Genomic DNA, 68,274 nt, shown 5'->3' with positions numbered 1-68,274 from the left:
GCACTATAATAAAGAAAGACTGGCCTGCAGGGAGTTGGACTTAACTATTAGTAAAACTGAGGGAAAGATAGCATCTACTAAATTGTTTTCTTGAGTCAGAGTCCATGAGTTAAGGGTTTTTGAAACTTTCCTTCAAATGGCAGAAGTCTACTATCCTAAAAACAAAACAAAACAAAACAAAACAAAATACAGCTGAGGGTACAAAGAGGAGGATGTTAGGAACCACGCCGACAACAGACAACAGTTCATTAGACCCAAGGAAGTTTCCATTGAGAAACTTCCATGCAGGGGTGCTCTGTGGGCAGACACTCAAATCCTGCCAGCCCGGGGGTGTTTTCAGAGATGGTGCCAGTGAGGAAGTGTCAGGACATGGTGTGTCACTGGAAAAGGGCCTGGAGCTGAGGCTGCAGGGTCATCATCAGGAGCCGTGATCTGCTGATTTAATCCAGGGTTGAAACGGCCACCAGGTGGTCTTGCTTGTTTTCATGGGATCTCTTTCACAATACATGGTTTTATCTATAGCATGAATCATCAGAGTGACCAACTCCATCTTAGCTCTATATTCGCTCCAGGTGGTGGACCTAGTGGGTGAGGGCAGCCTCCCCATTGTTCTCTTAGGTGATGGGTGATGGTTGACTGGTGACCTGCTTGATAGAGCTTCTCTGTATTTCCCATATACCCTGGACCACTTCTGCAGATGTTTTTCCTCCAGTAAGATAGCCCCAGAACACAGATTCGTGAGTATGTGGATGGGAAGGGAAGCTTAACTTTTCATATTTCTGTTTCTAGAAAGTAGTATGTGGACAGTCAGCCTGATCTCTTGGAGGACCCTAGGGAACAGTCTGGACCTTGCAGAGGATACTTTGGCTTTCAAGAATATGCTCTTGGGACTGGTGCTCATTGTCTTTAATTTTGCTTCCAAACCTATCCCCACTCTTCTCCGTATGCTTTAGACCTGGGAAGATGACTTTTAGGATAGCATGAAGGGTTCTCTTTGTCTCAGGATGCCATTTGGGTTTGTCCTTTGTACAAACCTCAGAAAAATTGGGAAGTGAGGGCTGATCACATTTTTCTGGTACCCTCAGGATTACAGGAGCTAGCCACTTCTCTCTTCCTGCTTTTCTGCTGCTGGCAATAGACCCTTTGACCTTGGCCTCTTTGTATATAGATTCTGGTGAACTTTAGGCCTAGTAGTAACAATGACATTGTGCACAGCTGTCGGTCACTGTAATATCCATCATGTCTACACCTATCTACAGCTTTGTCAAAGGTTTCTTTGTGCCATTATCCTGAAATCATTTTAAATTCTGTATGCCTGCTCTTCCCCATGCGGACTCTGGCTCATAAATTCCTGAATGTATAAAATTGAAAGATAATGGGTCACACGGGGTGTTCAGGACTTAGCTCAATTATGATGACACCAATGTGGTCAATAAGTGGTCGCTCAAGATGTGTCTTAAAGTGGCACTGGTCCAAGCTTCAGTTCAACAGAGTTCTTCTGATGTGTGCTAAGCTTTTACTGTTTACAAGCCCAGAACCAGTCATTTCCAGGTAATAAAGATGCTATCATGAGCTGAACGTAGTCCATGGCACTCACAGCCACAGCTTAATTTCTCTTACTTTCCCCCATCACACTCAAACACCACTTGATAAGTATTTATTAGGGCTTATCAAATTTAGAGTGGCATGCTACTAATACCTGGGGATGAAACAGTGAATTAAATAGAAATGCCCCTGCTTTTGGTACATAAGAAGGCTACCAGGGAGGGGAGAGGCATCAGTTATAGTCTCTCACACTCATTATAGAATATGCTCTGCACACTGATGGAGGACTTCAGATGGACACCTGTTTCTGTAGGACATAATCCTTGTCCTGGACCAGAGTCAGGAACTACCCTGCTGAGAAGGTAATGGAAGGAGGGAAGTGAGCCACACAAAGACTCCTGTACCAAATCCACATGCCAAAGACCATTGGAGGGAAAGGGCAGCGGTGGCTAGAGTAGAAAGACAGCACATGAAGTCATTCGGCAACAACACTGAGGAAGTTGGTGGAGCCAAATGGCACAGGCTCCATAACCAGGGATGGCATTTGGATCTGAATTTAAAACTGAACCTTGCCTTGATGGTGCACATTTGTAATCCCAGAATTTGGGAGGTTGAGGTATGAGGAATGGAAGTAGGGTCCAGACTGAGTGCCATGGTGAATTCTATCTCAACAAACAAACAATAACTTAAGAAACCTATCAGGTATCTAATAAGGAAGGGTGCTTCACTATGGTTTCAAGGTTTGAAGGCATCACTGGAGGGCAACAGAGAGAATGGACTGGAGGGTAGGGGTGCGTATGTAAAGATTACAGCCTTGGCCATAATCTGGGAGAAAGGTGGCAGCCTGGGCTGAACTGGTACCAGAGAACACGTGGGGACCTGGATAATATAAAGGACATTAAGAAAACAGCATGAAAAAGAAAGTTGGAGGTAGATTGGATGTGAATGATGAACGACTGAGGTGTCTGACAAAGTCCTACATAACTGGCTGTGGACGAGAGCATCAGGCTAAAGAGTAGAAGTGTTGGGTGATAATCTGGTTTGGACACAACGAGTGGAGAAGATCAAATACAGTTCTTAGTTTAATGTGCTCTTTGAGCCATCTAGACCGAGCATGTTAAGAAGCAATTGGATCCAGGGCTATGTGACTCTGAGGATAGGAGTGAGCTGAAGTTGGGAATGATTTGTGGAAATCACTGTCCTTGAAGTTCTAGGCTAGCTCTGGTGGGCTGCACACGGAGAGAGTTTGGGAAGAATTCCAGGGAGGGGTGGGCCGGGCAGACTAGAAGCGTGGGTGACAGAGACCAAGAGGATGTTGCAAATGAAGGGAGTGGTCAACAAAATCTAGAGTTCTTGAGAAGCCAAGAGGAGAACTGAAAAATAGCTGCTGGGTTTAGCAACATGGCAGTCCCCAGTGACCTTAGGAGGAGTAATTTCAGTGGTGCATGGCAACCAAAGTTGACTTGGGGTCATGCTAGGCAAGGCAATGGATTCCCCCAACAGTTTCTCAATGGATTTGATGGCAAATGACAGCTGAAGAACAGGAATGAAGACAAGGGAGGGATGCACCGAACAGCCCTCTTTTCTTGTCTGTTTTAAGATTTTTTATTATTTTAATTTTTTTTTTGTGTGTGTGTGTAGGTGTGGTATGTTCACTTGAGTACAGGTGCAGAGGAGGCCAGAAGAGTATGTTGGATCCTCTGGAGCTGGAGTTACAGCCAGTCGTGAGTCACCTGATGTGGGCACTGGGCACGAAACTCCAATCTTCTGCAAGAGCGGTATATACACTTAACTGCTGAGCACCTCTTTGCTTTATTCCTGAAGGGGGCCTCGAATAGCACAGGCTTTCCCCATTTTGTAGCTGATGACAGCCTGGTACATCTGGTCTTTCTGCCTCTGCCTCCTGTGTGCTGGAGTTCGAGGCCTCCTGGCTGTGTGCAACGCTGGAGGCTGAGCCCAGAGCTTCTCGAATGTTAGACACACCACCAACGGAGCTGCTGCCTAGCTTTTCTAAGATGGGAGGCATGAAACCTATTTGACTGTTTCTGAAACAGAACTCGCTGGCAACCCAAGGGGGAGACTGGATAGACACCAAACAGATTTCAGGGAGGAAGCAAGCAGTCTGTTCCAGCTCCTTTCTTTCTATGATGAAAACCATAATTCATTTAATGATATAAACCACATACAGAAAGAAATCATAAATAAAAATGTATTTTCAGATAAATAGTCATTAGTTAAATAGAAAGGGAAATTGTAAAAATAATATATCATGAATGAAAATGAGTCATTTCTATGCAGATACAGAAATTTTTCATGTGAAAGTATGCTTGAAATAATTTTATATCAAGGATTGGCTCAACTATCAAAGGCTAAGCTCACAACTAAAAATATAAGCGGCTTGTTTCTCAGGCTCAGAGGCAGGACTGGAGAGACTGCTGAGCAGTGAAGAGCTTGGGCTGCTCTTTCAGAGGACCTAGCACCCATTCTTAGCGTTCACGTGGTGGCTCACAACAATCTGTAACTCTCAGAGATTCCAGTGCCCTTTCCTGCTTCCCTGGGTACCACAGATGTAGGGTGTATAGGTATATAGGCAGGCAACACATAATAAATAAATAAATGTATGAATGAATGAATGAATGAATGAAAGAATGAATGAATCAATCAATCCCTGAGAGCAGAGGTTAGCAAACGAGGAAGAGAAGGGGTTGGGTAGAGACACTGGATTTAGAGAGGAGAAAGTTGTTCAAGGAGAAAAAGGAAAGTGCCCTCTGAGATCCCTTTACGTGTGTGTGTGTGTGTGTGTGTGTGTGTATGTGTGTGTGTGTGATTGAGGATGTGTGGGGATGTAGAGAGTTGACATCTGGTGTCTCCATCACTCTCCACCTTACGTTTTGAAACAGGATTTCTCATTAAATGTGGGTTTCATCAATTTGTCTGTCAGATGAGATAAACTCTCCCCTCTCCAAGTTGCTTTTGGTTAGAGTTTTATGAAACAACAGGGAAGCAAACCAGGATACTCGCCAAAGACGATAATTCACCAGAACCATATATAAGTACATAGAATAATGATAACAACAAGCTTGAGTTTCCGTAGGAAGAGGCTCCTGAGGTACTTCTGGGTCAAGAAAGCCCAAGCTTCTTCCCCTGGTTGCTGTTCTTTGCTTCTCTTTACTTTAAACAGTTAGAAAAAAAATAGTTTCGTGGTGGTTATGCTAATTAGAAACAACAGCATGAAACTTGGGTAGAACAGAGTAAGTCCTTACAAGTCTGAAACCCTGGTTTGAAAAAGTCCCATTGTCCACTGGGGAAGAGGAAGGGGTGGGGGAGACTAGGGGATTAGGGGAGACAATGGGGTGAATGTGAGCAAAGGTGTCTGCATATATGAAAATGCCACAATGAAGCCCATTATGCTGTGCAATTAATATGCACTATAAAAAGTCCCATTGTTGCTGGTCACAAGAGCCTTCAGTGAGACCCGTATGGGAGAATTGCACCCCAATCTGAGAACCAACTAAGATAAACTGCAGAAGGCCCAGCAGGCTCTTCCTTCCTTGGAACGTACACTTTGAGAAGAAGGCAGAAAGTCCTGGAAATATTCAGAGCCTGAGGCAGCAGTAGTGGAGAACTGGGCCTCTGAGACTTGCCGGGGTTTCTCCCAGGACTACAGAAGGCTAGGACAGGGGAACCTGGACTCTGAGATCCTGAAGACCAGACGGGCTAAGCATGTGCCCATGAGTCAGCATGTCTGAGTGTCAATATCCGCCCCGTTTAGCTGTGTGACCCAGAGAAAGGTACCGAATTTCTCTAAACCACAGGTTCCTCATTTGTGGAAGGGGAATAGATTCTTATTGCTCTCAGCCACAAGGCTGGGGTGGGGCAGAATGAGAGGATTCATCTGAAAGAGCCTTAGCTGGATGCGTAGCAAGCACTGGAGAAATATGAGCGATGATTACATAACTCCTCCTTGTTTCACAGATGACAAAACTTGGCCCTAAGAGTGAAGTGGTGTTTGTAAGGTGGTCTGGTTTGCCGGAGAGCCAGGCCTACGTCTTGCACACTCTTTCTCTGTCCCGCTGATAATGAAAAGCATTGCTAGTGTCAGAAAGCAAAGCCATATTCTGGGCTCAAATCCCAACTCTTCCACTGTCTGATGCTAAATACAAGAGGAAACTGTTTTTTTTTTTTTTAAATTCATTAATGTGTTTATTTAGTGTGCTAGGAATTGACTTTATGGCCACATGTATACAAGCATGCTATACAAGGACTCTACCACTGAGCCTTGTACCCTTGCTCGGGGACACCTCCACTGTGTTACAGGGTCTGAGATGAAAGGCCACTTGGCTGCACTCGCGAACCTAGCAAATGACATCTCCCTACTACCCCCTTTCTACATTTTCCTCTTGCCTTCTAAATCAGGCTCTCAGAACCCTCAAGTGGAAGAAAGCCACAGGCAAGCCTTCAGCCTTCTACTGGAGTGTCCATGGGCTAACGAGATGGCTCGGTGTACAACGTCATTTGCCATCGAGCCTGACAATTAGAGTAGATCCCCAAGTACCCCATGGTGGAAGTAGAGAACCAACTTCCAAAGTTGTCTTCTGACCACCATATGCATGTTATGGCACACATATTTGCTTACATGTCCACACAATAACTAACTTAGAAAATAGGCTGTCCTCATGATTTCTCTGTACTGGCCTTTGGTTCAGGGCCTTGGGAGAGTCGATCAAACTCAACAGGTACATGCTCATAGTCCTGGAGAGTACACGAGAGGCATGTGGATCCTTGAGTGGGGTAGCTGGAGTCTGGGAGAGGTTGGAGAAGTAGGGTTGAACCTGAAACGTGGGGAGAGTCCCAGTGGGGATCAGGGAGAAATTGAGTTGCTTAAGCAGTCTGGCAATGCCTGTGGCTGTCGTGTGACTTCTAACATGAAGAGCAGAGCATGGCCACAGATACAGACAGCCGGGCCTCTGTTGGTGATGACATCAGTGGGTACCGCAGGTCCCATCCAGCTCAAGGCGAACAAGAACTTTTTCCATAGCTGCTAGTGCTGCTGGGTTAGACAGTGCTAGAACTTTGAAGGCAGAGGCTGCCACCCCTCCTGTGTCAGGCCTCCTTCCAGAGCAGCCTACGAAGGATGAAGAGTAACCCTGGTGTGTAGCATCTTGACCCTCACTGAAGTGGGCTTAGAAGGGTCATCTCAGCCTCAGGGCTGCCTGTGGCCTTGGTTGGCTCATTATGGCTACTGTGTCATGGCTCAGTGTCCTCTGTCCCACCCTGCTGTGACCATCAGACTGTTCCATATTGTCTCCAGGGATGAGAGGGTAATTTCTTAGGAAAATGAGTCACTGGAACACAGGGTGGGGCAGGTGGAGGAAGAGAGGATGGTACTGGAGGGCTTGCCAAGAGAGAGAGGGTCCAGAAAGCATGATGCTGGGAGGAGTCCTCAGAGACAGCAGTGCAGAGAGGATGATGCTAGAAGAAATAGTGGGAAGAGAGAAAATGATGCTGCAGGAGTATCCGGAGACAGTGGGTCCAGGGCAGGGCAGGATGCTTCAAGTCCACACCATGTGAAGATTAGTGGAGATTGACAAGGGACTCAGACAAGCTGGACGGAAGGCATGCTGCTGGGTCTCCCAGCTTCAGATCATGACCTTCTACAGTCTGTTCCCACACCGTTTAGAAGAAAACACGTCTTGTTACTACCCAGCTTAAAACCCTCCAAAGGTTCCTCGGCACTGTGAATAGAACCCACACGTGTCTTGCTATGATCCATGAGATTTGTCATAATTTCTTCTTTCTCACCCTCCTTTCTTTCCCTGCATATGTGTGCCTGTTCGGGTACTCACGTGAGGTTAGAGGACAGCCTCGGGTGTTACTCCTTGGGCACTGTCTACCTCATTTTGAGAGACAGTCTCTGATAAGTTTGGTGCTAGTTGATTGCAAGAGCCTGGCAGGTTAGCCAGCCTCACAGATAGGTCCTCACTGGCTCCACCCCAACATCCTTCAGGGTTTTTTTTTTTTTTTTTTTTGTTTTTTTTTTGTTGTTGTTCAAATATTACTTTCTAGGTGAACTTTTCCCTGACCAGTCAGTTTCCTCTTCCCAGCATTCTGTGTTTGTTTTTTCTGTTTCATCTTCCCCTATGTCGATGTGGCTCCTGTAGCGAACTGATCCGTGATTTGTTTCTGTTTCTTTTTGCTTTCTGCTTGTTAAACTCTGCTGAAGGAGGCCCCTGGCCAGAAAGAGAACTGGTGTTCCGGTCCACAGTAGCTGTTCAGTAATTGTGACTTGCAACAGTTAGAATAGGAGCAGGTCAGGTTGCTGGCTGTGGAAGTGCATGATCTCAGGACAGGGTTGTCTGGAACTGTTTCCCTTGCAGAACACGCTTGTTGGAACTTAACCTTCTCAACAGTTCTCCAACTCTAGAAACCTCGAGGAGGCAACAATTAAGGATTCAGAGTGATGAAGGATGGGGGGTGGTACACTTCCCAGAAGGTGAGTCAAGAGACAGGTGACAGGGTGCAGAGAAGTGACCGAGAGAGCAGTGGGTAGGCACCGGAACTGGCCAGCGTGGACTCCACCAGCTGTGTAGGGAAAGTAATCGAACGAGTTACTCAACCTCTTTGGATTTGCTTTGTATTTTAAGGGGGAGAAAGTTCATCAGGCTTCCTCTTCGGCAGGTTATTCGGGGATTGAAGGCGATTGTCATGCAGGTAACCCAGAGGCGTGCTGCACAATGCATGCAGGGCTGTGGGGCAACAGAGGAGGAAGTGTTGATGTCAGCGTGGCATCTAGGGGAGGGTGCATGGAACGGAGGGAGGGAGAGAGAGAGGTTAGAACTGGCACTGGCAGAACGACAGTTGAGTGGAGGTTGGGAGCAAGGAGGTGTTTCCTGGGACTGGGGGCGGAGACCTGGCAGCTGTAGACTCCCCCAGGACTCAAGTTCATTGAGCTTCTGCAGGCACCGGGCAGACTTCAGTATTCCCGCTGTGACCATCACCTGTGGTCCTACCTGCCAGCACTTGCAGCGAGTACCTGCAGCCGGCACCTGCATCGGGCCCCAGCAATGGCGGACCAGGCGCCCTTCGACACGGATATCAACACCCTGACCCGCTTCGTCACGGAGGAGGGCAGGAAGGCTAGGGGCACGGGCGAAATGACCCAGCTGCTGAACTCGCTCTGCACCGCGGTCAAAGCCATCTCGTCCGCGGTGCGCAAGGCGGGCATCGCACAGCTGTGAGTTAGGCCTCTGGTGGCTGTGTCTGGTCTGTTAGAGCTCCTGACTTCTCTGCCCCCCCCCCCGCTGCTAGTCAGTGTGACTATTTGATGCCTGAGATTCCTGTCTCTTGCCCTGCTTCATTCTTCTTCCTCCGTGTGATGGAGCAATCCCCCTAGTAGGGCTGTCTTCCAAGTGCACAAGGGCTCTAGCCCTCTCTGGTCTCAACTCTTCCTTGTAGCGCCTTCCAGTCTCATGGTAAAAACGGGCCACTTACCAGCTGCCCACCTCGACCTCAGACAGAAAGTGCTAGCATGGGCACTTTCCTCTGCTTTCCTTTTAACCCGTTACTCTCTTTGAGCTCCAAGATAAGTTTCTAATCCGATATCATCCTCGACCTAGACTAGTCCCGTTAAGAGTACCCGCCACCTGGCAGTCTGGGAAGAAGCAGATGCCCACGGAGCCCTGGGTGCTCCCTCTTTCCGGGGCTAGCTGTAGAGGCTCACCTCATGGGGCAACAAAACCTATTTACATTGATGCCATGAGCAGATCTTGCCCAACTAGTGAAAAGTCCAAAGACAGGGCAGAAGCAGTAGATTGCTTTCGATGGAGCCAAGGAATCAGTCTCCTTCTTCGGAACCATTTGGGGACCTTGCTATTCAGACCCTCCTTCAGGGTCAGTTGGGGAAGGTCTGAGATTCTGCTTTTCCAAAAAGTTTCCTTGCGGTGGGTGATTTATTATTAGTATTATTTTATTGTTCTAGAACCTACTATATATAGACCAGACTGACCTTGATCCCACAGCAATCTGCCTACCTCTGCCACCAGAGAGCTGGGATTAAAGGTGTGCATCACCCCATCTGCATGGTGGGTGATTTTAATGCTTTGGTCTATATTTCATATTGTAGGCAGTAAGAACTGAAGGGACATGGAGTCTCAGAGACACCTTCCTATAAACTACACAGCTTTTTCTCTTTTCTCTCTTTTTTCTTCTTTCTCTTTTTCTTTGCTCTGGTTTGAGCACATGTTTGGTATTTAACTGGACTGGATACCACTGAACAGAACCTGACTTTTCAAATTATCTGCATACTTCCTCATGATTTCTCATGCCTATGAACAATGCAGAAACTATGTGAGGTTTGTAGCTAAGTTGAGCATATAATTCTTTGAAAAGCATTTTTAAATTCTTCAACAATGTGACATGGGTTGTTTGCTTTTTTATGTGTTTATTTCTTAGAACCTCTGTTTCTACTGTGTGGCTTGATTGACATAAATCTTAAGAAGGAAACACCTGGTCATATTTACTTTTGGGTGCTAAGCTGGGCTAGGTCTTGTTAGAGAAAGCTAGGAACAGGTATGTTAGAGGTGAGGACTCCTTCACTGTTTTGTTTCTGGCCCTAAGGAGTCTTTCAGCAAGCACTCAAATAAAGTCCCACCACAGCACACAGATTTAACTCTCTCTGAGGATCTGAGGGCTTTGTAAGAGACAGAAGTTGGCATTTTTTTACATTATTTTAAAAATAAACCAGTACTGGTCACAATCCTAGAGAGACTTAGAAACCCTGATTCTGCTATGAGATCTCCCGCTTTTGAACTAACCTCAGATAATGGGAGTGGGGTTTGGTAGAAAGTGCTAGTTTTGGCACAGAAGAGAATGTATATTCATAGTCTAGATGGTCAAGACACCAGTTTTGAAAATACTATTGCAGATTCCTTAAAGAGTTGTACCCATTGACAAAAACACCAAGCCATTCAAAATATACGAAGGACAAAGAGACCCCCCCCATGTGCTAAATCCTTGGGGTACCCATTGCTAACTGGTGTTGACTATTTTCTCAGATACTTGTTTGTGCTCAAGTAAATGTCTATATGAACATGCATTTATAAATTCCTATGTAGCTGGCCAACTAAATGGGACTGTATTTACTGTGTTTATCTCTACTTAAGTAATGAACATTTTCAACCATCAGGGTGTGACATCCTCGGCCTTCTTTAAAACTGCTGCAAGGTGTTTCACTGAGCAGACACCTCCTGAGTAATAGAGCCATTCTGCAGTTTTGTGGCATTTAACTCCACTACTCTGGCTGTTACAATGGCAGACTAGGTGTTAGTGATGGTTACACGAATAGCTGACGGGAAGAAGTTGAATTCTTGCAGGATAGGAAGCATGTGACTGTTCACATTGTGGCATGCAGTCAGACCACTAGCAGCCGGATAGGATCTCGACAGGCCTCCAAATTATGTTCACTGGGCCTTGAAGTGTTGAATGAAGAGCCAGTGTGCCTCCAAAGAGCTTATTAGTGAGGCCAATTGGACTGAGAAGAGCGTGCATCCAGAAGGAGGGGACGGTTGCAGTTCCTGCAAGAGCCTCATCAGAACCGGTCTCAAAAGCTCAGCCTGATGTCTCACAGGGAATCGGCAGAGTTATAATTATTGATCATGCTGCTACCCTGTCTCAGTCAACCTCGAGGTCGCCATTGTTGTCATCTCCCTTGCTTCTAATGATGCAATATCCTGAGGCTGCTTCTCACATAGCCCAGGTCAGGTCGTGAGCAAGGAAAGGCTAGAAGTAGGGAGTTGGAGGAGAAGGCATGGGAAATGGGTGGGGAAGATGGAGTGATCAGAGGTATAGTAGCAGAGAAGGCAGGGGAAGGACCTGGCAAAGGTGAAGAGTGGTTTGGATTTGAAAGGCATTGAGAGGTGTTCTCGAAGAACTGGTTCTAGCAAATGGGAGTAGAATCCTGTTACCAAACATGAAAGCAATACAAAACTCCCAAGGGAAATACAAGGAGGCGTTGGCTGACTTCTAGAGGCTGGGGAGCAGTGAGTGAATGTGGAATTCTGAAAGCCTTGCCTTAGGCTATTGTAGAACATACAGACAGTCTCAGGGCATCCAAGTCACTGGACTCAGCACCTTGGTCCCAAGAATGTCACGACTGGGTTTAGAAGAGTAGGGGCATGGCTGAACCGAGAAGCCCATTTCAGAGAGAAAGAGCTGGGCTTAGATTCCTGGGCTGACATTTAATTAATGTGGTGATATGGATTGGTGGTGAAGCATGTGTGAGCCTCAGTTTCCCCTCTTGTCAGACAGGGACAACCACTCTTGAACCTCTGTGTGCTGTATGAAGATGAAGGAGTTTGTTAGTTACGTATGGATTCATCCCTGCTTTCCTGAAGTAAACTATTTTCTTCTGTAAACTATTTTCTTTGTGCTTTGTCTTCCTTCTGTTTTGCAGCTGCCCACATACATACCAGCTGGAATATATTCCAGGCCACAACATAGGGAATTGTGTGTGTGTGTGTAGGTCAGAGCTAAACCTTTGCTGCTGTTCTCAAAGGGTATCTGCCTTGTTTGTTGAGATGGGGTTTCTCATTTTCCTGCAGTTCACTTGTTGGCTAGGATAGGCAGGCTGGTTGGGGAGCTTCTGGGATCTGCCTTTCTCTGCATGTGCTACCATGCTCTGTTTTTAAAACACGGGTTCCAGGGATTGAGTTCAGAAATGATGGTTGTGTGGCAAACACACTAACTGAGGTGTCTCTCCAGCTATGTTTCTTTTTTATATATGAGCTCTTCCTTATTTGATGAAGGGAACCAATACAGAGATCCAGTTTTAAGTTTGGCGTGGTGGGCTGGTCACTGCATGCTAACACCTGTTTTTACATTTGCAGAATTCATGGCACAAAACTGCTCAAAACAGTATCAGATTCGCTTTCGTTTCTTGGCTTCTCTGCACCATATGACTTGAGTGCATTGCAAATCTCATTCCAGGGCAGACTCAGAGTGGGCCTCATACCCTGACATCTGCCCATCTGCACCCTGCATGAACAAAAGCCAGGGCTGGGTTCTGTGACCCTGAAAAGAGCTGGATTGGCACCTCTTCCATGTATTTCTTAACTAACCCTTGTATTTTCCCCCCTGGGTGAATGGTTGGTCATTTACCAGAGGATCAATCAATAACAGAGTGGAGGTGGGGTTACCTGGGACTTCAATGATAAGACTTAAATCATAGACTTAAGTAATAACCTCCCTCCCCTTGCCCTTGGTTAGATGTTCTGAAAATATTATGGTCCTCCCGCATGCTGCCAAAAGGGCTGCTGCTCAGAGCTCTGGTATCGACACTGGAGGAAGGAAATAGCCTGTCAGTCAGGAAGTCAAGGATGTCATATAGGGCTTGATAATCATGTGGTGGTTCCTGGTTTCAGTCCTGCTGTTCAAGGAAGGCTAAGGCTGCGCCTCAGTGGAAAGTGCTTATCTAGCATGGAGGTGGGGGTGTGAGGGGGGGGGATGAGAGGATCAGAAATTCAAGGTCATCCTGGTATCATAGGCTACATGAAAACTCCCCTTCCCCCCAAATCCACCCAGCTTCTGGCTCTGACCGACCTGGGCTCCTCTCTGCTGTGGTGGGAGAAGCTGCTTTTTGCAGCAGTTGGTGGAGAGAATATTGCAGAGAGTAAGAGACGAGTGCTCAGGCTGGAACCTAGAAGCTGTATTTATTCTCCTACCACCAAGGCTCCGGGAAAATCTCCCTATTTTCTAGTTAGATGATGACATCATCTAGTGATGATGGCAGTGGTTGATGCTAACAAATGAGCCAACCAGGCCTTTCGCTTGGTGCCAAGACCGTGTTGAGCTCTTTGTGTGGTTTTTCTAATGGCAGTCCCTACGTGGGAGATACCATTCCTTCTGTCCACACGCAAGACGAGAGGGAGGTTGGAAATCAGGGACTCACAGAGCTGAGGTCGGTCTGCACAGGGGACTGTGCAGCCTACATGCCTGGGTCCTCACCTCTCAGTACTGCCCCCTTCTGAATCAACGGTGGCTATCATGGTGGCAACTTCAAGCGAGAGAGAGGAAAGCTGCCACCATGGTGCTAGGGAAGGAGAAGCTCCCGGAATGGTGATCCTACCAAGTATTGAGATACACTCTTCCACCAGTGTGGACTTCACAGTGGATTTCAGAGACAGTGTGCAAAGAGACCCAAAGGCAGACACAGGCTGCCAGTCTACCTGCTGCTAGGTCTCAGTGAAGAGGGAGTGGCAGGCAGAAGAGAAGAGGTGGAGGGCCGGAGGGTGGGATACTGATCTCCAGGCTAGAAGGGAGTGGCCATGACTGTGGCTGACTCGGGCAAATGAGTCAAGCAGACCTTTTGCTTTGCCGTTTCTAGACTGGGCTATGCTGTCCTCAGCTGTGCAGAAGCAAGTTAAGTTTCAAGGGAAAAATAAGTTTTCAACAGTTGAAGCAAGCAGTCGCTGAAGCGGTGACACCCAGTTCCCAGGAAATGCCAATAACATCTCAGGGTGTCATTGTGCCACTGTGCCCCTACCCCCTTCCTGCTCCCTGGCTAAACCCTCACGTCCACTCCCACTGTTCTTGGCCTCCTTCCTGTGTCTTTCATCAGCCTGCCTTCCCCTTCAAACAAAACCAGGCTGCGCTCTGGATGAGCCCCTTGGATTCTGGGAATTCTGCAGTGATTGACTTGGAGGTAGCTCACAAGGAGAGTAGGAGCTCAGGCTTCTCGGTCCCTCCCCTCTGGAGGTCCAACTCTAAACAGAAGCTGAGGATCATAAGAGCAGACCTTGCTGGGGGTTAGAGGGAACAGCTCGCTGCCATGCATTCTGCCTGCCTGTGGGTCTGAAGTCCATGGGTGTTGGCAGTCCATCTTTCTCCTCCCTAAAATGATGGAGGAATTACTTTCATTTAATAAAGAAACTGCCTTGGCCCATTTATAGGCGAGCCCTTAGGTGGGTGGAGTAAACAGACAGAATGCTGGGAGAAAGAAGCCGAGTCAGGGAGTCGCCATGATTCTCCCACTCCAGACAGACGCAGGTTAAGATCCTCCCTGTGTTTCTTTCAGCCCTGATGTTTCTTTTCAGATGTTGTAATAAGAGCAGCAGGGCTGCGTCCCCGGCACCCGGCCGCCCACATGGCTAGCTTATGCCCCGAAATAATTACACGGAAACTGTATTCTTTTAATCACTGCCTGGCCCATTAGCTCCAGCCTCTTATTGGCTAGCTCTTACATATTGATCTAACCCATTTCTAATATTCTGTGTAGTACCACGAGCTGGCTTACCAGGGAGGATCTTAACCTGCGTCTGTCTGGAGTGGGAGAATCATGGCGACTCCCTCACTCGGCTTCTTTCTCCCAGCATTCTGTCTGTTTACTCCACCCACCTAAGGGCTCGCCTATAAATGGGCCAAGGCAGTTTCTTTATTAAATGAAAGTAATTCCTCCATCACTAAAACAGTGTGAGACTCCTTGTCTTTCAGGATGATTTCTGTCACAAGCCAAAGCATCCTCTGGGTTAGCACATACACCAGGCTCACTCCAACCCAGGCTTTCTGGCTTTTTTTTTTTTTTTTAACTTCTACATGTGCATTAAACTTCTACAGGTGGGGATAAACATTGCTTCCTGCACAAAACAGACAGTAAAAAAATCACCCCTTATTATGTATAAAGCACAGACAACGTAAGAAACACACCGTGTGAAAACAGGGCAGCACTCTGTTCATGGGGGAGGGGAGGATTGTTTTAAAAGGTTTAGGAGGGTCGCGATAAAGATTGGGAAACATGAATCTGACCAGGGACACATGGGATCTCAGAACTGGAACTGGGTCTTGGGAGGAGTGTCCCTACCCCTTCTGCCAAGCCTTCCAGACAAGGAGACCCCGACATATCTGTTTTCCTTCTTCCAGATCCACTCACTTAGGCTTGCTCTCCGCGGGCGTTCTAGTGGCCTTGGCTTATTTTCTGTGGTTTTCTTCCCTCTAGCTTTGGCATCGCTGGCTCAACCAATGTGACAGGGGATCAGGTGAAGAAACTGGATGTCCTTTCCAATGACCTGGTTATCAATATGCTGAAGTCGTCCTTCTCTACCTGCGTTCTTGTGTCTGAAGAGGATAAACATGCTATCATAATAGAACCTGAGAAGAGGGTGGGTCCATGTCTGCATGCTGAAGGCTTGCATGTAGCCATTTTCCTTTCATACTGTGTGCAAGATTTTATCTGCTTCTCCAAGTTAGATTTCTAGGGATTACCCAGGCTCCCTCCGTTTGGTTTTCCTGCCCTCCCAAACCTCTGAACTCTGTTCCAAAGGCTCCATTGATCCTGTTCTTCCCACTTCTCCACATGTCTCCCCATTCCCGAGTGGTCACTACTGTGTTTAGGTGTCTTCAAAGCCTGGCTTTGGCTAACTGCCTCTTCGATGCGGCCAGTTCCCAGACCTCATGAGACACCCGCTGCCAAGCTGAATTGACGTCACATTCCATCCCTACCTCAGGCACTGGGATTCCCTGGAGGTCGGATTGCTTTGTGAGGGCAGAGAACAAGAGATAGCCCGTGTGACCCAGTGTCTAGCTCCAGTCTGGCATGCTGTAAGGCTAAGTGACAAACAGCTGGGGGAGGTTGGAGCAACCGCTGGGGAAATGTCCAACATTGCAGAGAGGCTCGGGGATTTGAACATGAGATGTTACAGGAAAGGGTTTATCCAGCTCTTATAAGACAGTGGCAGCCAACAACACAAACTCAAGACTAGAAGCAGTTACACTGACTGTCTTTCCCTGATGAAGGTGTGCTGGGGCCGTGGACGAGTAGCACTGGGAAAGACAACCAGAAGCTGATTAAATGTTCAGCTGTGTTGACCTTAGTAAGAGGCAGGAACCAGCCACAAGCTCCACAGCGATGGGCTCCACGGTGATGCTCTCCACAGCCCTTCTAACACATCGCTGCATGCCACACAAGTCCTGATCTTTTTGGCAGTCTTGGCCACTTCTCCAGCACTCCCACCCCTGCTGCGACAGACACGCCATCACAGTGACTGCAGTCTCATTTTTCTGCATCCATGGTCATAAATTGTTAAGGGCAAGCAGTCAAGGGGTCCCTGGATCTAGGGTGGAACAGTAAACACCCCCTCCACACACACACACACACACACACACACACACACACACACACACACACCTAAAGACGCTAATTGGAGATGGAAAATGAGTTGGTAAACTCGCTCCCCTGAAAATTTTCTCCAATTTGTTTTTTTTTTTTTTTTTAAAAAAAACTTAGGAGTATAAATGTTCAAAGACTGGACTGCCTGCTTGGAGTCACGGATGGAGCTTGGAAGACCCTGTTTGGGGAGCTTGAGAGCTGGGGCTGGCCAGTGTGCACTGATGCTTTGCCCACTTCTCTCCAGAGTCATATCAGGGGTGTTGTTGAGAAATCTGTGCACCACCTTTCCACATAGACCCTCCCACACTGAGTGACAAATGTCTTACAGACCTAAGTGCTAAGGAACTCGTCTCTTCCCCTGAGGCATTATTTCTGTGCCTTACTAGTAAAGAGAAACAAATGAGTATTTTTTGTCTTTCTTTCTTCCTTCTGCTGCCAGGACACTCTCAAACCAAAATCATGATTCTGCTATATCAGTGATGTAGTAAGTTATGATTTAATTATCTGCATTCTATCACTTCTATTTTAAATGTTTTCTCTGCCTGAGATTTGCCTGTCTGTCTATTCTTCCATCTTCTGACAGAATATCATAAATAAGATTATATATCTCACCTTGTCCTTGAGAGTTCATTCAATGTATACTTACCTTGTTTGCATTTTGTTTTCTTTGCCCAGGGCAAATACGTTGTCTGTTTTGATCCTCTCGATGGCTCATCCAACATTGACTGCCTCGTGTCCATTGGAACCATTTTTGGCATTTACAAAAAGGTAAAATATGGTGTACAAAGCCCCTGGTTTTGATCAGAAAATGAATGCGGAGCATGAAGCTGTGGGGCTTGAATAGATTCACAGCAAGGTCTCATTGCCCTGCCTATTCTGTAGAAAAGATCCACAAAGCTGCTAAGGACAGTCATAAAATGTGGGCGGAAAAAGAGACCATTTCACTCTTTCAGTTGCATCTCTCTCTTACGAAGAAACTGAGATTTAAAATCGACAAAGGACATGCAATGACAACCTCCCCAGACCAGCCCAACCTGCCTTCATCAGTTTCTTCTTTAAGCCAAAAGCTTTCTAAAATGATCTTTTCATAAATTAAGAAAACAAAACCAAAAAATATTCCCCATGAGACAATTCACCTCTCTCTAGTCTTCCTCTAGAAATTGGCAGCGTCCTTAAAAAAATATTTGGTCCCCATAACTAAGAATGGAATTTTAAAAGGAATGGCTATTTGCCCTTGTGAGGGAAAGACCTTGGCAATAATCACACCCATTCCTGCCTGACTTCCTCCTCCACCACTTCAAGTCTCCCAAATTGACAGTGTTCGCTGTGTGCTCCCTATGAAGGTGACATGGAATGATACAACCCAATGCCTGTCGCGTTGGTGGCCTTAGTAGGAGAAGAGAGGCAAGGCTCAGGCAGTGCTGGCTTCGCCCAGTGCCTTGCAGTTGGCAGTCCCAGGCAGCTAGATGGCATGCGCTGGACTTCCAGGGGAAAGGCATTCATTGCTCTGAGTTTTTGGGAGGAAATGCGATCAAGAAGGGTTGTTGTTGGCCAGGCTAGGAACCTCTGGTTCAGAGATTCTTCTGAGTGTGTGAACATCTCAGTGAAGTGGCCAAGCTCCTCATTTTAAGGGCACAGAAGAGAACAAGGGTGTTGGGTGACATAGTTCAGGGAAGGACAGGAAGCTTGGTGCAGGGTACGGCGAATCTATGTGGGAGCCTCCTGGGTGGAGAAGCAGTTTCTGTAAAGCCTTAGGGCAAGGAAGGAGAGGTAGTTAGAGGCCTGTGTCCCATCTTTGTGCCTCTGGCTTCTAGGAAAGAAGGCTATTATTTTAAAATGACCCAAACAAGTAATCTATATGACAATGGTCATTCATTTTCCTTTAGTGACACATTGGCCAAATTTGCGATTTAGAGAAACCAACTAAAAAAAAAACTTTTTTTTTTTTTTTTTTTGGGTTTTTCGAGACAGGGTTTCTCTGTGGTTTTGGAGCCTGTCCTGGAACTAGCTCTTGTAGACCAGGCTGGTCTCGAACTCACAGAGATCCGCCTGCCTCTGCCTCCCGAGTGCTGGGATTAAAGGCGTGCGCCACCACCGCCCGGCAAAACTTTTTTCTTTTTCTCACCAACCACTCAGCCTCTGCTGGCCTCCATTCCCTCTCAAGTTCTGTGAGGCCGGCTTTAAAACGTGCCTCTTACACTGGGCTGTGGGGGAAAAACGTCAGCAGCACCTGGCTTGTCCTCTAATGACCCCAGAGAGACGCCACAAACTCTATTTCTGAGAATGTCTTTGATGTGGGAGTAACTGACCACACTGCTCAGGGATAGTGTGTTCCAACTGACTGACGGATGCACACAGAATCAATTTTCCCCTGAGATGCTCAGCCCTACAGCCTTGTGCTAATTTGTTTAAATAAAGATGGAAAAAGCAGGTGAAGACACTGGTGCCCGTAATCAGGTTACATTAGCGGAGCTGGCGGGAAGGCACGCTGTTTTTTGGAAGCGATAATGGAGGCACGAGGGAATATTAAATTAGGAAGATGTGAAGGGGATGTTGATTGGGAAAAAGGATCCCGATGCAGGAAGTCGGGGGTCTTTCAGGAAGGCTGTGGTGGTGATAGGATCAGAACGCTGTGCAGCAGGAGGCAACCTTGGGATGCTGCGTGCTGTCCCCAGAGGTTCTCAACCTGTGGGTCAAGACCCTTCCGAGGGGCGCATATTGGATATCCTGCATAGCACATATTTGCTTTAGGATTTCCCAACAGTAGAAAAATTACAGTTATGAAGTAACAGTGAAAGTAATTCTACGGTTGGGGGTCCCCACAGCATGAGGGGCTGTATTAAAGGGTCACAGCATAGGATGGTTGAGGAGCAAGCATTGAGAGATCCCTGCCATGCATCCTGTTGGTGTTGAACTGGAAAAAAAGAACCACAAACCAAAATGAAAAGACATGTTTTCTCTTTTGCTTTAGAAAACTACTGATGAGCCTTCCGAGAAGGACGCTCTGCAGCCAGGTCGGGAACTGGTGGCTGCTGGCTATGCGCTCTATGGCAGCGCTACCATGTTGGTCCTCGCCATGGACTGTGGTGTCAACTGTTTCATGCTGGACCCGGTGAGACATCTCTTAGGTTGGGTGCTTAGATGGTAGCTTTGAGCTTGTACGCAGTTTGTGTGTGTGTGTGTGTCCCAAGTGCATGATGCCTATGGAGGTCAGAAGAGGGTGTTGGATCCCCTGGAGCTGGAGCCACCAGTGGTTGTGAGCCATCCAGCATGGGTGCTGCAAACCCATCACTGCAAGAGCAGCAGTGCCTAACCATCTTCCCAGCCGCCTCCCCCTACCTTCTACAGACAACAACAAACCACACACACAAGGCATGAAGCACAGTATGGTGCCCTCTGGAAGAGGCAGTTCACTCTTGAGAGGGCTGGGGGAGTGTGTGTGAGGTGTGGCAAACTGCCTTAAATCAGAGCCTGGGCTATCTTTGACCCTTGACACGACTGCACTTTCACCTCCCTGGGAGCACGGGCACTTAATAAATAAACTAAGGCCAGAGTGGAGGGTGACAACAGAAGTCTAAAGTCTCTGCTTGAGGCCCCAGGAAAAAATAGGGCAGGCCCAGAGCGAAGTTTAATCTGAGAGAAGGGTGCAGCTTCTGAGAGCAGTGGTGTTTGCCGGGTCAGCCATCCGGATTGCCCAGTCGACCTGCCTGGCTCTTGGTGCCCAGTCAACCTGCCCGGCTCCTGGCGCCCTCTCTGCTGCTTTGGAGTTGGCAGACCCAAAGGGAAAAATACTCTGTCTCTTGATCATGGACAGGCTAGTGGAAGGGTGGGTTTCTGGGTACCGGTGAGCCGCCCTCCCTCCTCAGATACAGACATTTGCTGAATCAGCGCGGCAGCTGGACTGTTCCCTTGCCGAATGCCAGGGCTCCTTTTCATTGAACATTTCGGCTTGCTTTCTTTGGCCTGATGGAGGCAAGGTTACTCCAGGGAGATACCAAGTGCCTCCTTCTGCCTTTCATCTCCCTTCTAGGGCACATTGATGGCCGAGGTCATTGCTAGGATAGCTACCCGTGGGTTTCCAGCAGGCTTCAGCTTTCAATGAGCTTTTACAGCTCCTGTCTCAAATGTGGGAGACTCTTCTTTACCCACTGGGGGCTGAGGCTGGGTACAAGATGGTTGCCTGGGGAGCTGGCCGCCTGAGCTCGGCAGGCAGTTCTGGCTCCTTGCTGTGAGAGTTTCTTTTCTAGATATTTTAGGCGGAGATATTTATTTTGCTTTTCTGGCTCCACAAAAATATTCCTATAAACTGATTGCCCAAATTTTTGGAAATAAGAACCGAAAAGCACAAATATAAAAAAGAAGAGACTCCCTTGCAGTGATGAAGTGTGACTGTGGCTAATCCCTCCTCCTCCCCACTCCATCCTCCCCTCAACATTTCCTCCGTGAGCTCAGGAGTGAGTCTTATTCTCATAGTTACTGTTTTCTGTCTCACATACTTCCTCCCTCCCTGTGTCTGAATGGTTTTTCCTTTTTCATTCTTTGACAATTTCATATTTTCTCTCCTCATTCCCTCCCATTGAAACCTTTCTTCCTCTCCGATTTTCTTCCCTCCTCCCCTCTCTGAGAACCACTGAGTTTAAATAGGGTGGCTTGTATGGCACGGACAAGGGCTATTTATAGGGGCATGAGCAACTTATCAATGACCACAACTGTGGGGAAAAGGCAGCCTTCTTCCTAGGAACCACCAATGACAACAGTCCTTCAGGGAGGGCGGGGCCTGATAAGCCCCTCCCCTTTCTATGATTTTGGAAGCATGGTCTCAAAAATATAGCCCAGGTTGACCTTAAACTCCCAATCCCCTTGCCTCAGCCTCTCTAGTATTGGGGTTTGAGCTGTGCCCTCCCATGTCTGACCTTGTAAACATTCTTTCTTGCTTTGTGGAAATCATTTGCACCCTTAAACGCTGGCACCCTTTTACTCCCTCTGTCCCCTCAGCACTGGAGCCTTTGGCTGCAGACACTGCTCCGGGATGGAGTATGGTCACAGTCCACACTTTGTTCATGCCCTGGGGAACTTGCTGGTCATCTGTCTACCTTTCTCCCTCATTTCAAAGGCCATTGGAGAATTTATTCTGGTGGACAAGAATGTGAAGATCAAGAAGAAAGGTAATATCTACAGCCTTAATGAGGGCTATGCCAAGGACTTTGACCCTGCCATTGCTGAGTACGTCCAAAGGAAAAAGTTCCCTCCAGTGAGTGAGTAGGCATGTGGGATTGCTGTGGCGTTGAGCTGTGGGAGGAGAGCCCTTGAGAGGGAAAGGGACACTTGGCCTTGAGAAGGGCCTGGACTTCGTCTGGGACTCTTGCCATTGTAAATCTACTGATGGGAATTATCCTGGAGATGAAAAGAGAGAGAGGTGGAAACCATTGAACCTAGGTGCTGGGGCCGGAGTGTTTGCTTGGAGACACTGAAATCTGAGTATTATTTCCTTTTTATCTCCAAGCTTGCTCTGGACAATAAAGTCCACCAGATGAGCTCCTTTACAACAATAAAACATTTGTATTCTGGTGCCCTTGGTCCCCAAGCACCTACTACATGAGGTCTGCACCTTCAGGCCTATGTCCCTGATGGATTTCGGTCTGTTGTACCAGGAAGGCCAGCATCAGGCAGAGGAGATGATTCAATGGGTAAATTTCTTGCTTCACAAGCATGGGGTCTGGAGATTGGTTTCCCAGGTCTAGCTTATAGGAGCCCTTCCTGTAACACCAGGGTAATGGGACAGAGAAGGAAGCTTCTGAGCAAGCAGTAAGCTAGGTCGGCCAAATCAGACAGCTCTGGGGTTCACGTGAAAGACCAGATCTTAATACATAAGGTGGAAAGTGATGGAGGAAGACACAGACAGCAGCCTCTAGCCTCCTCATGTATGCTCCTGTATGTGCATTCCCACAAGCCAATGCACATGAGAACACGTACACACCTTTCTGCATGCCACCACACACACACACACACACACACACACATACACACACACGGTGGACAGTGACTGCTTTGGTGCCTCACTACAGAGGTTGCTAGTTAGTGAATATGAAGAAGAGAAATGGCTGATTGTTGAGGGGCTCTCTACGGGTGTTGGATTTTGCCTTACCATTGCTGCCCTTTTCTGAGGATGAAGCCCATATGTTAGCATGACATCTGGGGGCCTCAAAGCTGGCCCAGGCTTTCTCTCTAGCATGGTTCTCTCTCCTCTCCCAGGCACACTCCCTGTTCACATGCATGCCAGCAAGCCCTGTGACAATAGCACTTTTACGCCCATGCTGTTAAACCTTTGCTTGTACCAAGTCCTGTCCCACAAAACATGCCCAGTTCTTTAGCTTGACAAGGTCTTTGTCAACCTTCAAGTTAAATTTTTTGTATTGTCTGTTCCAACCTCACAGCTGGAACCAACCACACTTCCTTGGGGCTATTCTGAACGTGAACTGTCAGGAGATATTCAGGAACTAAGTCCCCATGATTCCCTTCTTCTTCTATGGAATGGGAATTGTCTTAAGGTTTACCAATACTATAAGGAGATACCATGACCGTGGCAACTCCTATAAAGAAAATCTTTAATCGAGGCAGCTTGATTACAGTTCAGAGGTTCAGTCCATCATGCTGAAGAGCGTGCAGCCAGTGACACACTTCCAACAGAAGGTGTGGCCCAGATTAAAGATGTGCCCTCCAGGCTCAAGGTCTGGATTGAAACTGTGTGTCACCCAGCCTCCTCCAACAAGGCCACACCTCCTAATAGTGCCACTCCCTATGAGTTTATAGGGGCCAAATACATTCAAACAACCACAGAGATTTTTATCTCATGTCCTGCTCAGCTCCAAGTGGGTGTTTTGTAAGACACTTGGGAAGTGACTGTGGAATGGGATAAGCATCAGAGACATGAAGGGGGCACCCTCTATCTTCCACAGCTCTAATTCTTTGCTGCTCTTAACCTTGTAGGATAATTCAGCTCCCTATGGTGCCCGGTATGTGGGGTCCATGGTAGCTGATGTTCACCGCACTCTGGTGTATGGAGGGATCTTTTTATACCCTGCCAACAAGAAAAGCCCCAATGGAAAGGTACGTACATCCCCAAGGAAGAGAGCAAGAAGCAGCAGGTTTTGTTTCCAGCCTGGGGGATTTGACTTCATTAGGTAGAAAGGTCATGGAGCTGATGAAGTCCCCTGTGGTTGCTAAAATGTCTGTGACAGACTCTGGACTTGAGGCAAGGCCCAGATTGTATCAACTAAATGTGAAAACGTCTCACGACGGCCTTCCCAAAGCTATAGCAAAAGAGAATTAATGGAACTCCAGCAGGGGACTAAAAGCGCTCAGAGCTTCCAGGGGGTATGGGCTTGGCTTGCACAGAATGGGTTCCATTCATAGAGCGAAATGGAATAGTCTTGTCTCATTACCAAGATAGCAAATCAAATATGCTTTGCAGAGAGGGGTCTGCTTTGATGACTCTCAAGGGGCATAAAATAGAAGTCGCTAATGAGCTTGACATTTGCTACTTGGAAAGTGATGTTGTCTGATGAGGGACAAGGCTGTAGGGAAACCAGGGCCCCCAGGTGAATTCTTCCCACTGACTGTATTGGCTTTGTTATGGCCAGCTCTCTAGTAAATCACAGGGCTGGTGTGCCTTCTAATGCTGGCTAGGGGACATCCTTTGCTTCTTCATACAAGGCGACAAAATGCTTCCTTTTCAGATATTCTGTCCTCTCCCCCAGCTCTCGTTTTCTTGTAACAGTCTCACATGCGGGGAGGCTGTGTGAACTCCTGATCCTCCTCTGTTCACATTCTAAAGACTGGGTGGTGTGAACCACCGTGCAGGGTTTTACACAGTACTAAGAATCAAATTTAGGGCTTTGTGTATGCTAGACAAGTGCTCTTAGCAACTGAGCTACATCCCCGGCACCTCTTAATATACGAAAGAAGAAGCAGGAGGAACAGTGCCCTTAGGATGTCAGGAACAGAGATGGCAGATCTGGTGGGTCTGCTCATGGCTCAGAGTGTCTGCTTCACTGAAAGCAGTTTTCTGTGTTCTTAGCACACCTGCTTTGCTCTGACAGCCCGGAAGTATCCAGTCAGCTTGCTTCATCATGCTTTCCTCAAGTGATGTACTTTCTTTTACTTTGCCAGAAATGTGGAGGCGCCTCCCCGTTTTCAAGTCTGGCCCTGATTCCCATATGGAAACAGAGGCAGGAAATACTAGCACAGTCTGTCTGCTCCACAGGCCAACTGCATGAAAATGTACCCAATAAAAAATTAATATTCAAAAGCAAATACCAAGATATACGGCAGACAAAGTCCCAACCCTGGAGCATTAGGTGGCTTGAAAGAGCAATGCACAGGGCTGCAGACAATAGTACACTGTTTGAAGGAGCCAGTCTGCCTTCCAGATGTCTGCAGTCAGACACCACTGTGGATTTAAAAAAAAAAAAAAGCCTTTAGAACAGACAGCGCTCCATCCAACACACACGGAATCACTCATTAAGTCCAGTCTCTGGCTGTAAAGAGTACTGCCAAAATGTCACTCTGTCCCAGATCCAGGTGGTCTGCCTCATGTTTGCATCAAGTGGTTGGCTAGCTCTGGCTCCATGAATGGTTTTATTCAACCAAATAGTTAATGGTTCTGTCTCAGATGCATTGTGGGGCATGAGAGAACTTTTCTAACGGAGAAGGAGAGAGGGAGAGGCAGGGGAGGGACCGAGGGAAGAATGAAGGGGGGAGAGAGAGACAGAGAGAGAGAGAGAGAGAGAGAGACAGAGAGAGAGACAGAGAGAGAGACTCCGTTACCGTGGAAACTCCCACCAACTCTGCAGAGCTTTACAATAGAACAACCCCCCCCCGCCCCCGAGATGGTAACACCTAACACCTTCTGGCTGAAAACCTTGGTCTCTGGTCTTGTCTTCCAGCTGAGACTGCTGTATGAGTGTAACCCTATGGCTTACGTAATGGAGAAGGCTGGAGGAATCGCCACTACGGGGAAGGAAGCTGTACTAGACATCATTCCCACTGACATCCACCAGAGGGCACCAGTCATCATGGGGTCCCCTGAAGACGTACAGGAGTTCCTGGAGATCTACAAGAAGCATGCAGCCAAATGAAGGCTGACCTCGCCCTTGACCCAAAGCAGAGCCTTCTATCTGGACCTGCGACCTCAGGCAGCACTACCCCGTTCTGACTGTGTGTTGTACCCCGTTCTGACTGTGTGACAAAAGACCTGGCAGTGTGGGTAGTTTCGCAGCTCAGTGCTTTGCAATGCAGCTGCATACTATAATCCCATTATAGCAGGTGATATGTATTTTGGGCAGGTGAAGGAGAAATAAACACATTCTTCCTTTATAATTTTTTTGTGCGTTGTGTCAACAGAATATTAGGCAAATCATTTAATCTCCATCACAGCTGCACGAGTAAAATGGGTTCATTTTATCCATGATGGGATGGAGGACTGAGAGTTAATGAAACCAGCTGAAGGTCTCCAGCCTGTGAGTGATAGATAGGGCTGGGGGATGAACCAGGCATCCTGGTCACTAAACCGAGTTAACATAATTTCTTATATGCGCAGTCCTGTTCTGTTCTGGCTGTTTTTGCTATTCTAGAAATTAGTGATTATCCAGCTTCTCTACCTCCTGCAGGGATGCACCCACCCACTGTGACAGTGGAACTGATTTATTGGGAGCCCACCAAGGCCAGCTGGTCTGGGACTGAATAAGCATGGGTTGATTCCGGACTCTCTGAGCATGGCGGTCAATGAAGACTGATGAGAAGCCAAGGACAATGGCACTAGGTTTCGATCCTAATACATGAACTGGCTTTGTGGGAGCTTAGCCTGTTTGGACGCTCACCTTTCTGGACGTAGATAGAAGGACCTTGGTCTTCCCGCAGGGCAGGGAATTTGGACTGCTCTTCAGTATCGAGAGGGAGGGGGAATGGAGTGGGGGGAGGAGAAGAGGAGTGGGGATAGGGGGAGGGAAGTGGGGGGAGGGCAATATTTGGGAGGAGGGGAGGGAAATGGGAAATGGGGAGCAGGTGGAAATTTTAATTAAAAAAGAATAAAAATAAATAAATAAGTAAAAAAAAAATCACCCAAGACAAAATGACAGTTTATGTTACTATTCAATGGTGCTTTTTATGCAAGAGTGGCTTTTACAAGGCCGTCTAATCTCTAGGGAGGGTCTAGCTGTCTAATGGAAATGATTGACCATAAGAACTAAATTTAAGGAAACAGACTGCGTGTCAAGCAGATATTTTTGCATCAGGAGCTTTCCTGAGAGGACCTGTCATAGCTGGTCCTGTGCAAATGGAGTGCAGTGAGAAATATACCTGCTTGGCACATAGTCTATTCTGCACATGGTTCATACCTTGCTGGATCAGAAGTTCAAGATCGTGGGAAGTTTTATCAGGTGTTAGGAACCCTATACTCCATGTGAGCTGTCCGTGTGTGTGTGTGTGTAAAATGTGCTTTTTTCACTTGTGAACGCTTCCAATAGAACAGTTGTTTCAATCATAAGTCTTGGATTTGCTTTTGTTTGCTGACCAAACTGCCTGGTATCTTTTGATTGAGATGTGGGTTTATTTAATGGAATGCTTTTCAAGATGCCTATTTGTATCCTGAGTACATCCAAATTTTTCTCTGTTTGTAGCCCTGAGCCAAGAACAGATCCAGCACAACAATAGCACAAATACCAGTTCTCTTCTGATCATCTTTTGATTGAGGCCTGGAGGTTTTAGATGCTATCTTTGGATAGACGAGTTGCTGGGACTCACTCACAGTCACATGAAAATGAATGAGATTTAGTTTCTACAGCGTGGTCTTGCCCTGAAGTAAAGGGTCCTGCTACTTTCAAACACACAGCGTCTCCTCTGCAAGAACCCTTGAAACCTCCCCTTGCACAGTAGGCTGCCAGGTCTCTCTGCCTACTTCTTTAGTATTAGCAGAAGCAGGAAGTGTCATGAGATTCCATTTCCCATCCACTGGTCTTGCTTTGTTCTTAGAGTTTTCATAGCTATGCCTCTCACCTTCCATACAGAAGACCAGCAGAGGGTGCATTCACCGTGCTTGCGAGAGGGAATCCTTCAGATGTGACTGGAAGCCGTTCCTGCTTTGACTTTGTCAACAAGGGCAGGTAACACACAGGGCATAGCACTGGTCATTGGATGAAACAGGTCAGGCAGGGCAGACATGGAAGGTCCACTTCAGCACCATTCATTCCCAAAGCCCTCGGAGTAAGTGCAGCCCAGTCCTCAGCCTCAGATGTGAGAATCCATTTCAAGATGCCTGCAGTTGGTTCAACGGTTCTTTCTCAGAGGACATGCTCACATGCAAATCTCGGCGACCGGCCCATGTGACGTTATGTGAATAAAGGGGTCTCTGCAGCTGTGATAAAGCTGAAGATTTTGAGATGAGATCATCTTAGACCCCATGGGTAGGCCCTAAACACTGGTGTCTTTATAAGATCACACAGGAGACGGCCACTGTGTTAGTCAGTTCTCTAATAGAGCAAAACGGAGACTGTATGCATGTGCGGGCATGGTACACACACACACACACACACACACACACACACACACACGGATTTACTGGAGGGGCTTACAGGCTGTGGTCCGAGTAGCTCACTAATGGCTGCCTCCAACAGAAAGGCTGAAGAATGAGTTGTTCTGTCCATGAGACTGGATGTCTCTGCAGTCCCGAGCTGGTGTTGAATCCCTGGGAGGTCCTAGACACCTGCCAGTTTTCAGTGTATGTTGGAATCCCTAAGAATTTGTTCTAACTCCAGCAAAGGAATGGCTCAGCAGGATTGATGGACTTTCCAGTGAGAGCAAGGGCAGCCAAGCGAACAGCAAAAACTTTCCTCCTTACATGTCCTTTTACATGGGCTGCCAGCAGGAGTTATGGACCAGATATTGGGTGGGGGGTCTTCTGACCTCAAAGGATTCAGATTCAGGGATGGCCTTCCACCTCAAATGATCCAATGTAGAAACATCTCTCACAGGTGTGCCCATATGTTTGAAATTAGCTAATTCCTGATGTAGTCAACAACCATCTTAGCACATGATAGTGGAGGCAGAGACCAGAGTGACGTCATAAGCCATGGCAGCCGAGGAATGCATCAGAAGCCAGAGGAGGCAAGAAAAGACTCTTCACATAGCTTTCAGAGAAAACATGGCCTTGTTGCTACCTTACTTCTGGACTTTTGGCTTCCAACATAGCATAGAAAAATTCCTGGATTTTTGGGTGTGTTAAGTGTATTGACACATGTTTATGTATGTACATGTGGTATGCACACGTATGGAGGTCAGAAGTTGGTGTTGGGTATCTTCCTCAAATGCTCTCCACCTTATTTTTGAGACGTTTCCTACTGAACCTAGAGCTCACTGAGTGTTAGATTGGCCGGCCAAGGAGTCCCTGGAATACTTACTTCTGCCTTTGTCTCTTAAGTGATGGGATTTGACATATCTGGCTTTTACATGGGTGCTGTTGTTGGAACTCAGGTTCTCATGCGTGCATGCTAGCCCCTTTACAAACCCATTTAATGAAACATCTCCCCAACTGAACATTTCTGTTTTTTAAGTAATCTGGTTCTGTGACTTTTTATTGCAGGCCTAGGAAGTGTGTTCCCACCATGCAATATGTAGTCTCTGCGGGACAGCCCAGAGCACTTCTCCCTTGCGTGGCTGTCCTCTTCAAAGCCTGCCTCTTTCTTGGGATGCCTCTTGGTTTCCATGAAGTGCTGAGGTGGAGGAGGTGATCCTGTTCCCCCACAAACTGTGGTGGGGAGGGTGGAGGTGGAACAGAGGTGCAGGGAAAAGGCACACATTAATAATGTGTTTCGTCACCTGTCACCAATGTGTCAGTCGTCCTGAAATATTTGTGAGGGCAGCTGTCCTCTACCTCATCTTCCCGGACCTCCAAGAAGCCTCCTTTGTGTCTAGGTGAGCACCAGCTAGTTGACAGACCGCTCAGAGACTGAGCGGCTTCCCCAAAGGTGCTAAGTACAGGGTTGCTGGGCTTCCATGACAAAAACGTTTGGGATCCCATGATAGGATTAAGTGAAGCAGCTTTGCCAACAGGAAAGGTCCTCAGACAACATTCCAGAATCGTATTCCAGGTCTCTAGATGGACGGCCTTGCCCCACGAGCAAGACTGCCTGTTCCATGGTTCGTTTGTCCTGATCTCCTTAGACTTGTGAGCGTTTTTCAGGGAACACAACCAGGTCACCAACAACTCTGCCACTAATATGTCAGTAGTCATGAAATACCTATGAGGGGCAGCTGTCACCAAGCCTCTGGACCGTCACCACAGTTGCTTTTTAAGTTTCCCCTCTGTCATGCGCCCCAAAAAGCTTTGGCATTTGCAAAGGTCAGCAGCTGCTGTCACAGGCCATGTAGGCTGCTGGAACTTCTACCATTTAAAGGCAGCGTGTGTATAGGTTAGAAACCGACATTGAGTGTGTCTCCCTTTATTTTTTGCCATGGTTTCTCACGGAAGCCAGAGCTTCCTGATTTGGTTAGACTGGCTAGCCAACAAGGTCCCATTGCTGCTTTCTCCCCAGAGCTGGGATTACAGGTTCACGTCACTATGTCTGGTTTTTAACATAGGTACTTAGGAATTCAAACTCTGGTCCTCGCTGGTGTGGCGAGCACTTCACCAACTTACCCAGTCATTCAGCCATCCCTCCAGTCCCAGAATGGGGCTTTTAAAGGAAACTTTGTCTACTTTAATGGATGTCATAGCTACAGACTGGCAAACCCATGGTCTTTGGGAAAAGCAAAATTAAAAAAACATACATGCACAAATTACTTTGAATTTTCTATGACTTGTAGCTAAACACAGTTTAGTGAAATAATTATCGAAGGAAGATATACAATTGTGGGCAATGTATAAGTCCTCAGTGTTGCTGATTTGTGTATTTGACACAGAGTCTTGATAGGTTACCCAGACTTGGAATTCTCCTTCCTCAGCTCTCCAAGTGGGTGGAGAAAATTGACTTATTTATATACATGCTTATAGTTCTAGGTGCACTAAAACATTGTAAGGGCACAGGTTTCTAAGACACTGAGCATGATACCAGGCCTACCAACTGATTTTTAATTCTTACAAGCTGTTATCTTGATTTCTGAGGAAACCAAGGCTTCCAGAGTTTAGCAACATCCCCAAGTTACCCAGATAGATGCAGGCAGCTTGGGGCGCAGAGCCTGGTCTGTCTGCAGTCAGAGAAGATGAGGCTATCACATAAACAGAACGCCGTCAGCTTGAAGCACAGTTCTTTCTAGGGCACTTTAAAAAAGTGCTTCTTTAACATTTTTATTAGATTATTTTATGCGTATGAGTGTTCTGCTTGTATGTATGTGTGCACACCACTGACATGCTTGGTGCCCTTGAAAGTCTGAGAAGGACATTGGAACCCCTGGAACTGGAGTTAGAGATGGTTATGAACCACCAAAGTAGGCCCTAGGAATCAAACCCAGATTCTCCACAAGAGCAGCCAGTGCTGTGAAGCTGAGAACCTGTGTTTCTTTCAGCCCTGATGTTTCTTTTCAGATAAATACTTTTTAAAATAAAAATTCAGATACACTGATAAATCGACCCTGGGATTTGCTAAAAATGTCATGCTTATCTTCCAGATCTGGGTACCTTCCACGAACATCCCTCTTGTTGTCCATGCTTAGCGGAAATAAACCGGAAAGAACTCTTCCACAGACTTCCCGGGGTTGCTGTTAGTTTGTTATGTGACCTATGCCCTAGATAAAGTATTGCCAATCTGCCCTTTGGGAATCCCAATGAGGTTCTGCGGCAGCGATCTTCAGAGCACACTTTTGTGTCCACATAATAGGATTTTGTGAGTCATTTTTATTAGTTGGCTTCCTCTCCTCTCACCTGTGGCTGAGCGTGGCTTCTTGGGGTCTTCAAAGAGAGGCGCTCACGTAGAGAATGAGGCAGTCCTTCCCAGCAGGGCTGTTCTATTTACAGCCTGCATACTGCGCTCTGCCAGCTGCCACACATCGGGGAGGCCAGGGAAGTTTCTTTGAGGGCTTGTCCAGCTATCCGAGTCACGTGGGCTGGAGCCCTTTTCCCTTGGGCCCTGGCACAGTCAGTACGGGGTGTCTCTCCAGCGTGCAGGCTGCGAGGCTGCTGCCCCAGAAAGCAAAGATTCCTGTAAGGAGGTTTTGAGGTCTCACCTGCCACAATGACGGACAGAAGCCCCTTTGAGACAGACATGCTCACCCTGACCCGCTACGTTATGGAAAAAGGGCGGCAGGCCAAAGGGACTGGGGAGCTCACACAGCTGCTCAACTCCATGCTGACTGCCATCAAAGCCATCTCCTCCGCTGTGCGCAAGGCTGGCCTGGCTAACCTGTGAGTCCCGGAGAGCATGCACGCGCAGGCACAGCTGCCTGGAGCACCAGACCGGGGCCAGGGTGTGGGACCCGCAGCTGCTGGCAGTAGAAACCCGGTCCAAAGCTAATTTGCCTTTTGCACCCCAAGGATGCTGCATTTAAATCCTTTGTGTCTGCTTCGATAAGGCAGCCTTTGGCATATTTTGCCTGAAAAGGGGAAAAATGCCTAGTGGCAAGCTATGGAGAAAAGTGGGATTTTTCCTATGACCACTGATTATAATGATAACATCTGTTGCCCCCAAACCTATGTTGAATTCTCATGACTTATATTTGCATGGACAGACTCTTACTGGGACTGTAAAGTGTGTTTGGTGCCGTTTTCCTGTACAAGGATTTGGCTGTCGTGACTTCTGCCGGCAGGGTAGGAGGTAGAGCTCACCAGAACAGATTTACAGGGCCCTGGCTGTCATGGAAGGAGTCTCTTCTCCTCATCTTCATGCAGTGTGTGAGAATCTGGACATGCTGGGCTGGGGCAGGCAGAGCAGAATGTCTCCGACTGGTTCTCTTTTGCAGAATGAGGTCAAGTTCATGCGGGAGCTGCTGGGGGCCACAGCCAGGGCTCTGGTTTTAAACCATGATGAAGAGAAACCAACTTCCTTTGGGCTTCTATTTTGATTGCAGTCATTCCAGTAAAGGCTCTCTTGGAAGCTGAAGGGATGGGGTGGGGTGGGAAAACCCCCAAATGAAGAGCCAACAGATTCCACCCATTTGAATATTTATTCGTAACAGTGTGGCACCTTTAATCCCCAAACCGTGACAGCGTTAATATCATAAATGCCATCATCAAGCCATTAACGAGCTCAGGATATGAGTGTTAAGGACTGGTAGTGGGATCCACCTTAAAGACGCTCGTCTCCTTCTCCTACCCTTAACTGTATCATTACCTCACTTGGCAGAACGGCCAAACTCTGCCTTTAAGAATACGCTTCCAGAATGTGAGTTGCCTACATGCATGACGCTCACCCTGAGTGATATTAGATAGCACCTCTGCCTCTCCTGTGTCCCAACTCTGCTATAATTAGGGTGGCTGCCTGTGACCCATCAGGATTCTCACCCACACTTATACTGCTCTTCTGGGCAGGCTTCTCAACACCACAGCTGCTGCCTTGGCAGGGCTTTTATCTACCTGCTGCAACCGCTTCTCCGTGGTTTAGTGTCCGACCAAGGGGTCTTAGGGGCTAGATAGTTAAGCGCGTTATTTAACTTGGCTTCCCTTACCTTGTGGCTGTGGACAATGGTTTTTTTCTTGCTGAGACCTCCATGTTTGTGAACTGGGGAGGTACTTACCGCTCTAACTCACAGGGTTGCCATAAGGGTTAGTAACCTATTGTGATGACAGTTCTCACAGTGCCAGGCCTGGGGTAAACACTCAAGAAATGCCCCCACTTAGCTACCGTGGTTCCAAGCCCAGACTGCAAGAAATTTGAAGCCTGGCCTATGTGGTGATTGACCACTAGGTGGCAGGCACCACCCTAGAAATGGTTTTAGTCTGAGCCCTAGGCCCCTGGACGTGCACCTCACAGAGAATAGTTGCCACAGCTGAGGAGACAGGCACTGCAGGTGTCCTGTCTTTGTCCCGTGTGGGTGTGTCCAGGTGTTTGGCACGGTGACAGCACACTGTGGTTGACAGATGGCTACGTTCACAGCCATCCTGGGATGCACATGGCCTATGGGCTGCAGGCTGGACATTTGCCCAGTTCTTCATTCTCCAGCAGCAGCTGCCCCAAGGCTCCTTATTACACACGAGGCTGTGATCCTGAAGAAAATAACCCGATTTTATCGTTCCTGTTGTTATTGGCTTGCATACTTCTGTCTTAAACCAAGGGGTAACAGCCTTTGAGGTCATGCTACCAGGGTTATTTCCTAGGCTCATCATACCCTACATCAAGTTCTGGATGGGGGTGAAGTGGAAGGGGAGCTGTAAGTCAGGAAGGAGAGGGAATGCATTTGCTGTAGGTAATTACGGCCCATCAGTGGTTCTCAACCTGAGCACTTGTTTACATCACCTGAGGATTTCTTCAACAAACAAGTGAAATTCAAATATAAAGAAGAGGGTAAGAGGCTTTTTTTTACTATGCTTTCTCCATAGTGAAGTAAATGTATATTTTGCACAGACTATGGAAATGCAGACAGCAGGACATGGCTCTTGTTCTTAGCAAGTAGCTGGTACAGAAGGGCACCCTCCACCATGAGGGAAGCCCAGAGGTGTACCTGGTGCAGAGATGGGACATGGAGGGTTCTTAAGGTGCTTAGGAAGATTAGCAGCAAAAATCACGTTTTGGGGATGGCAGGAGCAGAGGTAAGGAGAGGAACTCTACCTGGGGTGGAGCGGGGCAGACGAAACAGGTGTCTATGCTGGTGGAACTGGAGCAGCCCGGGCAGGATTGACAGTCTCGCTGCTGGAGTGGGAGGTGGAGACACGGAGGCTGTTCTAACGGGCCTGACGTCCATGTAAGGACCTGGCTCTGAATGTGGGCTCGTTAGCTCCCATGTTGTGGTAAAGGCCACGATCAAAAGCAACGAGGAGGAGGAAAGAGTTTATGTCACCTTACAGCATGCAGTAAGAGAGAAGCCAGAGCAGGAACTCAAAGCAGGAAGTTTATGGCAGGAACAGAAGCAGAGACCATAGAGGAAAGCCATTTACTGGCTTTCTCTTCATGGCTTACTCAGCCGCTTTTTAAAAAAATAGAACCCAGCAGCTCCTGTTCAGGGGTGACAGCACAACACAGTTGCCTTGGCCCACACATCAGTCAGTAATAAAGAAAACGCCTGATGGACATTCCCACAGGCCGATCTCGTGAACCTCAATCGAGGTTCCCTCTTCCTAGATGAACCTGGTTTGTTTCAAATGACAACACAATTAAAGTAGCACAGAGTGAGGTGAGATTGAGGCTATTATTGGGAACACCCTGAACAGGGGAGGCGTGAGAGGGGATGGTTGTATATTACTGTTCTGAGGCACAAGACTCTGAGGATGTTTAAGGCTGAAGCTTGGTGCTCCAGCGTAGAAAAGCTATGACATTTTTAGTTATCATGATCAGTGTGATTTTTAGGGGCTCTCCCATTCTTTCTAGCTTCAATGCAGGGGCTTGCATTTTCGTGAGGCTGAATTCTGTCAATTTCCCTAGGAGACCAAGGAAATACGACAATGCCCCCAAGGTGTAAAGGAAGTCATGCTGAGTGCCAGTTCTTTGAGTCATAGCACACTCCCTATATTTTTATAATTTGGGGATGGCAGTGTCATGGAAGGAGAGTGGGCGTGCTGTTGATTTGGACCCTGGACACTCTTTACTGGAGTTACGACTCCTTCAGTGACTTAATGCACGCTGTCTTCTCAGGTACGGAATTGCAGGGAGTGTGAACGTGACTGGAGACGAAGTGAAGAAACTGGACGTGTTATCCAATTCCCTGGTCATCAACATGCTCCAGTCCTCCTACAGCACCTGCGTTCTAGTCTCTGAAGAGAATAAAGAGGCAGTCATCACAGCCAAGGAGAAGAGGGTGCGTCCCCGGTGGACTGCAGTACCCCGCGTCGTCAGTAGATGGTGGTACTGGGATGAGAAAGTGGTTATCTTTTTTTTTTTTTTTTTTTTTGGTGTTTCGAGACAGGGTTTCTCTGTGGCTTTGGAGCCTGTCCTGGAACTAGCTCTTGTAGACCAGGCTGGTCTCAAACTCACAGAGATTCACCTGCCTCTGCCTCCCAAGTGCTGGGATTAAAGGCGTGCGCCACCACCGCCCAGAAAGTGGTTATCTTGCTTAGTCTTTTCCGGGGATTTTCTTGCCTTGGCATCTTAGTCTTCTTTTGCACTCTCTGATTCAGTCCCTCACAATTTCTTAGCTATGGCCATCACTACACATGTTCTCAAGAGGACCGGGATTCGTCGGAGGAGGTAGACCAATCCAGGGAACAATTGATGATCCCATGCTCTTGGCAGAGTTATCCGGTGCAGGGAGAAGGCTTACATTCACCATATTCATAACCATTTGTTAAAAAGTGAAGTTTCTAGTGGCCAAAAATGCAGCCAACACTCAATCACAGTATCGTTCTGGTTAGTTTTTGTCAATCTGACCCCAACTAGAGTCACCTGGGAAGAGGGAGCCACAGTTGAGGAACTACCGCCATCGGATTGGCTCATGGGCAAGCCTGTGGACATTTTCTTACTTTAACGTTGATGTGTGAGGGCCAGCCTACTGGTGGGCTGTGCGCTCTCTGGAAAGGCGGTCCCGGGTTCGTAAGAAAGCAGGCTGAGCCTGCTATGAGGATTGCAATTCAGTAAGCAGCATTCCTCTGTGTTTCTGCTTCAGGTCCTGCCTTGGGCCCCTGCCTGGGCTTCCTTTGATAGTGGATTGTGACCTTGGAGGTGTGTTAAACTCTTTTTTGCCAGAGTGTTTTATGAAAGCAAAAGAGAAACAAAAAGCTCTGTGTTCTGTGCTAACCTATTGGTCCTTGCCACAGGCACTGGACCTGGGCCAGGGTGGTGATGGTGGTGGTTTCTTTGTAACTGGAAGAACTGTGAAGATAGAGTAAAGCCAAATTTATTAAGCTCTTTACCTATTTGACATAACCCACATCACATCTGCTATCTTCAACTTTAAATTTCAGCTGGTATGGTTCTCAGCCCTCTCCACCAGTATCTCTCACTCCTGCATGTGAGATTTTGATTGTATCCTAACCTGCTTTCTATGTCAGGAACAGTCGAAGATCTGCCTGCCTAGCATTCTTCTGCCTAGTTCTTCATGTGCCTGCTTTCCCAACCAGGTCTATCCTCAGATGTTAGCTTTGTCCTCCTTCTACCCTCTCACCTGCTTAACTTATCCACAGGGCACTAGCCACACGCATGTGCGTGTTTGCCTGTGTATCTTGTTTTGGAGCTTGAGCATCAGTTCCCCCACCTGAGCCCTGCAGCACGTGATCCTTAGAGCATTTTCCAGCACATCACACACACCTGTGGCCCTATGCCCATAAGCAGTGACTTTTGGGACCAGAGAAATGGTGGGTCCATGGGTCTAAGACTCTTGTTAGTGTAGATATCGGTCACATGCCGTTGTAGTGATGGGTGGGTGTGCTGACTGGGTGCTTTTCTCTGTGATTTAGGGGAAGTATGTGGTCTGCTTTGATCCCCTCGATGGGTCTTCGAACATTGACTGCCTGGCCTCCATTGGAACCATATTTGCAATCTACAGAAAGGTGAGTAGATAAGCTGGCATCTTTCCAGATAGTTCTGAGTCTGACAGCTGAGTCTGGAGGCCTGTCTTTTCCTCCACTCACTATACACAACACTACAGGCAGCTCCAGAAACATAGCAAGCCCCTGCCAGGGTTCTCCACTCTCCATCTACCTTCTCCTAGCGTCTCTGGGGAGGGCAAAACAGCAGGACTCCCATGGGACCTTGTTTTGATTGTCTGGATGGAACAGACATGCCAGGCACCACACAGACTGGACATCCTTTATCCAAAGTGCAGGGGAACCAGAAGTATTGGGGCTTCAGGTTTTAGAATATTTGTAAATACATAATGAGTTGTTTTAGGGATGAACACAAAATTCATTTTGTTTCTTACACTCCTTGTACCCATCACCTGTATAATGTGGGAGTCTTCTGTTTTGTGTTGATTTCATTGGTTAAATAAAGAAACTGCCTTGGCCCTTTAACAGGACAGAAAATTAGGTAGGCGGAGTAAACAGAACAGAATGCTGGGAGAAAGAAGCTGAGTCAGGCAGTCGCCATGATTCTCCCACCCGACACAGAAACAGGTTAAGATCTTTCCTGGTAAGTCACCACCTCGTGGTGCTACACACATTATTAGAAATGGGCCAAGCAGTGTTTAAATGAATACAGTTTGTGTGTTGTTATTTCGGGTATAATACTAGCTGTGCGGGGAGCCAGGCGGGACGAAAAGCAGGCCTGCCCACAGCTCCTTCGACAGAATGGCGCCCAGACGTGGATAACTTAGTCCACACCAGGCATCACAATCCAGACACCATTTGTCTGTACTCCTGTAATGGAATCCCCACGCGTGCCTTGCTGGTGTTCCCTCTAGACTGCAAACTCCTGAAGGAACAGTATAAGAAGAACAGTGGAAGAACAGGACAATGTTTCAAGGGTAGGGGACACTGAGGTGAAGAAGTGAAGGGACTTTGCTTCTAGGAAGAAAGAATAACCCATAGTGTGAAGAGAGACACCCAGGTGTATCTTTAGGTAGCTTTCCATATTGCTTTCTTGGATATCACTCTTCTCCGCACCTCACTTCTGGTGCTATTGCTGTGATAAAACACTGTCTAAAAGCAACTTGGGAGGGAAGGGTTCATTCCGTCTTACACTTTACAGCCTGCCACCGAGGAAAGTCAAAAAAGAAACTCAAGGTAGGAACCTATGTTATCATTCATGATGCAGGTGATGCATGGGTCCCTTGGTGTGTGAGAGACAGACAGATACACCATGCAGAGAGAGCTTGGGTATAGACTTTATTTAGTGGGTGTTGGGAATGGCATAAAAGTAAGGGGCTATGGGCTGGGCAGAAGGGGAGAGAGAGAAAGAGATGAAGGTGGGAAGGGGATACAGGGTGGGGGGAAGGAAGAGAGGCAGAAGTTGCCTCTTCAGAAGAGGGGGGGAGGATTGAAGTGGGCGGGGCTTGTCTCTTAAAGGGACAGGGTACCCAAGTGACAGGCCAGGCCAGCAGGTTACAACAACCTGGAGATAGGAAATGAAGCCCACTCCTCTGGCTTGCCTTACTATAGTCCTTATAAAACCTAGGCTCACCTGCCTGGGGATGGTGCCACTCACAGTGGGCTGGGTCCTCCTCCTTCAGTTAGCAGTCAAGAGAACATCCCATAGACATTGCCCACATGCCAATCTGATGGAGGCAGTTCTTTAACTGAGGTCCTGTCTTCCCAGATGTGTTGACTTGACAATCACCATATGTGGGCTAGCCTTTGCCTCAGTCCCAGGAAGTGGGTACAGATAATACTGTCATATTTTGACTGAGGGACAGTGGAAGGACAGGGAAAAAGAGTTAACTCGGCTTAACTCACAGAGTCAGTAATGGCGCGATGTTAATTCACATGGGTTCTCCAACTCCATCATTGCAGCTGTTAACATCTGGAGACCAACTGTGTTGGAACCAAAGGAGTATTATTATTCATTACATGTAGCCATTGTGCTCGAATTTAGATGGACTCGGACACAGAATTTTGCCTTAAATTTTAAATAAAGTACAGGCTTGATAGCCAGTCCAAATAACCATGGGTCTCCTCAAATGGATATTTCAAAAGAAAAGTACACTTTAAACACACCAGCGAAGTTGTGGTAGGGTGTCGAAGATGATATGTTTCATTATACCATTGAGTATATGGAATACTAAATCATAAAATCTGAATGACAGGGCTGGTTCTTGGTCTGGGGCCACATTCAGTAGGCAAAAGTGTATTAGTTACAAAATTCAAGACCTGAGTGTAGCCCCATGGACCCACATAGAAATATCAGGTGTGGTGGAATGCGTTTGAAATCCTAGTGCTGGGGCAGTGGAGACAGACAGATCCCTAGGGCTTATTGGCTATCAGTGTAACCTAACTGACGAGCTCCAGACCAGAGGGAGACCTTGTCTCAAAGGAGCTGGATAAGCCTGAGGTTATTCTCTGGTCTCTACGTGTCTGCACACACACACACACGTGTATGCACACACACACACACATTTTCTACCCATGCACACACATACATGTGAAAAACACGCCGAGGAGGAAAAACGCATGGCTTCTAAGTTTCTATCAATCGAAATATTTCACCACAACATGCTACATGATGTTGTGTGAGCTTTTTGATTACTGACTTCGATTATAAAACTCTTCATTTGTAGCATGGAGATAATAATGTTGTCTACCTTGTAGGGCTCCTGAGTAAAGATCATTGTAGTGGGTAAGGACATGGCTTGTGGCGGTGACAAAGGGGACAGCTTGAGCATCTTCCAGGGATCTTGACAGGATGCAACCTTCAGAGAGACCCAATAACAGCCTTTGCTTTGGCTCAATCAGAGTTGTTCATGAGCCAGCCACTCACTGCCTCTGGATGCATTTGCTAACAGCTTGCCATTGTCCCCGAGTCAGCCCCATTTTGTCCACGTGCAACCATGAAATGAAGCATGCCAACCACTGAAGTGAAGACTTTTTCAAAATATATAGTTAAACATAGGAAGGTGAAAAAGACAAGATTTCCTGAGTAAATTCGGAGTGTGGGAGTCACAGGAGAGGGTAGAAGGGGAGAGGGGAGTGGAGAAAAACATATAACTCAATGAAAATAATAAAAAAGAAAAAAACATATAGTTTAAACATGAGGTAGCTGCATTATCTTTTCATCATGGTGACCAAATCCACGATTGCTTGGTCCCATGACCTTGGACAGACATCATGGTAGTGGGAGTATGTGCTGAAGGAGATTCTTCATCTAATGGAGGTCAGGAACCAGAGAGAGAGACAGAGATGGGCAAGAGAGAACCATCAAAGACATAACTCCAGTGGCCTTCTTCCTCAGTGCATCTCTTCTGATAATGCTTCTAACAAAAATGTAAATTGCAAAAACACTAATAAAGACATGGTGGAACTTTAGGTACAACACTGTCAAGTTTCCGTGTCTCCAAATAGTTCCATTGACTGGGGACCAAGCCTTTGCTTAACATGTGAACCTTTGGGGTTAAGGATGCTCCTACCCAAACGGTAACAGCAGCCAAGTATATGAAGATGGGAGAGCAAATCTCATTTTTCCTTGCTAGCTGAGCTATGTGAAGCAACTGCATTCAGGATAGGGGTAAGAGCTAAGGGGTATTTGAAAAGTTTTACCTCTCTGAGTATGGTTTCCTTTTGTGGTTTCAGAAGCTCTGAGTTGCAGTCCCTGGTGAAGGGTTTCTTCTTATTTTCCACAGACCACAGAGGATGAGCCTTCTGAGAAGGATGCCCTGCAGCCTGGCCGCAATATTGTGGCTGCTGGTTATGCGCTCTATGGCAGTGCAACCTTGGTGGCTCTTTCTACAGGGCAAGGAGTGGATCTCTTCATGCTGGACCCGGTAGGTACTGAATGCAGTAGCATTTGTTCTTGGGGACTCCATGGGCTTCTGTGTTTGAATTCTTATTCCTCGGAATGATTTTTTTGATCATTTTGAGCACTTGATTTTGGAATTAGAGAACTATATCATGAAAAACATGTAATGTTTTGCATAAATAAATTTATTTTAACTGACACATTAAAGACACAAAATTGTTTATATCCAGTGGGTCCCATGTAAGGTTACCAGTGTTTAAATAATGTTAACATATCTCTTCAAACATTTCTTCTTTCTTTTTGGTGAGGATACTCAGTCTCCTTTTGCATAGTTTCTGTACACACAAACGCATAGACATGAATACACAGGTGTGCACACACATGAACACACCTCACACATACATGAACACACACACACAAATAAAGGAAGTGAACTAAAACATCAGACTGCCATGAAGTAAAGATAGTGGCTGAATGATGGCCAGGATCTACAGGCTTTGAACGAGGAAGACACAGTACTTAGAATAAAACGAAGTTGGGTTTCTTTGACAAGGAGGAAGATTTGCGGGAAAGGAGCTGTATGGGCTTATTAAGACACTTGTTTGGTGATTTAAGGGGGATTTGAGGAGGAAGAGGTCCGTTCTGGATGAGGTGTCATCTAGATGGTGCCCTGAAGATACTAAAATGGGGGAGAGAACCTGGGGATTAATTCAGATAGGTTGCTTAGAAATGACGCTGACAAAAAATCCACATAAAGGAAAAATTATCATGGCCTCTTTCCTTTGATTTGTTTTATTTCTTATCCCTTGTACATATAATTTTATTCTTCCTATCACTTATGAAAATGCCACATGGCAGGTTCCAGATGGCTCCAGGGAAGCCCAAGTTTCTCCCAGCAGGCTGTTATCTTCTAATATTGTCTGATTGTTGTGTGGTATGCTGCTAACTTCCTTTCCCTGGTCTGGCTCACCTTTCTGAAGTCTCTTATCGCTCCAGGCTCTTGGAGAATTTGTGCTGGTGGAAAAAGACATCAGGATTAAGAAGAAAGGGAAAATTTTTAGCCTCAATGAGGGTTATGCCAAGTATTTTGATGCTGCCACCACTGAGTACGTGCAGAAGAAGAAATTCCCGGAGGTGAGTGAAGACAGCCTGGGACAAGAGCAGGGAGCTGGTGTGGTTAAGGTGCACTTAAATGAGGTCTGTGAGCAGTGTGTTACAAATTGCTTAAGGGCAATTTATATCCTCTGCATCCCTGGAGCTGAGGCCATGAGCATGGCTTGCAGAGGTGGTGAACATGCTTCTACCATGGTGGACTGGGCAGAGCCTAGTCCTAGCTATACCCTCTTAGCATTTATAAAAAGACTCCCTGATCAGAAAATGATTACAGATATGTAATAAAGACAGATTCAGATGAAAAAGATCTCTAAATGGGTCACAGATATCTAAATGGATAAATGAACATGGGCTAAAGAGAGAGAAGAAAGGGTACAGACAGTCATAGATTAAACGAGTAAAAATAATATTAAAAAGTAATGAAGAAAAATAAGCCATGTAAAGATGGAAAATATACAGAGAGTCTTTATTATGTATATTATTGTTGTTTCTTTGAATTTTTTGACTGAAGAGAGACATTTGATTCTGGGGGATGTTCCATCAAACCACATTAACCTGGAAGGAATTCCACAGGTTCTCATCTTCTGTGGAAACAAGAGCACAACCTCTTTTCCAAAGCAACAAATCCTTAGACCCAAATTTAGAAGTCAAGATACCTTTATGTTTGTTTAACTTAGCAGCACCTTCTCCATTCTTGCTGTCTTAGCTGGGGTTATCCTTGTGGATTCCTGGGAATTTCCCTAGCACCAGGTTTCTTCCTAATTCCATAATGGCTCTCTCTATCAAGATATGTCTATCATTGCTCCCCGTTCCATCCCTTCCCTGACTCTACCTTCCCATTCCCTCATTTCCTCGTCCTTTGTCCTCTCCCCTTTTACCCGGAATTTACCAGAAAGATCTCATCTATGCTCATTTTGGGCCTTGTATTTTTTTTTGTAAATGATCCAGTCCTCTTTTCTGATTCTTCAATCCTGTCCCAAGCACTCAAAGCTGCTATATGGCAGAAAGTCAAGATATGATCATGAAATTTATAGTCTTTGCAAATAACAGAGAGGCTTAACAGAGAGCTGATCAAGGGAAATTTTTAACATCTCTAGCCCTACTTCGTTGTTTTTGAGCCTAGCTTCCTCTCTTCACTGTGTTTGCCTTTGTAACTGAGGACCAGCTTCCAATATTGCTACAGCTAAATATTTATATCACTCCTAGCTAAATTGATTATTCATTCATTTAATTTTTTCCATTTTCAAGCCATCAGTTGGGGAACCATAGAGTCCTAACTCCCTGAATCATAATATTGTTCCCCATTCTTAAGGTGGGAAAGATTTTTTTTTTTACTAAAACCTAACCCCCCTTATAAGTTCCCAGTCTTCTTACCAGACCTACTGACTTTTTAGTTTTTCCACAGCAGCAATGACAGAGCTGTGTGGGGGTAGCCAGCTACAGTGAAGATACTAGGCTGTGTGGTCAGGGAGTGCTGGTGTAGCGGGGTACACAGAGCCAGGCTAGTGTAATGCAGTGGTCTGTCATTGTGCTGCACGACTGGGCTGTGGTTAACTACAGCTGTTCTTTTGCCGTGTGGGGAGACAGAATGCGCCAGCTGCAAAGCAGATGCAGAAAGACAGGTAGGAGAATCTTGCATGGATAGGGTGTGTCATGAGAGGGCACCAGGCCACCTGAATGACAGAACCAGGGATGGGCAGTTGACTCAGGTGGCTGCAGAGCCAGCCGGTGGCTGTGACTGAGTGTCTGGGGCCAGGGTACACAGCCCCGGGTGCAGGTGTTTCAGGGAGAGTATAATGGAAAAGGCCCTGGTGGGAAAAGCCAGTGCCCTTTGGTGGTGCAGAGATATGGTGGCTTAAAAAGCTGCTATGTGATTTTACCCCATGCTGGTGCCAGATGAAGTGATTACTTACATTGTTTTATTATTAAATAAAACTCAGGAGTCAGATAAGGAGATAAAAACCTGATAAATCCAAAGAGTGATGGAGGAACAATCAGCTGACCCTGTTTCTCCCCATTTCCAGATCAAGAAGGCCCGTGAATCTTTCTAAGCCACTCCCAATTCCTTTCTGTGTCTCTATCCTTATCTGGCTCCTCCAAATATTCTCTGGTTAATTCCGCCAACTGAATGTTGACTCCACCCTCTGATTCAAGGTTTAACTTTATTGGCAGTCTCAGGAGTATCAGAGCACAATTGAAATATCCCACAACAGGAGGCCAATTCGCAGTCTGTCATATCAGGGTCTTGCATTAACAGCGGGTGATCTGTGTTTTCATTACTGTTTGTGATTCTGGGGCTCCAACTCAGGTTCTTGCTTGCAAAGGTACTGGAGCATTGAGCTACATTCACGCCTGCCTACAGTATTATGTGGAGGGGAATGACAAGAACAATGTCTACCTGCTCAACACACACACATAATCTTTCCTTTTCTCTCTCTCTCTATTTGCGTGTGTGTATGTGTTTACACCAGAAGATACCTTGGGCACTATTCACCTGTTTTTCCACTCAGCTTAATACACAGTTTCTCCCCTGTCCTGCCCTCCTGCCCTCCCCGCCATGTGTGTGTGTGTTTAGACCTAAAGATACCTTGGGTGCTATTCACCTGTTCTTCCAGACAGTTTAATACAGTCTCCTCCCATCTCTCTCTGTGTGATGTGTGTGTATGTGTGTGTGTGAGAGAGCTTAATACACAGTCTCCTTCCATCTCTCTGTGTGTGATGTGTGTGTGTGTGTGTGTGTGTGTGTGTGTGTGTATTTAGACCTAAAGATACCTTGGGTGCTCTTCACCTGTTCTTCCAGACAGCATCTCTCATTGGTCTAGAGCTTACCAAGAAGATCAGGCTAGCTGGTCAGTGAGTCCCCGGAATTCACCCATCTCTACCACCTCAGCATTGTGATTACAAGCATGTATCCCCACGTCCCACTTTTTAATGTGGATTTTGGCGGATGAACTTCTGTATGTAAGCACTTGTACAATTTAATGATCTTCCCTGACCCACATAGACTTTGGTTTTTGAGTAACTTTTTTAAAGTGCTTATTTTTATTTTATGTTTTGGGTGTTTGGCCTGCATGGACCAGGTGCACACCTTGTGCCAATGGAGGAGAGTGGATTCCCTACCTTAGGACTGGAGCTGCAGATAGTTGTGAGCTGCCATCTGGGTGCTAGCTGGGCTTCTAACCTTGGCATGGTGCAGGCTAGCTGCTAAATTGGTGGTTCTCATCTCTTCCCTCTTTTATCCTATAGGGTAGCAGTACACATTATGGGGCCAGGTATGTGGGCTGGTGGTTTTCATCTCTTCCCTTTTTTGTCCTATAGGATGGCAGTGCACCTTACGGGGCCAGGTATGTGGGCTCCATGGTGGCTGATGTGCATCGCACCCTGGTCTATGGAGGAATCTTTATGTACCCAGCCAACCAGAAAAGTCCTAAGGGCAAGGTAACTTCCTGTGTCCACTGGCTGCCATGATAGTCAGTGAGCTATTGGGATTCTTTTGCTACTGTTAGACTGAACTGCTCCTGGTCACGTGTTTACTTCAGAGCTCAGAGGAAGAGAAATAAGTTTGTTCCTCTGAGTAAGTTTTGAAGCAGCGGTAGGTTTGGGGAAGAACAGGCTAACGTGGCTAAGACGGGCAAGTCTTAAGAGCCCTCTGCTCCTCTGGCCTCAGGCCCATTGCTTGCTGTGGTCACAAGATCATTTCCCACTTCTGTAGTCATGTGCCCATCTCTCACTTTCTCTAGAGTCACAGGCTTTCATAGGTAGGCTGTGTCTGATTTTTATCAGCAGCACTAACTGACCATGGATTATTGACCCCCAGGGAATCAGTCTATTTCACAGAGAAAATGTAAGCATGGTCTTTGTGCTTGTTCTAGAAGGGTTTGCATGTACCCTGAGCACCACATGAGAATTCAGAATAAAACCTTCTATTCAGATGGAAAAACCAAGGAGGCAGCATAGGCATTGATGTTACCACACAGATAGATGTGCTGCTTCAGATTCACTGGGCCAGTGGTGCCTCCTGAGAGGTTACCAGTCCATGGTACCCAGAGGTGGATACCAGCACATACATCAGGCTTCTGTGGGGCTGATGGCCCAGAGATGGCATTTCAATTGTATTTTAATAAATAAACTCTGCCTGGAGATCAGAGAATAAAACAGCCCCACTGGTCAGCTTTACAGACCAGACAGTGGTAACACACACCTTTAATCCCAGTAGCTACATTAGTTGCTATAGAAACCAGGTGATGCATGCCTTTTATTCCAATGGTGCACACCTTTAATCCCAGTCCTAGAGAGGATTATAAAATGGGAGGAGACAGCTCTCATACACAGTCTCCTTCTGAGATTCCAGGAGGTAGGAGCCAGTGGCCGACTGCTTTGCCTCTCAGGTCTTCAGGGTGAACCCCAATTTCTGTCTCTGAGTTTTCATTAATCATGTTTCACTCATGCCCAGGAGTCACACAGACAGCTCAGCAGTTCACGCTGCTCTCAGTATTTAGGGGCACGCCTTGGACTGTCTGGCCATTTTAAAAATGTAAGCACCTGTCCTCCTTTTTCTGCAGCTCCGGCTCCTGTATGAATGCAATCCTGTGGCCTATATTATCGAGCAGGCAGGAGGCATGGCAACCACAGGCACCCAGCCTGTCCTGGATGTGAAGCCTGAGAGTATTCACCAGCGAGTCCCCCTCATTTTGGGATCCCCAGAGGATGTGCAAGAGTACCTCGCCTGTGTGCAGAGAAACCAGGCAGGCAGGTCGTGAGCCCGAACTCATGAGTCCACTTCTCTTGGCCTCGCACTTCGTTGTATGAAGGGTTAGATGAATGATCAACAGAGACAGAAGGGAAGGTGAACAAGCCAAGTTTGCCGGGTCACTTTCAGAGCAGGTTTAGAAGTCAGAGGCGAAGATACGGCCCAAGGGCTAAAATAAAAGCATGGCTGTGAAAAGAATCCCTTTCATGGTCTTCTGTCATGGGCAAGGCAGATGGGCAAAGCAGGACTGCGACTTTTAGTCTCCTATCTCACATGCAGCATCTACCCAGCCACCCAAGGGTAAAGATACATGACAGTTAAGGAGCGTAGTTACTTCCTCTGCCTATATACATAGTGCATGCATAGACTTACATATGTGGTGATTATTAGTAGAGATTTTGTGGTTTATTTTGGGCAGGTTTCGAGTTAGGAATCTCATGACTACTAAATGCTGAGTTCCTCATTGAGCACTTTTCAGTCTGTAAATTGGATAATTCATAGAAAATGTGGTTACCTTTTGGCAAATCCAGATGTAGCACACAGTTTATACTTAAATTGAATGCTTACAGTTTTTAATTTCTCTGTGTTTATTTTTTGGAGAAAATATTTTAAGAGATCCTAGAGTCTAACAAAAATGAACTAGCCAAATGGTTCCACCTTTGCCCAAATTATGTCGAGACTAAACAAGTACTTATTTCTCCACAATATCAACTTGTTTTAATGATAGCTGATCTGTATGTGCAAGATTTCACAAGATTTCTACAGAATTGACAGTGACTTATCCAAAAGACAAGTGTTTCTGCAGCTCTGCAAAATATGGGTCCTCCACAGGATCATATTCTCTTGGACTTGTCTAATAGATCTGTCTGCTGTACATTTACTGTATGATACTGTGGGCTCACCACAGGAATGGCAGATTCAAAGCAGAGATATTTGTCACAGTCTATGAGACTGAATGGAAAGTGTCATGCACAAAGGTGTGTCTAGCTGGCTTTTCTCTTTGTGAGTGTTCAGCTCACATTTACCAACCTGCTGAACTCAGAACCATGGAGAAGTCTGCATAAGAGGGCCACAGGAAAAGAAGACACAACAGAGTATTCTTACCACTCCTAGAGAACTGGAGAGAATTTTGGCTAGCATCAACAGCAATGGACTTAGCTCCCACTGTAGGTGTGGCTCTCATCAGGGCACCTTCATCTTCTGGGATTTGCAAAATGCCTGTGATATTAGCAGCAGAATTTGCGGGCAGAGACCTATAACTTTGCTCCTTTTAAGGTAAAGGGAAAAGAGAAAAGAGACTCAGTTGCTCCCACCCGTCTCTTGGAAAGCATGAGTTAAAACCACTTGCACTTTGCAGTGCACACTGAAGTCTGAGCTGAAGTGAAATGAACTGGAAAATTTGGAGCTAAAATAATTTTCCATGTCTTCAATGACAGCCCAGAGGTCTTTCAGTCTATAAGAAATATTCACATGGAGAATTAAGTGTTATATGTGGAATGGTTTGCATAATTCCCTGTGTGCGGAGAAACGGAGTTATCTGGAAACCATTGTAGCAGAAGGCTGTGCAAAGACTGGTTGTATAATGAGACCACTGATGTTCTACAGTGATTCTGTCTTCCAATGTTGGTCTGAAGACAGTGAATTATCTCTACAATTGTCCTTTCCCATAATCTGAGCTGGAATGACAACATAGGTGTTGCAGTTACTACTTCCTCTTAAGGATAGGACTCCTAAATGCCTCCACATACAGAAATGTCCTTCATATACAAGAAGATTGATCAGTCATGTCACGAGTGCAGCCCAGGCTTTCCCAAGACTGGGAGAAGTCTAGTAGGTTGTTTACTCACTGACATCAGCTTGCCGATTTTTCAGAACATCTGACCTTCTAAAAGCATCTACTGTCCAATAGGAGTGACAGCTGCCATGGAGAGAGAAAGGATTTCATCTGCAGAGTCTACAGTAGTGTCTGACATCACACAGAGCAAAGCAGCACTTTGTTGGTCAAAGCGAGGATGCCAGCTTTTTCTTGGCTTCCCAATGGGCTCTGGATGATGGGGATGTGACTTGTAATAGTTGATCCTTCACAGACGTCACATAGCCTTCCATTCTCCAGCCTACAGATCTGGGGACTTCGCCCAACAGGGGTTTGGAAAACTCTTCCTTACTTGCGTTTCCGGCTTGTTAGGCACTTATCTGCGGAGTCCACAACTGAACGCGTGCATTCAGCAGACTCAACTCAGAGGTTGACTAGGCAGAGGGACCGGTCCAGCTGCCTCTGGTTTACTCATCAAAGTCTAGAGTCTCTGGATCCACAACCCTGACTCTATCTCCTGCCCTTGCTTTGATTGGCTGGGTCAGCAGTCATGTGGGACTTCAGGTGTTGAGATGGGCTCTAAGCCCATGGGAGGCAGGTATTGAGAGTTGGAGGACGGGTGAAGAAATGGAGCCATTTATCCCCAAAGCCATGTTGGAGCTCATTTTTTTTTCAACAGTATAGGAGACTGGATAGGGGCTGAGCAGGCCAGAGGCTAAGTACCAGTCTTCACGCTCTCTGAGGTTGAGTTACTTCTCAATTGGAGATGCCATGCTTTGTCTATCTGCTCAGCCCTTGATGGGCCTGTGACAGCCTTTATAACTGCGTCTTGCTAGTGCCGCTGCTGTCTCACTAGGCCACAAATGTATTTCCAGCCTCTGCTTTTAGCTCTCTTGGGCACATATTCAGAAGGCCTGCTGATGGGTATCTTAATTTCTCCTTGCTCTCACAAAGCAGGCACCACTGTGCTTTGCCTCCAGCCGTGACCAAGCTGACCAAACTGAAGTCAAGCAGTTAGGCATATCGTTTTAACACGAGGATGACACATTTTACGCTCTGATAGTGTGTGTAGCTTTCTTCTCAGTGCTCAGCCACTGTCTCCAGATCCCCAAAGGAGTCTCTGAGCAGAATGCTCTGGAAGCCACTGACCCTGTGTGACAGACACAGCCTCATCCCTTGCTTTAGGTATCATCTGAACAGCAACCGCGTGGCTAGGTAGTCAGCACTCAAATATATGAAGAGATGAATCAGATAACAAACAGATCAACCGTATGAAGAAGGTTTAGTGCTTTAGTTATATTATTCCTGAAACAGACGCTGACCAGGTGGAAAGGAGAAGGTGAGGAGCTGAATGTAAAATGACGAACACCCAAATCTAAGCAAACGACAACAGCCACAAGAACACAACAGGAAGGGGTACAGAACAGCAGGCAGGGACCTATACCCTAAAACCCATCTATAGTTCAGATGTTGGACTGTCAAATTCAGTCTATGTTAAAGGAACAATAATTTCTGACCTAACCTCTATCCCAAAGACAAAGAAATAAAGCATCCTTGTGTTGCAGGAAATTTAATCGCACTGTGAACCTCGAGATTGCATTATTTATTGGAAAAACCTGTTTCTAGTTGTGGTGTGGCTCAGCCCTTACCCACTCCTTTAATCCAAGAGCTGCTGACTGAATAAAGTCAGCTGTCGGTCAAGAGGCAGAGCAACCAACCAGTCGACAGGAAATGAAGATAGGATTATTAAGAAAAATACCATAGAAAGTAAGAGGGAGTTAGGGGATAGATAGAGAGACACACAGGAAGTAGAAGGGAGGGACTTTGAGTTTGAGCAGTTTTGTTTGAGATGGCAGAGCAGAGGCAGAATTGAGGGTTTGCCAGCACTTTATCAGATAAAGCAGGCTTTAAATGGAGGGAGGGAGGGGCTGAGGTAAGTCAAGGTTAGCAGTTTAGCAGGCAAGGATTTACAGTTCTAAAAGTGTGCATACTCAGAACAGAGCATCTGAGTCTATGGATAGACATTCCTAGAGCTAAAAGAGATGGGCTAGAAGCAACAGTAATCGGGACTTAGCATTCCACTCTCATGGACGAACAGATCACCAGATTAAAAACAAGACAAAACCCCGAGAAATTAAATTGAATCTTAGGCCAGATGGCAGTAACAGAAGCCCACAGAACATTCTGTTCAACAGTGGCTGAAGACACATGCTTCTCATCAGCAAAGGAACATTCTTTAGGAAAGATCATGACAGGCCACAAAGAAATTGCAACAAATTTAAAAGTAATCAAAATCATATCAAGCATTTTTCTAACCACAATGCAATAAGGCTGAATATCAATATCAAGAGAGGACTCTGGAAAATATGAAAATGCGCAGAAACCAAACAATTTACTTTTCAACAACCAACGGATCAAGGAAGAAACCCTGAAGGAATATATATATATATATATATATATATATATATATATATATGAAAAAGAAAAGAAAAGAAACTAGAGACTGTGGGATATAACAGGAGCAGTCTAGGAAATTTAAAGTAATCAGCATCTTTATCCAAAAACAAGAAAAGAGGAAAGATCTCAATACATGTTCATCCTGTATTTTAAAGAATAATAATAATAAAAAAAAAACCCAAACCAAAAACAAGCTAAACCCAGACTTGGAAGAAGGAAAGAAATAATGAAATCCAGAGCAGAAATAAACCGCACAGAGGCCCAAACAGTATAAAGATCAGATAATCATTGCATCAGCTGTGCACCAAACAACACGCCCACTAATTCCCAGTGGACAGTCCTAACCTATGACCACATAGATGGTATCCATGAAAAGTCAGTGGGTCAGAGACTGGAGAGTCGGCTCAGGGATTGAAAGCATTCTCTGCTCTTTTGGAGAACTTGGGTTCAGTTCCCAGCACCCACATAGCAGCTCACATCTGTCTATAACTCCAGTTCCAGGGCTTCTGACACCCTTACACAGGCATAATATCTATGAACACAAAATAAAAATAAATTATATATTAAGTCAGTGGATCAAACCAGGCATCAAGCCTTTAAGGCCAGCAATCAGGAGGCAGAAGGAGGAGGGTTTCTGTGTGTTTGAGGTCAGCCTGATCTGCACAGTGAGTTTCAAAACAAAATAAAACCCAAACCAAACCACATAAACAGTCGCTCCTCCATACAGGGGGTCATAAAACAAAGCACAAAGGTGTGAAAATGGCAGAGAGACAGCAGGAGGGAGGGAGGGACAATGGGTGTGGGAAGGCAAACAGGAGGGTGGAAGTAAGAAAAGACAAAAATCACTGTAATATATGTATGAAACTGTTAGATATTACATTTAATAAACATCCAAAACAGCATGGGTGACATAAACTGGATCTATGTGTTTAAAAGGAGGAGTGGAGTGGGGAGAAAAGGGGGACAGTTATGTAAGGAGCTGGGGAAATGAATAAGTAACAAAAACTCTGCAGGAAATCCTTCAATAACTAAAAAGTGAAAGAAAACGCCAGCAAATGAATGATTAAATAAAGATACAAGTAAAACACACTTAGAAAAATCAGTTCTGGGTAATTTTAGCCAGAGGAAAAGACAGTTAAGGTCTTTGAACGGAGAGATCCGCATGTAAACACGTGCCATGCGGTTGAATTGAGAGATTCGGAGGCACAAGCTTCTGTCACAGGCTTGCTCCTGGGGAAATGTGTCCTCATCTGTGAGGACCTGGTAGTCCTGGATACCAAAGACTGGAATGTGGTGGCTCGGATGCCATGGCCCTCGGAAGCACCTATGTTTCAATGTTTGGTCTGCGTTGATGGAGCTGCGTGGGAACGTTTAGGAGAAGCGGCCTCATGGGAGGAGCTATGTCACTGGGGGTGGGCTTTGAGATTTCAGACGTCTTGTGCTCTTCACCCCTTGCTTGCAGTTTAAGATGTGGAGATCTGAGGTCTCAGTTTCTCCTGCCACCATCATGGACTGTAAACTTCTGGAACCATAGTTTCATTAAGTGCTTTCTTTGGTAAGTTGCTTTGACCTTGTGGTTTTATCATAGCAATGGCAAAGTAATTAATACCTGCACATAGTATTAAACCAACTTTTAATGAGTTATCAGTATACTCAGATTAGTAGATCTCTCTGCCCTCACCTGAGAAGCTTCTCTTTGCAGTAGATGCTGATTAATGTAGAGATCTACAACTGGCCAAGGTGTAGAGAACAGAAAAGTCTGGAGTGTTTAGTCATATGTGGAAAATAGATACCATATTCCTCCCTTAAACAGGCAACATTTATTATGGAAAAGTGTAGAGGAAGAGTGTAAGAGCCAGAGGTGGTTTATGACTACAGGAAACTGTTCTGTGGACACAGTAAGCAACTACAAATGTGAACTCACAGACAGTGACAGGATGCACTAGACCAGTGCAAACCAAAGCAAGACCAAATGCCAGCACAGAGAGGGTAGCTGGACACACAATCTTACCCCCAACCTTGCTGCTATTGGCAACTTTTAGCTTCTTGGTGAGGGAGATTCAGTTTTCTCTAAGACTATAGACACTGGTTAGCTGACTATACCAGCGAAAGGGCAATATCCAAGAGTATTTGGGTACCAAAAATTAGTCTTTATGGGTTTAGAAAATAAAGTCATGGATTTATGTGGGCAGGAAAGTGAGACAGACCTGGGAAGAGCGGGAGAGGACGGTGAGTGTGATCAAACCACATTGTACGGGACTCTCAAAGAGACAATTATAAAGAGAACATCCTTGTGGCTGCTGCAGGCTGTGCTGCTGTCTGTGGTCTGTGCTGCCACTTGAAACCATGCAAGAGGATTGGAAAGGACTCAGTTTTAGTTTAGAGGCTGATGAATGGCAGTCTGGCCCTGTTACAATGAGTATATGGGCAACACAAATTGACCTTGTTGTGTTTTTTTTTTTTTTTTTTTTTTTTTTTGGCAGGGGTGGTGGTGGTGCAAGGTGGGAAGGTGAACCTGGAAGAATTGGGAGGTGAGTGTGATCAGGTTGCACTGTACAAAGTTCCCAAATAATTAATAAAAGTATTATGCTGGGAAAAAAACAGAAAAAGAAGAGAACAATTTCAGGACTGATTTTATATAGTTTGCTAATGTTCTAGACATGAGGCTTCTTCCTTATTGGTGGACAGGGAAGGTCATGTAACCAATGTGTTAATAAAACATGTTATTTTCTGGGAAACCCCTATAAATTTTGCTGATGTCTGTGTTAGACCCAAGGATGCAGAGTTTCAAGAGCTTCTCCACCTCCTGTTTGCTCAGGTGTGGTGTTAACCTTTATCCTAGAGACCAACACCTGCCCACAGCGTGCAAAAATCCGTGGTTATTCAGCAGACAGATAACTTGTTGAAAATTCAGGCCAGGTTCAGATCACTATGGATTGAGCTGAGTACAAGTGAGAGAGTCTGATGGTTTAGACGCAGCTTCTGAGTTCAAGCTGCATCCACTTCTCATGCGTGATGGAGGGCACCTTTAGTCCCTGACCAGCATCCTACTGAGGTGATGAGTGGCACAGGAGACTTTATTTAATGCCATTAAACATTTTATTTTCCTGATGAAATTGGGAGAAGTGGAATTTGCCCCCATCTTAGTTTGTAGCTGAGGAAAAGGGTGGGGACCTGAAAGTGCGAAAATAGCCCAGAAATACAGAATCAGAGTTCAAGGGATGTCTGGCATGTATGACCAGACTTCAAATGGGTCACAGTGGAGGAGGAGAACCCTGATCGGATTTGAAGGGTGATCAGGTAGAAATAATGATTTGTGCTGACTTGATCTATTTCCACAGTAAGGACCAGCCTCCAGCAGCTCAGGAATTGTAAGGGAGCTACAGAGTAGGTGAACTAATCATGCAATTTGATTCAGGAATTAGTGAGAAGCTACAGAGAAGGTGAAGTAATCACTCAATTTGATTTTCCCCTCTGAAGGAGTAAAACTTTATTTTCTGGGGCCAGTGATTGGCACAAAACTTACCGAGGGCCGATGAAAAGGGGGAAAATACAATACACACCTTTAGGGTCTTTCTATCCTCTCTCTCTCTCTCTCTCTCTCTCTCTCTCTCTCTCTCTCTCTCTCTCCTCTTTCTTTCTTTACCTTTACCCAGGTATATCCTTCTGTGTATTTTTTCCTTTACAGCTTAAATACCCAAGCAAAATCTCTTAAGCACTATGAAAATTATCACATTGCTGCATTCTATTTTTAAGTGAATGATTACAATGAATGCAAATAAAAACATAATGTTTTCCATATCCCTTACGTGATTAAACATTTTACATATCACAGGTGATGGATCTTGTTAGAGGCTGTTCAATGTAAATTGAAGTAAAGAAAAGCTAGACAGTTTCTGAGGACTCTGAGCAAAGATATTCATTTTTCCTCTTAGGTTTTAGCCTTGAATATTGCTGTCTTGTGTAGGAATCACCTTCCCCTAAAGATTCCTGTGAAAGCATCTGTTACACTGTGAGAGTGAGGAAAAAGACTGCCCAAGGCCTGTGTTTCCACAGAATGTTACCTTAGATGTGGATTAAACAGGAACTGCATTACTTGTTTACCAAGAAAAACTTATTTCTTGCTCTATCCATCAAGCAAAACGTCAGGCATCAAGTGATTGAATGTGGAAAGTCTAACCATCTGCTTCTCTAACAAGGTCCATAGGTTCAGCTCCACACAGGCCACTGAGGCAGCCCACACCTGCCTCTTCATGACAGATGGGATCAGATCTCGTAAGAGCCTGGAGTCCCAGAGCTTGGAACTCTACAGTCCAGAGGCTTGGAGCCCGGAGGCCCAATCTTGTAATCAGCACACCAAATCAGAAGGGCAAGGTTGACAGGCGGGGCCAGCTAGAGAGAGACTTGGGATTTAAAGCTTGAGTGAGGTGTGGCTTGGCCAGATCCTGGGACCTCAGTGACTTTTGATAAACTGTGGGGTGCACCAAGATAGCAGTGGTCACCACAGGTGAGGCCCGATCTCTGCTAGGGTGGAATGGGGGAGACACCAAAGGAGAGCCTTGGGAGATTCCATGGAGAACCGGGCAGAGCCCCAGGAATGAGAATGTCATCTCAACCTCTGCAGTCCTGTGTGGAGGCGGATCTGGGTGAGGAAGCCAGAGAGGAAATCAGGCACTGGGTCCAGGTTTGCATAGATTCCCAGTAAGTGCAAGACTGCTCTGGTCTAGAGTGACAGCTGGTACCATGTACAGTAGGGACATGCTTATTTCATTCTGGGTTCACAGAGATCATTTTCCTGCATATTACCACGGGATAAAAACTGCTTTTCATGACTGGCATGAACAGAAGAGATAACAAGCAGCAAGAACAACAGAGGGCATGGTTTAAGAGACCAAGTGTGTCTTGTTCTGAAATCTCGGGAGTGGCTTCCTCTAACACTCCAACTACACTGGTGGCTCTGTCTTACGATCTTATGAGGATGTTTCCATGGTACCCTTTCCTCACTGAGGTGATGTGTGTGGATCCAAGATCCACGGGTGGGTCAAATGGATTTGGAGCTATAGACTTTCCCCTATATTTTAAGGAGGACTTAAGAGGTTCAGAAGCCCATCTCTTGATGTATGTTAGGCAAGGATAGAACAGTATATGGCCTCAATTCATGCAGTAACCTTGTGATTAGGATCAGATGCTTTGCAATAGAAGTTTGCTTCATTACATCCTCGGTTACCTGCGCCACAAGTTCATAGTTGTATAGGTTTTGAACTTCGGATGTATTGTTATCCTTCTGATAAATTAAGTTTCTAGTATATATGGAGTTTGTATTCAGAATTCTAGGATTCTGGTCATATGCTGTACTTATTTATCTATTTATTTTAGTCTCCTCTCATTTATTACATCCCGACTGCAGTTTCTCCTCCCACCACACTTCCTGTATTGAGGGGTGGAGCAACTCAACACCATTCAGTGAGCCTTTAGTCCACATACATATCTAGTCATTACCAAAATCTGTGCATAAATATTTGGAAGAATAGTTTTTATCTACCATGGATGTTTTCATTTCTCAGGAAGGAGGAAGAAGGCATTTTGGAAGTCTCACTTCTCCCCCCCTCTCTACATTCTTGCGACATGATTCCTGCTGTCTTTCTGGCTGTCCTGTGCTTGGGAAGGGCCTCATATGCTTCATCACCTGATCCCACTCTGGATGCTGAATGGCAGCAGTGGAAGATAAAATATGGAAAAGCTTACAGTCTGGTTGGTAACGTTGAAACCGTTCAGAGGGAACACAGAGTGCTTGCTGTGGGGGGTCTTGGGCACAGCAGAGGCCACAGAAACTGCCTTCCTCTGAAGAATTACCTAAACAGATGAGCACCAGGTGGTCAGGATCTCTGCTCCTAGAGATGTGCCAAATGGTTTGTTTCAGTATCCCGAAATCTCTCTCTCTGGGTTCTCTTTACTGTTCCAACAGGTATTTGGGCAGCTTGTGTATGGGTTAAAGATAAATCTCAACCATTATTGTTATTTCCAGGAGGAAGAAGCACAGAAGAGAACAGTATGGGAAGAAAATATGAAAATGATCAAATTGCACAATGGGGAGAATGGCCTGGGGAAGTACGGCTTCACCATGGAAATGAACGCCTTTGGTGACATGGTGAGCGTGACATTGATAGTTGCACAATGTGCTGGGTGACATGTTGGGTGTGGCATGCATCGATGCACAATGTGCTGGTTGACATGGTGGGTGTGACATGCATTGCTGCACAATGTATTGAGTGACATGGTGAGTGTGACATGCATTGCTGCACAATGTGCTGGGTGACATGGTGAGTGTGACATGCATTGCTGCACAATGTGTTGGGTGACATGGTGAGTGTGACATGCATTGCTGCACAATGTGTTGAGTGACATGGTGGGTGTGACATGCATTGCTGCACAATGTGTTGGGTGACATGGTGGGTGTGACATGCATTGCTGCACAATGTATTGAGTGACATGTTGGGTGTGACATGCATTGCTGCACAATGTATTGAGTGACATGGTGAGTGCGACATGCATTGCTGCACAATGTGTTGGGTGACATGTTGGGTGTGACATACATTGCTGCACAATGTGTTGGGTGACATGGTGGGTGTGAGATGCATAGTTGCACAATGTGTTGGGTGACATGGTGAGTGTGACATGCATTTCTGTACAATGTGTTGGGTGACATGGTGAGTGTGACATGCATTTCTGTACAATGTGTTGGGTGACATGGTGGGTGTGACATGCATTGCTGTACAATGTGTTGGGTGACATGGTGGGTGTGACATGCACTGCTGTACAATGTATTGGGTGACATGTGACATGGTGGGTGTGACATGCACTGCTGTACAATGTATTGGGTGACATGTGACATGTTGGGTGTGACATGCATAGCTGCACAATGTGTTTTCCTCTCCAAATTGTTGCCGTCTTTGTTTTTAAATGATTTATGTGTTTTTCTTTAAAGACTGGTGAAGAATTCAGAAATTTGATGATGAATATCCCAGTCCCCACTTTCAAGAAAGGGAAAAACATCCAGAAACGTCTGGCTGGTGATGTGCCCAAATTTATAAACTGGAGAAAGAAAGGCTATGTCACCTCCGTGCGGAGACAGGTATTAGCATTTCACACACTCATCAGTTAGGAGGTGACATGTCTGTATGAATCGAGTGAGTTGATTTTCTAATAATATTGTTATTCTTCTTGTGTTTTCATACAACGCATACCAAACATCTTCATCCACCACTATCTTAGCCTTACAGCTCCACCTAGTGTACCCGTCACATGTTAAGGTGTCACGTCACCTTTTCATGCTGTCTTTAACCTGCAGACATCAGTAAGTCCTACCCTTATGTGCATGTGTGTGGCCAACCACTGTGACCAGAGCAAATAGTCATCAGTCAAGTCTCCAAATAAGACTGACGTCCTGACAGGCTTCCATCAACTGCCAGTGGCTCATTTTCTTACACAGTACTCGGCTCTCTGATTTTGTTTGCTATTTGTTTGTGGATGATCGTCATTTCTTCTCCGTTTAGGGTAGATGTACTGCTTGTTGGGCTTTTTCTGTGGCTGGTGCCATAGAAGGACAGATGTTCCGGAAAACTGGCAAACTGATTCCTCTGAGTGTCCAGAACCTAGTGGACTGTTCTAGACCTCAAGGTAACAGGGGCTGTTTTAGAGGCAATACATTCCTTGCCCTGCAGTATGTGAAAGAAAACGGAGGTCTGGAGTCCGAGGCAACCTATCCGTATGAAGAAAAGGTAAGCGGCTCTGCTGTGCTATTGTTTCTTCAAGCCTGTGATCACAGTGCTATCTTAGCACGGTTACCTCTTGACATGGCTTCCATGTAGCTGATCCTACTTCTGTAAACAAGGAGAACATCCAAACTCTTTATATCGGATATAAATTTGTTCACTATGAAAGTCTCTTATGGACAGCAAGACATAATGGGGTATCACTTGCAACATGAGAGCTAATTTTCAATTTCAAATCTCCCAGTAACATTTTATTTCCTGGGGTGATTTCTAACAGCCCAGACATGGGGATGCTCAGCCGCAAGGCGAGGAATGTCATTCGGACTCTTGTTCTCCAGGGCTCAGAGGGAAGTAACCCAGTCTTTTAACTCTTTCTATTTTTAAGGAAGGGCCTTGCAGGTACAGTCTGGAAAATTCTACTGCTAGTATCACAGGCCTTGTGTTAGTACCAAAGAGTGAAAAGGCCCTAATGAATCTTGTGGCAACTATAGGACCCATTTCTGTTGCAATCGATGCAAGACATGATTCCTTCCAGTTCTATAAAGGAGGTGAGCATGTGCTCTTCTAGATATTAATTGAAAATGTCGACACATCCATGGCATTTCTGTTCAACAGATCATTTTTTTAAAAAAATATCAAACATAATTTGATTACATGTGTTTTACAGGTATTCATTCAATAATCTTGTGTGTTATTGGTACTTGGCATGTCCTCCCCCTTGCATGCAAACAATTCACAATCCATAAAATTGTTTAACTTAATTTCTCAATTTTCTATGTGTGATATGTCTTTAAGATTCTTCATGAGATGGCATTTCTAGAATAAACCTAAAATAGATTGTGAACTAAGAAATTTATGCTCAGTGGTGCTTGCTGGCAATGGATCTTATATGCATGTAGATAAGTGTTTATCAATACATTTATGATCACTTGGTTTTTTCCTGATTCTAATGGGGACCTGTGCCAGGATTCCTGTCAATGACTTATCCGGTTGTCACTGGAGTTTGTATCATTTCAGTGACATCAGAAAATGCCTCTGTTATGGCTGCTGACTATTGTCAGATTCCTGAGGCCTCTCCCTGGTCACCGATGCTATTTTCCAGGCATATATCATGAGCCAAACTGCAGTAGTTCTATTGTCACCCATGCAATGCTAGTGGTCGGCTACGGCTTTGAAGGAAGAGAGGCAGATGGCAGAAAATACTGGCTGGTCAAGAACAGGTACAAATTGCTGAGATTATTTGTATTTCAGGTTGGGAGGAGATTTTTCTGTTTCTAGAGACAGTTTTTTGGGTGGGAGTTCTTGTCTCCACGATCTTAGGCACTGAGCTATCTCCAGCCTCAATCCTGGCTTTCAGTGGATTCTGGACTTGAATTCCAGTCCTCTATGGCCAGAACTTGATCCTCTGAGCTGTCCCTATGCCCTAAGCAACCTGCTCATGCTGTGTGTTCACAGTGTTCAAATTTAGCTACTGGTTTTGTTAGGTTCTAATATTGCATCTGTGCCACTGATTTTCTAAAATCTTGCTACCTCCAGATCACCCATATGGATGTAAAGTTGTCCCATCTCTTCCTTGCTGTGGTTTACACAGTCTTGTGTGAGGTTCCCAAGACTTGGTTTCCAAGAGTCAATCCTCTGCTTCTTCTGATGCTTTCTATTAAGCTGGCCTGTGGGTCAGTGCTCAAAAGAGGAGTTATTATAATAATCCACGGTGCTGTGTTATTTTTACTAAAGGGAAAACATGTTTCCTTTCAGCATGGGTAAAAAGTGGGGCATTAGAGGCTACATGAAGATCGCCAAGGACCAGAGAAACCACTGTGGAATTGCTACATATGCCATGTACCCTACAGTGTGACTGGCTTGGTGGTGACAGGAAGAAATGGACGAAAGACAGCACGTACAGAAGAGGCACTTCCTTCTCAGAGCAAGCAGCCACTGCTCTGTGCATAAGACACTTCTGCCACTGATGAGCCAGTTGTGATGTGAATTTTGTGACATACTCTAGTAAGACATGACTACTGCCGTAATTGATGCTGTACACTGATTCGTATTTGTGTTTTCTGTAATAACTTGGTTTTTACATTTCACTATATCAAATGATGTCTTCTAAATTAAAGGTTTCTCTAAGTGTTTCTCAGTCATTAGAGATCCATCTATTGAAAAGTCTCTGTTTCGATCTATACCACATTTTAAAATTGGATCATTTGTTATTGTTGTTTTGATATTCAGTTTTTTGAGTTCTCTTTATATATTTTGGATATTAGCTGCTGCTGTAAGGACTAGCTGTCAGCAGCTCAGGAATTGAGGGGGAGCCATGAAATTGGCAGCCTATTAACCAAATTGACTTTGAGAGAGAGAAAGAGACAGAGAGAGAAAGAGAGAGAGAGAGAGAGAGAGAGAGAGAGAGAGAGAGAGAGAGAACACTCACTCATTCACTCACTCACTCATGCACATCTCCAACATGATGTCAGGATCTCATCTAGAGTGTTGATGAATGGCAAACCTCCAGCAGCTCAGAGGAACTTAAGAGGAGATGTAGAGTAGGCAGCTACTGGACAGACAGGCACACAAGGAGTTTTCTTAGGACCAAGGCTCAGTTATTCATTATTATTTTTCTTTTTCTTGTTTGTTCTACTATTCCTTTTCTGATCTGTTCTTCTATCCTGATGTGTTCCTTCCTTCGACTACTTCCTGATGCCCCCCTCCCGTCTGTTATTTTTTCCCTTACAGCTTATATACTCCAGCAAACTTTTTCAAGCAGTATAAAAGTTACAATGTAGTTACATTCTATTTTTTTAGTGAACACAAGCAAAACCACAATGTTTTCCATATCCCTCACACGATCAAATATTTTACATATTACAGGTAAAAACCAAGTTATTTCTAAGAACCCACATACATCCATTTCCAAGCAATTTGTTATAGCTTAGCAAAGTGTAAACAAGAAAGGTTATTTGTCTCAGCCAATTCATTTACTGGCAGGCTGCATTTTGCAGCTACAAAGACAGGACCAATCATTTTGTTATTTATCTCAAAAGATAATCTTATAAAAATTTTAAAAGAATCACAAATCTATGCTTTTATATACGAAAACATTCAGCCAGGTCTACTTTAAATCTTAAGGGTGTATGCCCATTCACCAACAGTTTTTTTTAATCAAGAAGCTGAGGGAAGAAATGGGTGCAAGAAAATAATCATCACCTTTGATCATGCACCCCTCTTAGCAGGAAAGGTACATCAGCTAACAATAGCCAGGCTGCCATTGTTTTTATTCCCTGACCTTAATGAGTACCTAGCTCAATTATTAAAGTTGTGCCTTCCTAAACTTTAAATTGTTCCCCAAGATTTTCTACCTCAAAGTCATTATCAAAAACACCTTTATTTGTGTTAATTTTCTCACTAAACATCTACCACAATCCTTTACTACATTTGTTAAAAACCCTTAATCATCAAAATTTTATTTAAATTAACATTATCATATAAACTCATTACATCAGTTAAACAGTACAGCTTAAGAGGAAGTAATCTTCATAATATTCCACAGGCAAAACTGCCCAGTAGAATAGGGTGTTTCCAGAGACAACCACACCACATTAAAGCAGTGTAGATCTCCGCACACCCACTCACACCATTTCAGACACCAGAGAAAAACGGCAGCAACAAAACATGTAACGGTGCAGCAGCAGCAAGAACTATTCTGGCGCTGAAGCCCTCAGGAGCTCACTTACCTGAGATCAACCCATTAGTGCTTACTCTCCAGTGAACCAATCTCTGGAAGCTCAGTTGTCACCTGCAGCTACTCTGATGTAGGCGTCTGCAAACTGGGCCTCTATTGGATGTGGAGTTTGTAAAAGTCTTATCCTATTCTGTATGCTGCTGTCTTGTCTAAAGGATTGTGTCCTTTGCCTTACAGAACTTTTCAGTTTTATAAGGTTGTATTTATCAACAGTTGAGCTTAGTGCATACGCTATCAATATTCTGTTCAGAAAGTCTTCTCCTGTGCCGACGAGTTCAAGGCTATTCTCCACTTTTGCTTCCAACAGTTTCAGTGTATCTGGTTTTATTTGGTGGATTTTTGATATGCTTGGATTTGAGTTTTCTACAGGGTGAGAGATATGGATCTATTTGCATTATCTACATGTAGATATGATGTTTGACTACACCATCTGTTGAAGATGCTGTCTTTTTTCCATTGTGTATTTCTGACTTCTTTAGAAAAAAAATCAGGTGTCCACATATGTGTGAATGTATTTATGTCTGGGTTTTCAGTTCAATCCCATGATCAACATGTCTATTTTTATGCCAATACTATTTGGTTTTTATTCCTACAGCTCAGTAGCATAACTTGAAATCTGGAACGATTAGACTTCCAGTAATTCTTTTTATTGTCTCAGGACTATTTTAGATAACCTAGTTTTTCCATATAAAATTGAGGTCTGTGGAGAATTGTGTTGGAATTTGGATGAGGATTGTGTTGAATCTGTAGATCAATTTTGGTAGGATGGCTATTTTTAGTATGTTAACTCTACCAAGCCACTAGCATGAGGGATCTTTCTATCTTATGATATCTTCTTCAGTTTCTTTCTTCAATGTCTTAAGGTTTTTTTTTTTTTTATCATACAAGTCTTTCATTTGCTTGGTTAGAGTTATCCCAAGATATTTTATATTATTTGAAGCTATCATAAAAGATATTGCTGCCCTGATTTCTCCCTCATTTCGTTTGTCATTTGTATATAGGAGGGTGTCTGACTTTTGTCAACTAATTTTGCATTTATCTACTTTGGTGAAAGTACTTACAGTATTTATCAGCTGTAAGTGTTCTCCACTAGAAATTTAAGGGTCATTATGTTTACCATCATATCATCTGTAAATAGCAATATTAATTATCAGGGAAATGCAAATCAAAACTACTTTGAGATCCCATCTTACACCTGTTAGAATGGCTAAGATCAATAACACATGAGTCAGCTCGTGCTGGTGAGGATGTGGAGCAAAGGGAACACTCTCTAACAGCTGGTAGGAGTGCAAACTTGTACAGCCACTATTGGAATGAATGTTACATTTCCTATAATGTTGGGAATTGATCTACCTCAAGATCCAACCACACTACTCTTGAGCATATATTCAAAGGATACTCCATCCTGCTACACACACTTGCTGAACCATGTTCATTGTGACTTCATTGGTTTGTTTTGTCTCATTTTGACACTATAGTTTTTATTTTATCTTATTATATTTTACTTTGGTATATTTTTTAAAAAATGAATGGATGAATCAATGAACGAAAACCTAGACAGCAAGGTACAAGTAAACAACAGAATTGTCATTTATAACTACTGGTCTAGGGAAAATCGGTTTACTCCAAAGGAGTGTCACTAGATATATTAAACAATCCATGGCAAGTCTCATGTTCAGGAGTAACTGCCTGACATATAATGGACTCCACTGTGTGTGTGTGTGTGTGTGTGTGCACACGCTTTTATTTATTTATAATTCTGTGTTTTATTCCCCTTCCTGGGATATTGTTTCACTTTTGCTATGTTTTGGGGGGTTGTGTTGTCATGTTGAGTTTTTGTTTATTTTTTGAGAAAGAAATTAAAGTTGAGTGGGTAGAGAAAGGGTGTCTGGAAGAACTTGGGGGGAGAATATAGTCAAAATACATCTAAATTTAAATAATAAAAACAAAATTAAATAAGTAGAGGAGAGAATCTGGAAGAACTTAGAGGATGGGAAGAATAAGTCAAAATAGATTTAAATTTAAATAATATAAACAAAATTAAATAAATAGCTCCTTATAATATTCTGAGTTTCTTTGCTGTCTACTGTAGTGTTTCCCTGTTCATTTCTGATTCTTATTGACTCTGTGGATTTCACACCATGCATCCTAATACTACTCATCCTCATCCCCTTACCTCTGTCTTTGTGACCCCCTCCTCAAAACAAAATAGAATTTAAAGGTATAGCCAAAACCAAAACAAAACAAACAAAAAAATCTCATCATGGAAGCTGTAGTATGGCCTAGTGAGTCACATAGTATACCCCTTAGTCCATATATCTTTACTTGTAAGTATTCTTTGAAATGAATCATTGGTTTGGCTTGAGACCTCTGGATTCTGCTTCCCTACTGACAATGGGCCCTCACTGGGACTCTGCCTGGATATCCTGTCATTGTTCTCTGTCATGGAGGTTCTATAGCTTTGGATCTACAGATCTGGCCCCTCCACATAATCCAATAGCTCATAGATGAGACGAATGTTGGACTAGACTAACTCATAGCCTAGGTTCTGGCCTTGAGTGATAGTTAGGTTGATCAGCCTGCCATCATCCCTTCTTTGTCAGGTAGTGCCTGTTTTTAAAGCTATGTTTCTTGTATACACGAGCTAGATGGATTTCACTTTTTATCTATTCAGTCTGTGTCTTTTGATTAGATAATTGAGCTATTAATGTTTAATATTATTATTGAAATGTTTGTGTTAATTGTAGTCATTATGTTGACTTTCTTTTTTTAATGTGTGCTCAGTGTATTTTGTGTTTTTAATCATGGTTTGTATTTCTGTCCACAGTCTCTTTTGGTCATACTCAGAGAAAGGAATTTCCTTCTATCTGACCAATTTATCATGAATTAACACACTTCACAATGTAGGAAATATTCCTTTCCAATCTTCAACATTCGTCCTTGATCTGCAAGGAGAGGAGGTATCCATCCTTCCAATACCCAAGTCAGTTGTCACCCTGAGTTCACACTGAAGTGCAAACCAGCCTTTAGCCACCAGGGGGTGCATAGTCTCTGTTTATCCGATTTAGGTATGGTTGCTGAGTAGTATTAATGTCACCAAATGGTTTAACCTACATAATAATTTTGCACATCTTAACAGATTTTTTAATGGTCACTTTCATTTTGATCCAGGAAGGCAAAGTGGAAATAGAATTTTAGACAGAGTGCCAGGGCTCCCCTTTTTATGACTGATTCAAAGGATAATGTATAATAGCAATCTCCCCTGGTGTAAAAATTTATGGAATCTTTCTGCAGTCAGCAGTTAGTGATGAATTCCAGAAATCCATCAATAGAAATCCACTAGTTTGACTGCCAATAGAATATTTCTGTAAGATCTTTCTGAAAAAATGTTGACTTTCCACACAGATATTAGAATTGGGGGTGATGCCTGAAGACCTTCCTTGTTAGAGAGAGGAAGGAAATCAAATATTTTTTATTTATTAATTATTATTATTAGTTTTCCATTCAAATATTTACACTTATTTCCCTCCTCCCAATTCCCTCCTGCTCCCCCACACTCCCTCCTCCCTCTCCCTCCCTGCTTGAGAGAGGGCAGGGAACCCTGCCCTATGGGAAGTCCAAGGCCCTCCCGGCTACATCCAGGTCTAGGGAGCTGTGCATCCATATAGACTAGGGTCCCCAAAAGCCAGAACATGCCGTAAAAACAAGTTCCAGTGCCTTTATCAATGGCTTCTCAGTCATCCCCCATTGTCAGCCACAATCAGAGAGTCCGGTTTGATCACATGCTCCTTCAGTCTGGGTCCAGCTGTATTTGATGAGCTCGCATTAGAACAGGCACACTGCCTCAGATGGTGGACCAACCCCTTGCGGTCCTGACTTCCTTGCTTGTCTTTTCCCTCCTTCCTTGGACAGCAGAGGAGAGGGTGCCTGAACTCTCCTTGCCCCACTGTCACACTGATGATTATCTCGAATATCACCATAGACTCTTCGTCCAGCAACGGATGGAGGATGGAGATAGAGACGAGACCCTCATCAGAGCAACGGTCTGAGCTCCCAAGGTCCTGTGGAAAGGCAGAAGGAAATCAAATCTTCAGCCTGGTTGTAAACAGCCTTTGGCTAAGGACCTCTATAGAGACCACACAGTAAGCTATGTAAGAGGATTTAGGTTTCTCTCCATTCTGACTTGGCAGATACTGAACTTGAATGTGTCCAGGACAGTCCTCCAAAATGATGCCCACAGAATGAGTCCATCATGGGGATGGAGAGGTGACTGCAAAGTTTGCTGTTCGATAACAAATGATCTTTTACAATCATCAGAGAAGATTAACCGCACATCTGAAGAGGTGTTTACATTATCCACACCTGAGCAAAGAGCTGATGCAGCTTGTGAAAGTCCTGGCTGAGACATGAAATTATCAAAAGATCCTAGACAGCGGAACTCACAAGCTACACTTAAGAGCAAAAACAAATAAAACCTGATTTTTTTGTGGCATGTAGAATATAATTTTCTTTTTTACAGTACTGCATCATGAAGCTCAGGGGAGAGTCCTGGGGTAAGGAGGGATGTTGTGCTTTGTGCAAAGTCCTCTGGACTTTGTGACTCAAAAAGAAGAAAGGGAAGAAAGTAACCAATCTGTTAGGGAAGAAACTGACATGAATTCTCCATGGGACTGGGTTTGACATTTCATAACGGGAGGCCATTTTGGAGCCTGGCCACCCTTGGTGCAAGAAGGGTACTTTCCTTTACATGTGAAATGATGTTTTGTGGCTAGGGCTTCAGAGCAGCTATGATTCTTCCAGGGCAGTGAAGCCTGGTGGTGGTTTTCAGATGTGGAGGATGTTCCTGTGACTCATCCCGGAACAGTTCTTATATGCAAGGCAAGATACCCCTCATGGGTAATTTTTCATTGTTTGATTTGACAGATGAGTTCATTTCACTGAGGAAGAGCACAGGTGTGAACTTACATAGGGAGACTATACAGCAGAAGGAAGTTGGATGTGAACCTCCCACCCACCTGAACCGTGTGTGAGAGCAGCAGAGCAGGTGTGCCCTTGGCCCCAGTGATGATGTTTCTGTTGACGACTATTTTCCTGTTGGTTGTGTCTATCATTTAAGGCTCAGAAAGTGCCTCTCTCAGGAACCAAATTCCTGACTCAGTGGGATTCAGAGTGATGAAGTTCTGTACAAATCATAATCCCAGAGATCTTAGACAACAATGAGGACCCTAAGAGAGACATACATGAATCTAATCTACGGGTAGTAGAAAAAGACAAGATCTACTGAGTAAATTGGGAGCATGGGGACCTTGGGAGGGGTTTGAAGCAGAGGGAAGAGGCAGAGAGGGAAGCAGAGAAAAATGTAGAGCTCAATAAAAATCAATAAAAAATGTATACAATGATACCACCAGCTATTTTCTCAGTATGGGTGAAGAAAATTTCACAAGATACCAAGGCTAGATTAAGTGACATTGGC

The 68,274-nt window shown here is 45.3% G+C and overlaps 3 protein-coding genes across 3 annotated transcripts; all 3 read left to right on the top strand.

The window, feature by feature from the left end:
• Positions 1-8,403: 8,403 nt before the first annotated feature.
• On the top strand, positions 8,404-26,059 carry Fbp1 (fructose-bisphosphatase 1). Its single transcript, XM_057787602.1, has 7 exons — positions 8,404-8,779; positions 15,533-15,695; positions 17,378-17,470; positions 19,674-19,814; positions 21,816-21,953; positions 23,690-23,809; positions 25,648-26,059. The coding sequence occupies exons 1-7, from the start codon at positions 8,610-8,612 to the stop codon at positions 25,837-25,839; spliced, it is 1,017 nt and encodes a 338-aa protein (XP_057643585.1). The 5' UTR covers positions 8,404-8,609; the 3' UTR covers positions 25,840-26,059.
• A 5,756-nt stretch (positions 26,060-31,815) lies between these two features.
• Positions 31,816-47,206, top strand: Fbp2 (fructose-bisphosphatase 2). The gene is made up of 7 exons (XM_057787614.1): positions 31,816-32,093; positions 35,473-35,635; positions 37,230-37,322; positions 41,045-41,185; positions 42,157-42,294; positions 45,592-45,711; positions 46,836-47,206. Exons 1-7 carry the CDS (start codon positions 31,924-31,926, stop codon positions 47,031-47,033), a joined length of 1,023 nt encoding a protein of 340 aa, XP_057643597.1. The 5' UTR covers positions 31,816-31,923; the 3' UTR covers positions 47,034-47,206.
• Positions 47,207-56,918: 9,712 nt separating this feature from the next.
• On the top strand, positions 56,919-60,920 carry LOC130885895 (cathepsin M-like). Its single transcript, XM_057787732.1, has 7 exons — positions 56,919-57,044; positions 57,319-57,441; positions 58,279-58,425; positions 58,847-59,071; positions 59,451-59,613; positions 60,168-60,285; positions 60,821-60,920. Exons 1-7 carry the CDS (start codon positions 56,919-56,921, stop codon positions 60,918-60,920), a joined length of 1,002 nt encoding a protein of 333 aa, XP_057643715.1.
• Positions 60,921-68,274: the final 7,354 nt, after the last annotated feature.

The sequence above is a fragment of the Chionomys nivalis genome, chromosome 13 (genome assembly GCF_950005125.1).
Source record: "Chionomys nivalis chromosome 13, mChiNiv1.1, whole genome shotgun sequence".
Classification (NCBI taxonomy): domain Eukaryota; kingdom Metazoa; phylum Chordata; class Mammalia; order Rodentia; family Cricetidae; genus Chionomys; species Chionomys nivalis.
The sequence above is the reverse complement of the archived record's forward strand: the minus strand, read 5'-3'. Positions and strand labels throughout refer to the sequence as shown.

What these genes read in the sequence shown, in the direction of transcription:
- Fbp2 (XM_057787614.1), top strand. Translation starts at nt 31,924, where the DNA reads ATGACGGACAGAAGCCCCTTTGAGACAGACATGCTCACCCTGACCCGC. An exon ending in ATCTCTTCATGCTGGACCCG is followed by an intron (nt 41,186 to 42,156) that starts GTAGGTACTGAA and finishes TTATCGCTCCAG; the next exon opens with GCTCTTGGAGAATTTGTGCT. An exon ending in AGAAAAGTCCTAAGGGCAAG is followed by an intron (nt 45,712 to 46,835) that starts GTAACTTCCTGT and finishes CTTTTTCTGCAG; the next exon opens with CTCCGGCTCCTGTATGAATG.
- LOC130885895 (XM_057787732.1), top strand. Translation starts at nt 56,919, where the DNA reads ATGATTCCTGCTGTCTTTCTGGCTGTCCTGTGCTTGGGAAGGGCCTCA. An exon ending in ATGGAAAAGCTTACAGTCTG is followed by an intron (nt 57,045 to 57,318) that starts GTTGGTAACGTT and finishes TGTTATTTCCAG; the next exon opens with GAGGAAGAAGCACAGAAGAG. An exon ending in TACTGGCTGGTCAAGAACAG is followed by an intron (nt 60,286 to 60,820) that starts GTACAAATTGCT and finishes GTTTCCTTTCAG; the next exon opens with CATGGGTAAAAAGTGGGGCA.
- Fbp1 (XM_057787602.1), top strand. Translation starts at nt 8,610, where the DNA reads ATGGCGGACCAGGCGCCCTTCGACACGGATATCAACACCCTGACCCGC. An exon ending in TAATAGAACCTGAGAAGAGG is followed by an intron (nt 15,696 to 17,377) that starts GTGGGTCCATGT and finishes TTCTTTGCCCAG; the next exon opens with GGCAAATACGTTGTCTGTTT. An exon ending in AAAGGAAAAAGTTCCCTCCA is followed by an intron (nt 21,954 to 23,689) that starts GTGAGTGAGTAG and finishes TTAACCTTGTAG; the next exon opens with GATAATTCAGCTCCCTATGG.